The following is a 68,356-nucleotide window of genomic DNA, read 5'->3' on the forward strand; positions in this document are numbered from 1 at the left end:
GCCTGGGCTCGGCTCGACCACAAGTTTGATCTGATGTACGCTAAGCGTGCCTTTGTTCACTGGTATGTAGGTGAGGGTATGGAGGAGGGAGAGTTCTCCGAGGCCAGAGAAGACATGGCAGCTCTGGAGAAGGATTACGAGGAGGTCGGAGTCGACTCTGCTGATGGGGAGGGAGAGGAGGAAGGAGAGGAGTATTAAAAGTAACCTCAAGGCCCTAAATGTAGAATGAATGGTTAATTAAAATGGTCAAAGAGCGCCATCATAAGTTCTCTGATGTAGTTCTGTCAAACATCTGGCTTATTGTTGGCATTTGTTCACTCGTGTTTACATGTTAGATGGTCTCTAAATGAACAACAAAATAATAGTAAAAGTTGTGTTTCTCTTTTTTTTTGATGATGTCACAATGTATCATGGAGATATTAAAAGAATTGACTGCTGGACTTGCTGTATTTAAATTTTTTTTTTTTTTTTTTATAAAAAAAAAAGGAAGTTGTACTTGAGACTATTTCCTGCTTTAGTATATTACACTAAGCTGTAGTTATTACTTATCTACAAACATGGATGAACTTTTAATGTATCATGCATCCTTTGAAGATTAAACATCTAGTTCTCAGCCTGTGAGCCTTTACAAAAAAACCTGTTTTTTAGGACTCAAAATTTCAGACGACTACTCTGCTCACAAGTAGCTGAATACGGCCGGGGTTTCGGCCTTTTAACACCAATGAGCACGAAATGCATTAACTTGTCACATCATCTCTAATTCCCGTAGTATCTGATTGTTATTGCTGCTGTTGACCAACTCGCCGCTGTTCATGAGGACCAGAGCAGCTGACTGAAAACAGACGTGGCTCGGAGTGAACGGAAGAAGAAAAGTATTGCGGGGTAACGCAAAGGTTGTCCTGAAAGAACTGATCCCCCGTGACCCTTCAGGGCCTCCGTAGATCTACAACAGTGCCATTGTGGCAGTGTTTTTTTTTTTTCTACCTTTATTGAACTGTTAAATGTCAAAACGTTCAATCTGAATGTTGCATACACATTTTTTTCATATTAGAATGATAAATTAAGTGATTTTTAGGGTTATTTCAGATGGATGAATTGCCAGTATCCCTGAAAAATAATGTGATTTATCTGAAAATAGATTCATTTCCTTAACAGGCTTAACAATTTGTACAGGTTCCTAGTAATGTTAAATCTTTAGACTCAATGTATTTGCATTTTTTTGGGGGGGGGAGTATTTGTAAATAAAGATCTCATATTTTTGTTCTATAATATCACAGTAACCTTCCTAAAGGAAATTCACGAACTAATTTATCCTGTAATTCACACAAAACTGATAAAAATGTTGTACAGAAAAAAATAAAATATATATACACATATAACAGGGATGGGAAAAATATTCATATCTCCTCCAGCCCCTCGGAAAAGTTTAAAAAAAGAAATTAAAGGAACTATGACGTTTTTCTGAATTAAAGATCATTGTTAATGATAACTGACTTTCATCTTGACTCGGTCTTTTATTGGCCCATTTTTATCTATTTTTCCTCAGTTGTTGCCGTGTGTCCCACCTTCTTTATTTCAATTTTAAAGGATAGAAATTACATCTCGAGTTGAACTACATGATATTTGCAGCAACATCAAATAGTTTGTTTAGTTTGTGGTTTTTATTAACTTCAACATGGTGGAGTCCAAAATCTGAACATCACTGCCCCCATTTAACTAAAATGAGTAGAGCGTCAGCTCTATAGTTAAAGTATATGTAAGCTTCAAAGTAACACTAAAAATATTATACCATGAGGTAAATGTTATGTTTCAGGGTTTGTCACTGGAGAAGAGTGAAACATGAAGTGTTTAGTCTGAATGAGAACGACAGAAACTTTATCTATTAAAACAGGAAATTGCTAACACTGCATCATTTCTGCCCTACATGATAAATGAATTAGAGAAGCTGACAATAGTGTGGTAAATAAAAGAGCTTTATTTTTTGACATTAATAAAGACACAGACCACCAAACATGGAGTAATGTCTTTTTAATACTCTTCCCCGTCATCTTCCTCTCCCAAACTATCTGTTCCGACCTCCTCGTAATCCTTCTCCAGAGCTGCCATGTCTTCTCTGGCCTCGGAGAACTCTCCCTCCTCCATACCCTCACCTACATACCAGTGAACAAAGGCACGCTTAGCGTACATCAGATCAAACTTGTGGTCGAGCCGAGCCCAGGCCTCTGCAATAGCAGTGGTGTTGCTCAGCATGCACACGGCCCTCTGGACCTTGGCCAGGTCTCCACCGGGAACTACGGTGGGCGGCTGGTAGTTGATGCCCACCTTGAAACCAGTGGGGCACCAGTCCACAAACTGGATGGTGCGCTTTGTTTTGATGGTGGCGATGGCAGCGTTGACATCTTTGGGCACCACGTCACCACGGTACAAGAGGCAGCAAGCCATGTACTTGCCGTGGCGAGGGTCACATTTGACCATCTGATTGGCCGGCTCGAAGCAGGCGTTTGTGATCTCGGACACAGTGAGCTGCTCGTGGTACGCCTTCTCGGCAGAGATGACGGGGGCGTAGGTGGCCAGAGGGAAGTGGATACGGGGATAGGGCACCAAGTTGGTCTGGAACTCTGTCAGATCAACATTGAGGGCACCATCGAAACGAAGGGACGCAGTGATGGAGGACACGATCTGACTGATCAACCTGTTCAGGTTGGTGTAGGAAGGACGCTCGATATCGAGGTTCCTACGGCAGATGTCGTAGATGGCCTCGTTATCTACCATGAAGGCACAGTCGGAGTGCTCGAGGGTGGTGTGGGTGGTCAGGATGGCGTTGTAGGGCTCCACCACAGCCGTGGACACCTGGGGAGCTGGGTAGATGGAGAACTCCAGCTTGGACTTCTTGCCGTAGTCGACGGACAGACGCTCCATCAGCAGGGAGGTGAAACCGGAGCCGGTGCCGCCACCGAAGCTGTGGAAAACCAGGAAGCCCTGAAGACCGGTGCACTGATCAGCCTGAAGACAGAGAGGGAGAGACGGAAACCACATACGAGATACAGTCATGTCATTTGATTTGCCAATTTGAAGTTAAATTGGAAAATAACCGGTATGAATTCACCCACCAGTTTGCGGATCCTGTCCAGAACCAGGTCGATGATCTCTTTGCCGATGGTGTAGTGTCCACGGGCGTAGTTGTTGGCGGCATCCTCCTTTCCAGTGATCAGCTGCTCAGGGTGGAACAGCTGGCGGTAGATCCCAGAGCGCACCTCATCTAAGGAGACAAAAACGGGCATTGATTTAGGCGTGGTTCATTGACATCCAGATATTACACTTCTATTTACTTAGATTAAAGTTCAGTTTGAATTGAGGACACTTACCGATGACAGTGGGCTCCAGGTCCACAAAAACAGCTCTGGGGACGTGTTTTCCAGCTCCAGTCTCGCTGAAGAAAGTGTTGAAGGAGTCGTCTCCTCCTCCCCTGGTCTTGTCACTTGGCATCTGTCCGTCCGGCTGGATCCCATGTTCCAGGCAGTAGAGCTCCCAGCAGGCATTACCAATCTGGACACCGGCCTGACCAACGTGCACTGAGATACACTCACGCTGTGGAAAGAAAGAAAGAAAGAAAAGAAAGAAGAAGAAAAATAAAAAAAAGAGTAAATCCAGTTCATTCTTTGTAACTAGAACTCCATTTATATATAAACACACACACGGAAAACTTGGTTGGCTGAAGAAAGACAGAAAGAAAAGAAAAAAAAAATTAAAATCCTCGGTCTACTTTTCACCGATTACTCTCAAGGAGACTCATCACATGTTTAGGACTGCGCTTGATCTAATGCAGCATCCAAGGAAGAGAAAAATAGGCTCCTTTGTTAAAAAAAATGTGACGCACAAACAGCATGACTACAGCCGCCTGACATGTTGCGCACACAGTCTGAACTGAACATCTTTAGGGACAGAAATATCACAAAGAGGCTGACTGTTCATGGACTTCAGAAGAAGAAGAAAAAAAAAAGTCTTTGTGTCGAGAACAAACATTTTCACATCAAAGTTAAGAAGTGGAACAAACCAAACAGCTGCAGCTGGTTAGAGTTTTAACAGACTGGAAGATTAAACATTAAAAAAAAAAAAAAGCTCAAAGCTTTGAGTGAATAGGTTTTGTTTGAAAAAGCCTGTGGTTGCAGTTTCATAAAGGCCCCCTTCAAAGAGGCACTAGAAATCAGAGGAATGCTTCAGGCTGGAAGTACACCGACCTAATAGGTCCATGGGCGAACGGAGAGAGGGAACCGGACAGCCTGAATTTGGGCTGTACCCCTTGTCGACTTCCACCAAGCACGACTCGCTTCATGACGAAGTTTAGATAACAGTCTGAAATGTTCATTTTTTTTGTACATTATTCTCTCTCAGTTCAAATGTTAACATTTAATTCTGCTCATTCAAAAGTTTTTATTCCGTTATCTTTCTGTTACACTGTCAAAACAAATCCTTTTTTTTTTTTTTATTTTTTAATTTTTTTTTTTAAAATTTGGTTAAAACAACACCACTAACTTTTTAAACTCACCATGGTTCCGGATGTTGAGAAGAGTTGAGGAAGAGGAAGCAACAGAGTTAGCTCCAACGAACGGGCCTTGATGAGTCCAGTGCTGGAGGTAACTAGCGCCTTTCTGCTAGGCGGGGCAATTTATACTTTCTGACCGGCCGGAAACGGGCTGCTGAATCCGATTGGTTTGACGTCACACGGGCCGCGTTCCTATTGGTCAAAATGAAACAGTTTGCTTTTTCATTGACACGCCACGAGCTCCTTCGTGAAAGTGGGGCAATTCAACTGACAGCAGTCGGTTTTGCACCGGAAGTGAATACTTTAAAAAAAATAAAAATAAAAAAATAAAAAGTTTTGTAATCGTTATTTACTTTTGTTTTCTATTGTTTTCACACGTCAGTTACTTAACGGAGTCTTCTAAATGTTTCTATTTTCAGACTGGCTGTTTCCTGATATTTTTAACCCCCCGAAAAAACAGAGTATAACTAGTACTCAATAACCTAGTAATACGACATTAAAAGTCAAACTTTGCCTTCAAAATACAAACTATTAGTAGTATTAATAAAACACATAATACAAACACATAATACAAAATACATACAGCTTGATAGAATAATTTTATATTTCCCAAAGTAGTTGCCGCGACCCTCCAAAGCCTCACAAGATAAACCTGAAGGGTTGTCAGATGATTAAAGTGGTAGAAATAAAATAAAAGAAGACAAGTTCTGCTTCACAAATTTGTACTCATATTTGTGGATTTTTTTTTTAGGAATCTTTATTTATTTATTTTTTAATAAAATAGATAAATGTCCCTCACTGGGCCTCAAATATGTAATCAAATAATACGATTTGAGACAATCAGAGGACAATAGTCATCTGAAATTTTGAGAGTCCTAAGAAACTGCTTTTTTTGTAAAGGCTCACAGGCCTTAAACTGAGAACTACATGTTTAATCTTCAAAGGATGCATGATACATTAAAAGTTCATTTTACAATACATCCATGTTTGTAGATAAGTAATAACTACAGCTGTCAGTGCAATATTTCCTTTTGAATTGTAATATACTAAAGCAGGAAATAGTCTCAAGTACATTTAGCTTAACATAGTACTCATTACTGTAGACTACTTTAGTTACCGTCTAAGACATAATTCCTTAGTTTTAAGTAAAGGAAATGAAACTTGATATTTTGACAATGTTTATAAAATCTTGTAATAATATTTCTTTTAATTGGCAGATGAAAACATTGTTTTTGACATGTATTTTTCATTTATTCTTACATTTGGTGGATTTCCTTTCCATCACAGCCTCCTCCTGGAGCTTCAAGGTTTTGATGCACTAACACTCTGCCACCACCAGAGGGCCCCATATATCAAGAGCTTCATCATGCTGAAGAGAAGATGGGAGTTTGTGGACTGTCATGAAATAATGCTGCCGGTTAAACATGTTTTGGGAAGTTTTTATCATTAAAACTTGACCCCAATAATTTATGCAGCCCCACATGTCCATATAAATTCACTTGTTCTTTATTTCCACTTCTCATTTAAGCCACTCTAAAGAAGCACTTTAACATGCATTCAAACTAATAAACAACTATGTAATAGACTAATACAGAATATCACAAGGAACCTTTTAAAGTATTGTGATTTATTTTAGTTTTAACTTCCGAATGTCTTTAAAACTGTTAGTGTTTGTTTTTGTGACTTGGCTGCTGTAACGCTAATAAATACATACAGCCATTGTCATGATCAGGTGAGTAGTAGAGCCAAAGAAACTCTTTCAGGCGCATTAAGAGTAATGTTTTGTGTCGAGCCGGGTGTGGAACCGGAAAGATTTGGCATTTGTGTGATCAGTATTTCATAGTTTGAATGAATTCTTTAGGGTTTTCAGTATGACTTCTTTTTCTGGAAAAAAAAATTGAAAGACAAAATCCAGCAGTTAACTCCTTTAATATCTCCATGGTACATCTGAACATCACAAAAAAAAAAGAAACACAATTTTTACCATTATTTTGTTGTTCATTTAGAGACCATCTAACACATAAACACGAGTGAACAAATGCCAACAATAAGCCAGATGTTTGACAGAACTACATCAGAGAACTTATGATGGCGCTCTTTGACCATTTTAATTAACCATTCATTCTACATTTAGGGCCTTGAGGTTCCTTTTAATACTCCTCTCCTTCCTCCTCTCCTTCACCCTCAACGGAGTCGACTCCGACCTCCTCGTAATCCTTCTCCAGAGCTGCCATGTCTTCTCTGGCCTCGGAGAACTCTCCCTCCTCCATACCCTCACCTACATACCAGTGAACAAAGGCACGCTTAGCGTACATCAGATCAAACTTGTGGTCGAGCCGAGCCCAGGCCTCTGCAATAGCAGTGGTGTTGCTCAGCATGCACACGGCCCTCTGGACCTTGGCCAGGTCTCCACCGGGAACTACGGTGGGCGGCTGGTAGTTGATGCCCACCTTGAAACCAGTGGGGCACCAGTCCACAAACTGGATGGTGCGCTTGGTTTTAATGGTGGCGATGGCAGCGTTGACATCTTTGGGCACCACGTCACCACGGTACAAGAGGCAGCAAGCCATGTACTTGCCGTGGCGAGGGTCACATTTGACCATCTGATTGGCCGGCTCGAAGCAGGCGTTTGTGATCTCGGACACAGTGAGCTGCTCGTGGTACGCCTTCTCGGCAGAGATGACGGGGGCGTAGGTGGCCAGAGGGAAGTGGATACGGGGATAGGGCACCAAGTTGGTCTGGAACTCTGTCAGATCAACATTGAGGGCACCATCGAAACGAAGGGAAGCAGTGATGGAGGACACGATCTGACTGATCAACCTGTTCAGGTTGGTGTAGGAAGGACGCTCGATATCGAGGTTCCTACGGCAGATGTCGTAGATGGCCTCGTTATCTACCATGAAGGCACAGTCGGAGTGCTCGAGGGTGGTGTGGGTGGTCAGGATGGCGTTGTAGGGCTCCACCACAGCCGTGGACACCTGGGGAGCTGGGTAGATGGAGAACTCCAGCTTGGACTTCTTGCCGTAGTCGACGGACAGACGCTCCATCAGCAGGGAGGTGAAACCGGAGCCGGTGCCGCCACCGAAGCTGTGGAAAACCAGGAAGCCCTGAAGACCGGTGCACTGATCAGCCTGAAGACAGAGAGGGAGAGACGGAAACCACATACGAGATACAGTCATGTCATTTGATTTGCCAATTTGAAGTTAAATTGGAAAATAACCGGTATGAATTCACCCACCAGTTTGCGGATCCTGTCCAGAACCAGGTCGATGATCTCTTTGCCGATGGTGTAGTGTCCACGGGCGTAGTTGTTGGCGGCATCCTCCTTTCCAGTGATCAGCTGCTCAGGGTGGAACAGCTGGCGGTAGGTCCCAGAGCGCACCTCATCTAAGGAGACAAAAACGGGCATTGATTTAGGCGTGGTTCATTGACATCCAGATATTACACTTTTAATTACTTAAATTCATTTTCAGCTTGAATTGAGGACACTTACCGATGACAGTGGGCTCCAGGTCCACAAAAACAGCTCTGGGGACGTGTTTTCCAGCTCCAGTCTCGCTGAAAAAGGTGTTGAAGGAGTCGTCTCCTCCTCCCATGGTCTTGTCACTTGGCATCTGTCCGTCCGGCTGGATCCCATGTTCCAGGCAGTAGAGCTCCCAGCAGGCATTACCAATCTGGACACCGGCCTGACCAACGTGCACTGAGATACACTCACGCTGTGGAAAGAAAGAATTAGAGTTAATGTTAACCAACTGTGTTTTAACTACAACTAATCATGTACTTCAGATTATTAATTAAATGAGTAGGTCAACTTAAAAACCTGAGGACCGAATGAATGAGGTAGAAATACAGACTTCATACCGCACCAGATATCACAACCTCATGACCGAGTCACCTGATAAAAGCCAATATGTTACACATTTAGTGTTTGAATCAGTTTATTCAAGCGAACACGATCAATGACGGTGCATTTAATATGATCAAGACAGAAAAATGATTTTATCTGACAAAAATACGATGTAGCAATAAATAAATTGATTTGTACCTAAATCAATCAATGCAGATCACTCCAACTGTAACCAGGTCAAAATCATTTCAACAACTGGGGGGGGGGGAGCTCCTTTAGCCACCACCCGTGGCTGTTAAATGAGCTAAAGGTAAATTGTCAAATTACAAAAAAATATATATATTTCTGAATTAAATCGCGTATATAAACCAAGCATCGAAATAAACACGTCGAACGTGAAAGCGCGTTAAACGTCTCTCGCCCTGCTCTGGTGACGTCACACACCCCTACGGCGGATGAACATGGACTCTCCCGAGGGACCAGGGCGGGTCCACAGATAAACGCACTGCAGCCGTTAAGGCCGGACAGTGATGGGAGACAACCTGCTGCATCAGACGGCGGTGAGGATGAGGTGGACCGTTAGCGACGACGACAGCCCGTAAATTACGGACAAAAACACGAACTAATCCCCCGTCCACCTCTAAAATGAGGGAGGTATCCAATCCCTCCCTCCCCTGCTTAGCTGTCTTCATTACTACAAATAGAAAACAGCGCCTTCCTGCCACAGACGAAAAAAACAAAACCTCTTTGTTACTCGCCGGCCAGCCATTCATTGTCTACATTTATTCCCACAACGTCTGACAGGTGACTTATCAGTCATTTTGTCTATAGGAGGCGGGACAATTTTCCTTAATAGTGTCCACAGGGAGACAGAAACCCGTTCCCACATTTGCCCATTACAAAACTATGCAAATGTTTAAATGCTTTCCAGCTGGATAAAACCCTCGAAGCTCCCATTTCGGTAATTTACATCAAAGACTCATAATGCCAATAAATCGATCTCACGTTAAACATTTTAGTTATCTTAGATTAAAAGATTTTTAGTTTACTCACCATTTTTGCTTTTACTTTGGAGATGAAACAACAAGGATGGAGATAAACTTTACTTTCACGACCGACTGTCAAGGAGTCCTGTGTAAGAAGCTGTTGGGTTTCAGGGTGCGGGGTCTTTTATACTCCTCTTGCGCGGAGAAAGGGGAGCTGTATCCGATTGGCTGGGAGTCACATGCGCTCGTCTCCTATTGGTTTAACACTGACTGTCATCTTTCGCACAGAAGAGGCCTTTTTTTTTTTTTCTTTTCTTTCTCACAGCAGTGCAGAAATTTTTAACCATTATCATCGTTGAAAAATCACAGTTTTACAAGCAGCATCAAAAGTGGCTTGAGCAAAAATGCCACAATATGAGATGCAGAGCAGGTAAATATACGTGGTCTAGAAATGATGATGGTAAAAAGAGAAAAAAATAAAACCTTAAGTCAATGTGCACAAAGGGTTTTTTGTAATGTACAGTCATGCTAGCAAGATTAGATTACCAACAACGGGGACAACTGTCAAGGCGGGTCCAAACGTCCCACTTTACCAGGACCATTGGGGTCCACATGAATTAATTAAAACCTAAGATGTGGAAAATGTTCACCACTGACGTACATTAACTATGTCGGCATCTCTATCCTTTATCTTGTGGCCCCAGTTTTGTTTTAACTCTGCATCTCTTTTATAAGGTATTTACAGAAAGGAAACTACAGCAGAATAGTATCATAGAAGAACTGCAGGGCTACAACCAATGTTATTTTCATTAGCTGTAAATAAGACAATTATGGTTTTAAATAAATCCTTAAAAAGCAAACATTATCATTCCCCCTAAACCCAAATCAAGATGTTCAAATGTCTTTTTGCCCCACCACAGTCAAAAATGGAACAAAAACACTGGAAACAGGCAAATGTTAACATCTTGGTTTAACGACCAAAAGAGTTCATCAGCCAGGAACACAAACATGGAGGAAAGATGACAGATGGCTTGTGAACGCCGCCGTGTGGAGGATGTGACATCATCGAACCGCGCCCGGTGAAATCCAGCGGTGAGAAATCATTCCAGTTCACACATGCTTTTATTTTGAAGCTCCAAGTCTCTATTAACATGTTGTAGATCACTGCTGCAGATGAGCCCGGGATTCCTCCTGGACCTGGTGTCTTCCTGGACCTGGTCTCCTCCTGGACCTGGTGTCCTCCTGGACCTGGTGTCTTCCTGGACCTGGTCTCCTCCTGGACCTGGTCTCCTCCTGGACTTGGACCAGGTCTGGAACTGGTCTGTGTGATTCAAACCTCTCTTCTTCACATGTACTTCAGTGTTGAGATATTTTTTAAAACCTGGTTTCATTCAGATCCTTAAATCTTCGATGAGAGTGTCATGAGTTTTTCTGAACTCCTAAAGGTTCCGAAGGCTCGGAGAGTTCGGCCCTCATTCATGTAACGAGGAATCGGGCCGCTGGACCGTGCTCACTTCTAGAAAAACCCGCCTTGCTTCTATCAAGTCTCCATCAAGCGATTTGGCTGTCAGCCTGAAATCTTCTAGATCATCTAGATCTGCTTGACCCGGTCCAAAGAGGGCCGACCTGCCAAAAGCTTCATCACCCATTCCTGTTTTTACTGCATCAGTCACTGTTGTGTGTTTGAGCGTGTTGACCTGTGCATGAGTCATGCAAGATTCAACAACTCTGCCCCGCTCTGCTCCGACTCTCACTGCTGCCCTCCAGGTCCAGGCCACGGTCCAGGTCACGGTCACTGTCCAGGTCCAGGTCCAGGTCCAGGTCAATGTCAATGTCAATATCAAAGTCAAGGTCAAGTCTGGGTGATAAACTGGCCTCATGCAGTCCAGACCTGTCACCCATTGAAAACATTTGGAGCATCATGAAATGAAAAATACAACAGAGACCCTAAACTGTTGAGACCTTAAATCCTATATCTGGCCAGAATGGGACAACATTTCACTTTCAAATCTCCAGTGTTGTTAAAAGAAGAGGTGATGCGAATTTACATGATTTACAAATAATCACATTCTGTTTTTATTTACATTTTACACAGCGTCACGACTGTTTTGGAAACAGGGTTGTAAATTGAAAACACTGTTACAGTCAGTCATCTATATCTACAGATGCATTCTGGAATGAGCTCGTTATTTAACGAGATATGATGTAATCTTGACGATTAAGGTTTAATGTCCTGCCAGGATGAAAAAAATCAAACACACCTACAGCTTCTGAATTCATCACATCCACCTGCTCCGATCAACTTTACATGAATACAGAGGGTTAAAAACCAGCATATCATGTGGACACGCCCCCATACCAAGCCACGCCCCCAGTTGGCCATCAGCACAGCTTCCAGAGCAGCAGGTCACACACAATCAAACTCAACCTGCAGGAGAAGAAGCAGAAAATGGCCGACTCAACCAGCAGCAGCTCCAGCTCTTTTTCATCCAACAACTGCTCCTCTTCCACGCTCAGAGACCTCACACACTCAGGTAAGAGCACACACCTGATAGGCTGCTCCAGATTGGGATGAAAGCTCAGGTGAAGCAGTCAAAAGCTCCACAACTTCAGCTGCAACAACAACAACAACAACCTGAACTTAAAGGCCGCTTACTGTCTCCAGAGCTTTCACACATCTCAATCAGCAGGTTGTCATGGAGTTGATCGGCTGCCGATTGGCTGACAGGTTCATCATATTTATGATGCTTAAATGTTTGTTGTAAACAGGAAGTGGACTGACCCTTCAACCTGCCAGCTGCTTTCCTGCTGTTATCCAGTTCTGGTGAGAGTTGACCTCTGACCTGTTAACCAGGAGACAAAGCTGTTTTGTTCTGAGTGAACTGATCAGCTGACTGATTCAAGAAGCAGTGTGTGTGTGTGTGTCAGTGTGTGGTTCCTGTTCAGAACTCAATAATCTGTTATTGGAACGTTCTCTGTGTTCCACTCGCAACAGAACCTTCGTGTAAAGTGATCTTTTGTTTGTTTCTGAGATCGTATTGATCAGAATGTGTGTGTAGTTTATTGATGACATCGTTGCATCAACACACAAATCCTGTTAATTACAACAGTCGTACAGAACCGGACCAGAACCTCAGACTGAACTCTGACAGCAGCTGGTGGTCTGTAAGAGGTTGTGGTATGTAGCTCCGCCTCCGTAATCTAATTCACATGACTTCATGTGTGTGAGGGTTAAATTGGGATTATACTGGGGGGGAGGTGGGGAACACGTCTGTTGAACAAACCAAGTTCCTGAAGGTTCCTGAGGGTCCCTGAGGGTTCCTGAAGGGTCCCGAGGGTTCCTAAGGGTCCCTGAAGGTCCCTGGTCATTCCCGCAAGTTCCCGAAGGTCCCTGAAGGTTCGTAAGGGTTCCTGAAGGTTGCTAAAGGTTCCTGTAGGTTCCTGAAGGTTCCCGGAGGTTCCTGAAGGTTCGTAAGGGTTCTTGAAGGTTGCTAAAGGTTCCTGAAGGTTCCCGGAGGTTCCTGAGGGCTCCTGAAGGATCCTAAGCATTCCTAAAGGTTCTCGAGGCTTCCTGAAGGTCCCTGAAGGCTGTGTTTCTGTTTCTGTTTCTGTTTCTGGTCCCGGTTATGGTTTTGGTTCTTGTTATGTTCCTGGTCCTGGTCCTGGATTTGGTCCATGTCCTGGACCTGGTCCCGGTCCTGGCTTGTCATTCTTTGTGCATCGTTGAGCTGAAAAGGATAAATTATTACCCATCGTGCTGTGCAGCAGCGGGTCTGTTTCTGAGGACGTGTCCATGTGTCTTCCAGCTGTCCAACCGTCTTCTCTGTCTCAGCCCTGCAGCTCATCCACTGGAGAGAACCCAGGAAGTCAGCGTCAGCGTTTGGCCTATCGCTGCTGATTCTCATCTCTGTGGCAACGCTGTCAGTCATCAGCGTGGTGTCCTACCTGCTGCTGGCCTGCCTCTGTGTCACTATCACCTTCAGGTGGGTGGGGCTTCAATTCACAGATCAATGACCTCAGAGAGAGGTGTAAATCACAAGAAATGATGTCATTTTAAGAGTTGTCTGCTACCTGTCTGCAGGGTTTATAAGTCGGTAATACAGGCGGTCCAAAAGTCCGACGAAGGTCATCCATTCAAGTAATACACAGACACACAAAATACCACAGTAACACACAGACACACACAGACACACAAAATACCACAATAACACTCAGACACACACAGACACACAAAATACCACAATAACACTCAGACACACACAGACACACAAAATACCACAATAACACTCAGACACACAATAACACACAGACACACACAGACACACAAAATAACAGACCCAAAATAACACAGACACATACAATAATACAATAACAAACAGACACACAGCATCAATCACACACAGTAACACAGTAAAGCACAATAACACCCAGACACACGTGTTCATGTCCTCCTGCCCCTTGTATTCGTCCCTCTCAGGTTTCTTCTGGACCGGGACATCTCGGTGTCCACGGAGGCGGTCCGCCAACTGGCTGATCAGGGTCTGGTCCACCTGAACTGGTTCAGCGCTCAGACCAGGAGGCTGCTGCTGGTTGAAGACCTGGTCGACTCTCTGAAGGTCTGTACTCTGTTAGCGTGGGGGCTAATGTTAGCATGGAGTCCAGTCCAATGTGATGATTACTATGGTTACAGGTGTTACCTCATCCTGTAGTCTTTTAAACTGGTCTTATGGTCCATCTAAGGCTTGAGGAGGGTCCTGCAGGGGACAAGAGTTCTATTTCAGGTCCTGGGGAGACTCAAAACTGACCAGCTGATCAGCTGTTTGTCGTCCTGTTTCAGTTGTTTATCATCATGTTTCAGCTGTTTGTCGTCCTGTTTCAGTTGTTTATCATCATGTTTCAGCTGTTTGTTGTCCTGTTTCAGTTGTTTATCGTCATGTTTCAGCTGTTTACCGTCATATTTCAGCTGTTTATTGTCATGTTTCAGCTGTTTGTCGTCCTGTTTCAGCTGTTCACCGTCATATTTCAGCTGTTTATCGTCATGTTTCAGCTGTTTATCGTCCTGTTTCAGTTGTTTATCATCATGTTTCAGCTGTTTATCGTTATGTTTCAGCTTGCTGCTGTCATGTGGGTGATGACATATGTCGGAGCTGTGTTTAATGGAGTCACCATCTTGATCCTCGGTGAGTGTTTGTTCCTGACCAGATTGTTAATTAATTAATTAATTGAACATAGTGTGATTGACTGTTTTTGTATTTGTGTCCAGCTGATATTATTTTCTTCACCACGCCACTGATCTACCAGAAGAAAAAGGTACGTCGCCGTTTCCTCCGTAACGTAGACAGAATGTGAGAAACAGTTTTATACGCCATGTTGGAAACATTGTTGACATTATGACTTGCTTCCTCTGACCTGAGCACACCTGTGTGTGTGTGTGTGTGTGTGTGTGTGTGTGTGTGTTCAGGCTAAGATTGATCATCACATCGAGTTGTTTCGATCGAGACTGGAGGAGACTCTGCAGAAGTAAGTAAACGTGTTTATTACATGTTTGAGATTAAACCACATGTGTGTGATTATTGATGGCCCCCGACGGTACCTGACAGAGACGATAAGAAATAAAACAGTTCCAAAGCAGACGGTCGGTTTCTGTCTCATCTTCTGAGTGTCCACAGCATCTGTCCGTCCCCGCTGTAGGACGATATCAGAGGACAGAAGCTGCATGACATGAATCTAGCTGTTAGAGAGACAAAGAGGACTGTGTGTCTCTGAACACTCTGTCCTCCACAGAGATGTCTCACTGTCAGCTCCACGCCGTCTCCTACCATCACTGATGTCATTGATTGGTCAGGAGGCGGAGCTTTTATACAACCCTGTTTCCTAAAAAGCTGTGTAAAATGTAAATAAAAACAGAATATTAGGATTTGTAAATCATGTAAACTCATATTTAATGAAAATAGACCAAAGACAAAATATGTTGAAACTGAGAAATTTTATAGTTTGATAAAAAACCAATATGCTTATTTGTAATTTCATGGCAGCAACTCGTTGCAAAAAACGAACAAAATTTGGGACAGGGTCAACAAAAGACTGGAAAAGTTGTGTAACCCTAAAAAAAACAAAAAAAAACACCTGGTGGAACATCTCACAACAAATTAGGTTATCTGGCAGCAGATCAGTGACATGATTGGGTATAAAAATATATTTTCAGAGAGGCAGAGTCTCTCAGCAGGGAAGACGGTGAGAGGTTCATCAGTCTGCGAAAGACTCAACGTAAAATTTCAAATAATTGTGGATTTCATCATCTACGGTTCATAATATCATGAAAAGATTCAGAGAATCTGGAGAAATCTCTACACAAGGGACAAGGCTGAAAACCAAAATTGGATGGTTGTGATCTTCGGGCCCTCAGGCAGCGCTGCATTAAAAAAAGACAATTCTGTTGTGGAAATCACTGCATGGGCTCAGGAACACTTCTGAAAGCCATTGTCTGTGAACACAGTTCATCACTGCATCCACAAATGCAGGTTAAAACTCTACCATGCAAAGAAGAAACCAGAGGAGAGGGACCATCCAACTTGTTTTCAGCACTCAGTTAAAAAGCGAGCATCTGTGATGGTACAGGGATGCATTAGTGCACATGACATGGATAGCTTGTACACCTAGGAAGGAACCATTAATACTAAATGATATATACATACTGTATGCTGTCATCCAGACAACGTCTCTTTCAGGGAAGGTCTTGTTTATTTCAGCAAAACAATGTCAAACCACATTCTGCACGTATTCCAACAGCATGGCTCCATAGTAGAAGAGTCCGGGTGACAAACGTTTACAGTGTTGTTAAAAGAAAAGGTGATGCAGCACAATGGTAAACATGACCCTGTCCCAACATTTTAAAAACATGTGGCTGGCATTAAAATCCAAATCAGCATATATTTTTCTAAAACAATACAATTTCTCCATTTCAACGTTTGATATGTTGTCTATTTTCAAATAAATATGAGTTTACATGATTTACAAATCATCACATTCTGTTTTTATTTACACTTTACGCAGCGTCACATCTTTTTTGGAAACAGGGTTGTAAGTTTTGATTGGTTATCTTGAACTTAGCTCTGCTAACTGATCAGGAGCAGGTTAGCGCTGCGGCATCAGTAACCATGGTTCAAGTCAAGAAACCGGACCAGAACTAGTCAGCAGCAGAGAACCTGCAGAACGGTGCAGGGAGAGGACAGGCAGGCAGGAAGGACACCCAGCTGACAGGGGTTTCTGTGTTTTCAGGCTGCAGGACAGGTTACCTGGAGCTGTGAAGAGAAACAAAGCTGAGTGACACCTGAGCACCTGTGAGTCTTCGCCGTCCTCCGATTGGTTCATCTGTCAGTGAATCCCCTGCTGAGCATTTTCTAAAAGTCCTCTAATAAAATCAGATGGATGACAAACGGTGAAGCTGTCTGCTGGTTTTATTCTGTCTCAAGGACCGGTCCACTGTTCGGTCCTTCCATGTCCCCCTGTGTCCCATTGTCTCTTCTGTCCATGTGTGTCTGATCAGATTAGATTTTGGAGGTCAAAGGTTACTGTGATCTCCTGTCCGCCCCATTTTCATGACCGCGATGCCGTCACTGAGGACAGAGGGACAGACTGTGTCCATCCTCCACATGTGGTCAGATCCTGAATGTGACTCACAACTGTGCTGATTGGAGACCTCTTCTGTGTCTATAGATCTGTGTCTATACGTATATAGACACAACACACACACACACACACACACACACACACACACACACACACACACACACACACACACACACACACACACACACACACACACACACACACACACACACACATACAACCTTAACACATTTAACAGATGAAACTTTTGTACTTTTATGGAAGTCCAAAAACCAAACATAATTCAAACATAATATAGAATTAATATCGCAGTATCACAGATTAAAGTATCAGTATTGTAGTATTATTAAGAGTTAGTAGCTCTACTAATTAATATTAATTATTTGGATTATTTGTTGAAAAGTTTTTTCTTTTTGAATTCATTATTTGTATTATTATTAAAATAATTTTATCTAATTTGATTAATTTAGGATGACACATATCAATAATGTGAACTGAACTCACCCTCCTGTAGCAAACGCCTGAAGATGGGAAGAACAAACACGTGTCATCCTGAACATAAAAACAACATGCATGAACATTATCACAGAAAATAAACAACATGAGAGGACCAATATGACCTCAAACATTCACCCTCAGGAACATGTTACATGTGAAGGTTGTGATGTTACATGTGACTGTTACATGTTACATTTGACCTATCAACCTACCTTGCGCATTTACAAATATCTCAAAATCCAGTGAAGTCGGTTTGTTCCAAACGCTCCAAAGACAAATTAAAAGCAGGAACACAAAATGTTGCAGGAAACTGAACTCTGCTCTTAGCTGCGTTTGTTTTAGCTGATATATAAAACTCCTCACAAAGCACTGTCAAAATAAAAGCAGCTTCCTATAACACCTGTCAAAATAAAAGCATCATTGTTGAACTGAAAAGAGGTGCATTTTATTTTATTTTATTTCAGCTATGGCATGGAATGTATATATATGGTAATATGCATGTTTGTGTATGTATATATATATATGTTCATAACAGGAGAGAAGTTTTTGAGGTTAAAAACAATGTTTGTTTCTTCTGTAAGGTTGTTTGTTTACACAAACCCTAATGATAAAAAACAGAAGGAAAAAAATCCAAAGTAATAATAATGTACAGACACACAAAGATATTGGAGATGTTTTTACTCACAAAAGAAAAAGAAACATCATGTGAAGCACAGTTTACATTATATATTCAGATTGCAGGATGCTGAAGACGTCTTCTGATCAGGAACAGACATTTTTATTTTACAGGAATACGAATGGTTTGTTTAAACCAAACTGAATATTATAAACAGCTTTAAACTTTATGATAAACAACACCAAATAAAAACCTGACTTCATCCTTACTCTGTTTCTCTCTTTTGACTGTGTCGGTTTAAAATTGAAATCTGAATCTCCTAAGGCAGAGGGTTAGGGTCATCGATCTGACAGTTTACAATACATTTTTATATCATAGAAATAAAATCTACAAAATAAAATGAAAGTTCAGGATGTTTACCAGGTGACCTGATCAGACAGATGAGACCTTAACCCTAACTAACCCATAACCCCAACCCTAACTGACCCTCACCCTAATTAACCCTTATCCTAACTAACCCCAACTCTAACTATCCCCTAACTAACCCTCACCCTAACTAATCTGTATTCTAACTAACCCTCACCCTAATTAACCCTTATTTGAACTAACCCCAACCTAATTAACCCTCACCCTAACTAACCCCAACCCTAACTCACCCATATCCTAACTAATCTCTAACCCTAACTAACCCCTAACCCTAATTATCCCTAACCACTAACCCTAACTAACTCTCACCCTAACTAACTCTCACCCTAACTAACCCATATCCTAACTAATCTCTAACCCTAATTAACCCCTAACCCTAATTATTATCCTAACTAACCCCAACCCTAACTAACTCCTCACCCTAACTAACCCCTAACTCTGTGATGACCTGTGCCCTCTGCTGGTTTACTGTTTGGTAGACTGACAGTTAACCATCACGACGACTGAGAGAAGCAGCTGTGACCTGCTGCGATGTACCGGACGCTCTAATCAGGCAGCGAGTCTGTAAAGATTGAATTTAGCTGTCACTCTTTATTCCAAAAGGTTCGTCTGAAATGTTGATTCAGTGATGGTTCAACAGTCAGCTGTTACATCATCCACTAACCTCAAATAAGAACTCCGTAGTGAAATGTTTTCCACTCAGATCAGTAACAGAGTCATTAACCCTCAGCTTCCCAGTGAATCCAGGTGAGCAGGTGAGTCCCAGTTAGACCGGTCTGAACAGGTGAGTCCCAGTTAGACCGGTCTGAACAGGTGAGTCCCAGTAAGACCGGTCTGAACAGGTGAGTCCCAGTTAGACCGGTCTGAACAGGTGAGTCCCAGTAAGACCGGTCTGAACAGATGAGTCCCAGTTAGACCGGTCTGAACAGGTGAGTCCCAGTAAGACCGGTCTGAACAGATGAGTCCCAGTTAGACCGGTCTGAACAGGTGAGTCCCAGTTAGACCGGTCTGAACAGGTGAGTCCCAGTTAGACCGGTCTGAACAGGTGAGTCCCAGTTAGACCAGTCTGAACAGGTGAGTCCCAGTTAGACCAGAGCTCTGAAGATGAAAGATATAGCAGCTCCTAAAGCCAAACCCAGAGACAGAAAGAAAGCCATGATGGATCCGGCCGTCTCAGCTTCATGAGGAAGAACATTCCTGTTGAACAACAAGAGAAATTTATTACTGAATATTTAATGTTTATTTAAGAAAAGTATTTATCATCATATGTTTCACATGAAATTCATATTTTAGAATTTAGCAATGAAGAAATGTATTGATGAGGAAGTTCAGTGAAAAGCAGCTGAAAGAGGAGGAAGAAAAGAACAGACCTGATTAAAATCAAACAACTGTGATTGTTTTACTTTAGCGTTTGCACAACGACCAATGTAAACACTGATGAAGAGGAACATCACATGTGATGTTCAGTGATTATCTGTCATGTTGTGGTGAGTTGTCTTGAGTTGTGTTGATTTGTGAGTTGTGTTGAGTTGTGGTGAGTTGTGGTCAGTCTCTTACTTCGGTCCGTAGCACATGCACAGACTTGCCAGGTATCCGTTACTGAAGGCGAAGAGGATCATAAAGACGATGAAGAAGCCGTCGTGATGGAAAAAGATCGGCAGGTGAAGACGAGGCTGAACGTTACACAACATGAAGAGAGGGACGAAGACCACGCGACACACGATGGACACAGGAAGTATCGCACTGTCTTTGCCCGGCTGTAACACAAACAATAACGGATTAATTTATTTATTGATACATTTATAACGAACCTCAAACAGAGTTAGGCTGAATGAGGCGGGTGGAGACAGAGGAAGACATCCTGGGGTCACTGTGCTGCATTAAAAAGAACCTGTCGGATGATTATTGTTCGGTTTTGATATCAAACTCACCCACATGCAGAAAGCCGTTAGGCTCCGCCCACCCCAGTCACAAAGGTTGAAGAGCAGGAAACAGCTGACCGGGATGAAGTACAGTTCTGCAAATACAACACATAAAGATCTGAATATTTGTGTTGAACTTAATCAGCTGACGGATATGAGACACCACAGAAGAAGAAGTGTCCACTGACCCCAGGAGCCTCCGTCAGCGAGGGTCGACTTGGTGTCGGCCGTGATGGCGGGAAACGTGCCGATGGTCACGGTGAAGGTGAAACACACCAGCAGAGCCAAGAGCCAGATCTGAGGGTCAAAGGTCACAAACCGGGAGGGTCAAAGGAATTGATTTGTAATCAATTATTATTAATTCATATTTGAACTATATATTGATTTCTTGTTAAATTATTTTTGATTGGTTTATTGATTTATTATTAATTTGCTATGGATTCATTACTGATTTGTTGATTGATATATCATTGATTAATTATTTATTTGTGGATTTATTCATTGATTTATCAATCATTTATTCATTTATTTATTGTTAAATTATTATTGATTTATTCATTGATTTGATGATTTGATTTGTCATAAATGTATTCCTCTCCCTGTGATTGATTTGATAATGATCTTCTTCACTGTATTTCTCATTAATGATTGATTTCTGTGCAGATTTCTTTCTTGAACATATTATGATTATTTTGATGGAAAAAGTTTCAGTGTCTCTGAAAATATAAAAATGTTTTAGTTTCAGTGTTTGACCTTCTTAAAGATTCTCATCATGGAGACGTTCTGTTGTTTCGGCTGCTCGGCTGCTGCGTCTGCTGCGTCTGTACTCTCTGGAGAACAATAAGAACAATAGCAACAATAATAATGCGATTTCAGACTGAAGTCGTCCGACATCTTCAATAAAAGAGAAACAAAACAAGATTTGACTGCAGACAGAAACTCTGTTACAGAAAAGGTTATCCATTATTTATCAAACAGTTATTGGTGACATCATCAGCTCAGAATCAACATCCAAACTAAACCGTTGAACTTTTAGAGGTCTGTCCAGTTAATAAGTGTAGATGTGTTTGTTTAGTACCTCCGTTCATGAGGCTGATGGAGTTCGGCTCCTCGTTTGATCTCTGTCTCCTGTTTTTCTCCTGATAAAACTGGAAAAACTCCTGAAAAAACAAACATGAATTTTTCTCCACACGGATCATTAATACAATAAAATCTATCAAATGTGTCATCTGATTGGACGATAGAGAAACAATACAAACTGTTAAAAGGACAAAATGTGTTCATGTTTGGTTCCCAGTTCTGGTTCAGTAGGCAGACCCTCTCTCTACTGTCAACATTCACAGTTCCTGTTTGATGAAGTTTATAGTTGGAGCTGCTTAGGTGACCCTGAACCATCCAGGTCTGCTGCTGTCGGCCCACGGTCACTTCCTGTATCGTCCCTTCCTGTTTACTATCTGACATTTTACCTAGAAGTCTGATTTCAACTGATGGAACGTGAACTAGACTTTCTGCTGTACGTGATGAAACCGGATGACATAAATAAAACAGACTAAGACAGAACGTGTGTGTGTGTGTGTGTGTGTGTGTGTGTGTGTGTGTGTGTGTGTGTGTGTGTGTGTGTGTGTGTGTGTGTGTGTGTGTGTGTGTGTGTGTGTGTGTGTGTGTGTGTGTTTGTGAGTTACCATTTTAGGCAGCAGGATGTAGGAGAGGGCAGACAGAAAAATAACAGCACAGGCTGTGATGAAATAACCGAATGCTGCATCCCGCAGTTCAGAACCACCTACAGAAAACAAGGAAGGAAGGAAGGAAGGAAGGAAGGAAGGAAGGAAGGAAGGAAGGAAGGAAGGAAGGAAGGAAGGAAGGAAGGAAGGAAGGAAGGAAGAAAGGAAGGAAGGAAGGAAGGAAGGAAAGAAGGAAGAGGAAGAGGAAGCGGAAGAGGAAGAGAAGAGGAAGAGAAGAGGAAGAGAAGAGGAAGAGAGAATATTTTGTTTATAATTTTAGAAACATCACTTTTACATCAACAATACAGGAAAGACATGATTAATCTCCACAGAAACTTAATCAGAGGACATACTGATGATTAACTGATGAGTAATTGATGAGTAACTGATGATTAATTAATGATTAATTGATGATTAACTGATGAACAATTCATGAGTAATTAACAATTAATTGATGAGTATCTGATTCACTAATGATTAATTGATGATTAATTGATGAGGTATTAATGAGGGATAAATAATAATAATTGATCTGACTTGTGATGGCGCAGATCATAGCAAAGGCAGCGAAGGATCCAGCGAGTCCCTGACCGCTCATGATGGGAGTCGTATATGAAGCCGGCAGCAAACCGGCCATCCCAAACAGACTGCCCTGCAGTATTGCTCCAAAGGCTGTCAACAAACAAACAAACAAACAGATAAATAAACAGACTGCCCTGCAGCACTGCTCCAAAGGCTGTCAACAAACAAACAAACAAACAAACAAACAAACAAACAGCTAAAGGTCATCAATAAGACAGATAAACAAACAGACTCACAGTTGATGATGACGATCTTCACCATGGTAACAGAGAAGAAGGGCAGGGGCTCCATGGGAATTTTGACAATGATGGCGGTGACGATGAAGACGAACATGATGACGAGCAGACTGCCCATCACACGCACACGCTGAGGAACCCTGACAGAGCAAGAAGAAGAAGCTCAAGAATCAGATGAGAGCTCTGGTAGCTACATCCTCCAACCAATCACACAGACTGGGACAAGTGTCCTGTCAGAGAAACAGACATTTATTTATTCATTTATCTAATGTATATTTGTGAAGGGACAAGTATGTAGCACAAACAATGCGACACACCACAGCACTTGTAGCTAATTTGCAATGCCAAGGTGGGCCTTTAAAATACAGAAAATCAACGACTCACAACACATTCACAGGAGACAAATCATATATACACTCAACAGCAGGTATACACAATCAAAACACAAAAGTTAAAGAGAAATACAGACAGATTATAGGACAAATCAATATTAAAACGCACCATAAAAAGGAGCACCAGATCATTCATGACTACATGACTGCTCCCTCTTTAAAAACTGTTTCAGCTGGAGTTTGAAATGATCTGAATCAGGATCCCGTTTGAGTTCGGTTGGCAGAGAGTTCCACATGGTGATCTCCCGCAAGGATGTTTGTCCAAACCAAGATTTACGTAAAGGCACCTTGCAATTTCCTCCACGCGTTACAGACCCTGAAACTCTGAGTGGACCCACCAGGTCAGCTGGGGAGCCTTATTATTTATGCATATATCGAAGAGTTTAAGATTAGAAAGTTGGATAAAATGATCAAAACTTAACAAATCTGATTTCTTAAGAATATAACAATGATGTGATCTTATTGGTTTCCTGTCCAAGATTTTGATAGCTCGATTGTAAATCACCATAACAGGTTTGGTTACTGTAGATGCTGCTTGTAACCAAGAGGTGACACAATAACACAAATGTGAAAAGATCATATGCAACTTTTTGCAGCATGAAATGGTAGACAGTCTCTGATAAGTCTAAATGTATGCAAGATCTCACTTACCATTGTAATGTGATATTTGACCTCTGACACTTGTTCAATGCATTGTCCATTAATCTTTAAATTTCACAGACCTTTTTCAAAGAACAGCAAACTGACAGTTTTCTTAACATTGAGTGTAAGACATGAGTTTTCAAACCATGCTGGTATGGACTGTAAATTATATGACAGCTGTGTGGAAACTTGACAGAGGAGTTGTACCAGATACATATATAACTCTGTCATCTGCGTACATCTGAAAACCTGCTCCAATACCTGAATGTGGTAAGTAATTTGTAAACAAACTAAAGAGAAGTGGACCAAGAACGGAGCCTTGTGGAACTCCTGTTTTAGTCATTAAAAAATATGACGTTTCATGGTTAATGACAACATATTGTTGTCTGGAAAAGATAAGATCTAAACCAAGGTAAAGTTTTATCAGAGAAATTTAATTTAGAGAGTTTATGAATAAGAATATCATGATTTAATGTGTCAAATGCCTTTTTAAGATCCATAAAGACTGTCCTGATGACTTCGCCTTTATCAAATGATGATTTAAGCTGTTCTATTAGAAAGCAACTAGCAGTCTCTGTAGAGTAATGAGGTCAGAAGCCAAACCGTAAGGGATGTAGAAAATTCACTGATTCTACATACTTTGTTACTTGATGAGCTACAACTTTTTCCAGACCTCTAGAAAATACTAGACTATTAACTGGTGTATAGTTGCATACCTGGTCCACGGCTCCCGTCAGCTCCACGTCTACCATCACTGATGTCACTGAATGGTGAGGAGGTGGAACTTTTGTACTGTTTGATCTGTTTGTATCTGCTTGAAGCAGGTTAGCTCTGCAGCATCAGTTACCATGGCGATGTAGGAAGTGAATCAGCTTTGTAGTCCTGAAAACCCAGAGTTAAACCTGACGTTACCATGGTAACCACCAGACCCCTGAAGGTCATGGTGCTTCAAGTCAACTGACCCCTAAAAGGCTTCTCTGGAACCTCATCAAACACCACGAGAACCAAACTACATAACAGACCCAAAGCTTCCCACCCTCCAACCCAACCCTGACCCAAAGGAGGTCCTCTTCTTCGTTGGTGTCTGCTGGAGTACTTACAGAGAGAGCAGGAAGGAGTTGAGGCAGGTGCAGAGCAGCAAGGGGAGCATCGCGCACAGCGTCATTACGTTGTTGAATTTGGCCTCCAGAACACTGCGATGTTCTCCTGCTGCCTCCGTCTGATTGGCTGAAGAATCAACCAATGAGGAGTCCTTCAGACGGCTGGTGAAGTACTGCAGAAACAGGAAGACAGAGACAGGCGAAACATCTGAACGCAGCTCATTACGACTCTTTAATCACCCTGGTTAGGTAGGTAGGTAGGTATATACTTTATTAATCCCCGAGGGGAAATTTTGTTGTTGTTGTTACAGCTGCTGTTTGTTGTTTTGTTTGTTTTTAATCTGTTGACTCTCTTACAATTCCCTCTCTGTCAAAATAAAACCTTGCTCTCAACAGAAGATAGTGTGGGTGGAAACAGGAAGTGGTGTCATACCATGGTAGCAGTCATGAAAAAGTTCCATGGTAGCAGTGTTCCCAAGCCCAGCATGAAGAAGATCAGCCAAACGGCTGAGTACCTGCAGGAAGAGATTTTCAAAATAAAGTATAAGTATTTAGTTAAACTGTAATGCTTTCATTGTGAAACTTACACAGGAAGACCAAGAGGAGCTGACTGTGGTGTGTGTGTTGTATGGTGTGTATGTGTTTGTGTGTGTGCGTGTGGGTGGGTGTGTTACAGATAATTATTTTATCTCTGACCGGCAGCCGGTTGTTTATCTTCATGCTGTCAGTTTTCACTTCGTGTTCTTCAACACAGCGTTTCAGTCACGTAAGAAACATGATTCTTGTCATTTTAATTTAAATTATTTTACTTTTTATACAGATCATATTGTGTAAAAGATCCTTTAATCTATCTACACCTGTCTTTTTATGATATATTCATACAGTAAATCACATCATCCTGCAGTGATACATATTTATTATGTTTATTAACTTAATTAATTTACTCATTTTATTTTTATTAAAATGATTATTATATTGTTTATTAAAATTATTATAATGTTGATAATTATAATGCTTATCAGTTGTTATTATTATAATGATCATCATATCTCAAGAACTTTTCAATAAATGATAAGACTATGAAAAGATTATAAATGTTTTGACTCACTTGTCTCTTGGCGAGCTGACGGCCATTTTCTTCTGAAGAGCCAATCAATGGAGGAGTTGATCAACTGGTGGTCTGCAGGTCTGGTGTTGGTCTGGAGGACTGCAGGTCTGGAGGTCTGCAGGTCTGGTGTTGGTCTGGAGGACTGCAGGTCTGGTGTTGGTCTGGTGGTCTGCAGATCTGGTGTTGGTCTGGAGGACTGCAGGTCTGGTGGTCTGCAAGTCAAGAACAGGTCTGGAGGTCTCGGGGAGGAGCTGTGAGGATCAGCTGACACTGATAAGGAGCCCTGAGTGTTTCTGAGTCCTGATCATAAACTAAAGTCTCATCAGTTGTTTCTTTAATATTTCTGAACATGTCAACATTAAAATCACATTAAAGAATACAAAAGCTGTGATGTCACTGTGATGGAGCTTTTCAAAATAAAGCAGGTGGGACAGATTTTGACTACAGTGGTGTCTGCAGGCCCTGTTACCATGGCAACACCAGCTCTCATATATGATGCTAACCCAGCAGAACACGGGCCAAATCTGAGGACTGTCTGTAATAACAGTTTGTCACTCTGATGTCCGAGTGTCCCTGAACACACCGTGTGCTGACATCAGGGAGACACGTTTTTAATTCTAAAACTCATTTGAATGCCATTCAGAAACTGCTACTGAACTCAGAACTGATGAGATGAAACTGTTTGATTGGAGCTTCACACGACGATGAAACGAGCTCATGGAGAAAATTATAAATATGAATATATAAAAGATAAAGGTGTTCATCAAAGATACAGAAGAGTTCAATACAACAGCAGATACCTGCAGGACAACAGCAGCCTGATGTCCTCTGATGGTTTCAGATGTTCTGGAGGTTTGTCCTCAGTCTGTCCTCAGTCTGTCCTCCGTTTGTCCTCAGTCTGTCCTCCGTTTGTCCTCAGTCTGTCCTCAATCTGTCCTCTGTTTGTCGTCGGTCTGTCCTCAGTCTGTCTTCAATCTATCCTCAGTCTGGCCTCAGTCTGTCCTTTGGTCTGTCCTCAATCTGTCCTTGGTTTGTCCTCTGTTTGTCCTCTGTCTGTCCTCCGTTTTCTGTCTCGGGAGTCTCTTTTTTAAAATAATGTCTGTTAAAAGTTGTCTTCAGTTTGCTATGAAATCTTTCTTCCTGTTTTTTAAAATCCTCTTTATGTTTGCGAAGTCTTCTTCTTCCTCTCATTTGTCTCTCTTCTTTCTGCAGTATCAGCAGAATCAGTTCTTCAACCTGCAATGACTTCTGATCTTTTACTCATTATATGAGCCAGTTCAGTGGACTTTGTCTTGGTGTAAATGGTGACACTGTGATAGCAGAACAACAAGAAGAAAACGTTTCCTGAGTTACAACAACTGACATTCAAATGAAAAAAATAGCTTCACATGACAAAATAAAAACATTTGGTACAATCGAATTAATTTTCTCCTTTAAATTATTAAATGATTTCAAAGTGTTTTACACAATAAATGAGGAAAATCTGAAATAAATTAAAAACAGGAAGCAGCCTGTCACATGCAGATAAAAAAATAATAATGAGATTCAAACTCTTTATTTCTGTGCTCATTCATTCATGTTTAATTACAGAACTTTTAAATTCCGCTGTGAGTTTTAGTTTTAATAAAATGAGACTTTAAAGCAGCATATCAATAATTAATTAATCAGGGTTCGGTTTTTTGAATCACAATGACTCCCCCTGGTGGGTTAGGGTTACAGGCTGGGGAGGGTGAAAGAGGAGCCAAATTTTACAGGCATAGGGAGAGCCTAAGGACAATCACACACACCAACTTTCAGATCTCTGACACCTTTGCTCTGGAAGTTATTTAGAGCACATAACTTATTTTTTCTGGTTATCACCCCTAACCCTAGGTTGCCTGTAACCCTAACCTTAGTAAATCATAAGGGGGAAACAGAGGGAATGACAAACAGGGACAGGCGGGGATCCTGACATTTCCATATCGCAATCTCAGTGTGTACTGTAATATAGTGTATTTCTAAATAAAAGAGACAAACAGGAGTGTCTGTTTCCTGACTCACATATTAACTTAAATGCCTGAAAAACGCAAAGTAAATCGACACATTGATGCGAACGTACCGCAAATACAGAGTCCCCAAAAAGGAATGATTGATTTCTACAACAGTGGCAACAACATCCTCATACAAGAGTGGACATTAAAGGGATAGTCCCATGTGTGATCATCCCTGCATGGAACATATCATCATATCACTTAAACTTACTGCAGCCAGAGTCAAGAGTCAAGCAGAGCAATAAAAAAGAATTAAAAAAAAAATCAATAAAAAAAAAATCAATGAATGAGCAATAAAACAATGAGCAGGAGATGCACTGCTGCTGGTCACAGTGGTGATGTGGGAGAAAGACAAATGTGACACTACAGGGGAACGTGACCTGAAACGTGACGGGTTTGATGGAGCGTTTTGAATATATATGTTCTTTAAGAAGAACAATATGCTCTGCATACTTCATATCCTCCCAAGGACAGAGGAGGCAGTTCCTGCAGCAGAATCTTGTGTGTGTCTGTGTGTGTGTGTATGTGTGTGTGTGTGTGTGTGTGTGTGTGTCTGTGTGTCTGTGTGTGCGTGCATGCGTATGTGTAACGGTGCCACTCCTCTCCTCAGGCATTCAGAACTATGTAAAACCTTAATGTGTTACTGAAAGATAAATATTAGTATATTAAGAAAATAAGAGCACAGGTAATTATTATTTTTCAGTAAGTAAACCAGCCTGAGAGCTTTTTCCTCACGTGATCATCAGAGTTGGTCAATAACAACAGAATATGTCTATTGCCTCTCTGTGGACATCAGATGTTACTAAAGTGGTCATGGCCGCATTAAGCCGCACACACACACGCGCACACACACACACGCACACACACACACACACACACACACACACACACACACACACACACACACACACACACACACACACACACACACACACACACACACACACACACACACACACACACACACACACACACACACACACACATATCCTGTGCACTTGGTATCCTGTCACCATCCAGTTCACAAAACAAACAATACATTTTCATTATATTTTTAATTAATGCCCCAAGTGCGAATCCTTCCCAGCTCTCCTTGTGCATCAATATGTGGCAGTTTAAATCAAACACAAACATCTAGAGATACACCAGCCCCTCAAGTTTAGGAAAATAGTATGACTATGACAAGTGTAAATAATAATGATCTGTTATCATTTTAAAAGAGTCAATTCATACTCATAAAATGGTTTAAAAGATCATATGTCAAAATGAAGAATGAATAAAACGTGTTCAAAAAGTGTTTTTAAAACAGCAAGAACTCACAGTCTGCTAAAATAGGTTGAAATACTGAGAAATGGTTATTTATTAATTGTTTATTTCATTCACTTTTGTTAAAAGTTAATTCACCATTGCCTTATCAATCATCTGCTAAGTAGCCTGATCAGCTATCCTGAGATCGATTGCTTTTGTCTTCACTTGCATAACCGAAGAATTCGTGTCAGGTCATGTAATTATTTCTCCCCGTTTTCGGGTATATTATTGTTGTTCTCGAGTAGCAAAGTGACTGTAATAATTTCCCAATGAGTCCGAAGTGCAATGTAGGCAAGTATACAGAGAATGTAATATGTAATATTTTGAGTAAGTTAATGCAGAGTTTTGTCGAGCAGTATAAAGTGTGTTCCCACGTGTGAAGCCTCGCTCGTTAGCTCGGGTCAACCCCCAACTTCAACGACTGATTCAGCCATTTTGTGAATTCACCTGTAGATGCAACGCATGTCTGTAAAAGTGTTTAATACAGGGTTTTTTTTTATTGTTTATTTAGCAACTTTAAGAAGTTTTGTATGAGCTAATTCAACCACAGTTGAATGTTAAATGCCAGGCAAGATATGTAATGCAAACTTTGTGCTCTGCTGTAGCCAAATGTTGAATATAGTAAATGTGATAATATTTCTCCCCAATTTCAGGGGCGTAACAGACATGTCAGAAGGGTTCTGATAATCGCACTGGTCTGCCACTTTGTTTAACCTAATTCATCAGTCTGAGTGAAATACTGTACAATTCAGCATTTCAGGTGGTGGTTCGGAGGTCCATAATGAATTCTTGTGAGGCGTAAATGACCCAGAAAATTATTAAGTTGAAAAAAAAAATTAACCTACATCTTGGAAATGAATGAATAGATAGGTTAGAAAACGATGAAGAATATTGTTTTCAGTTGATCTACAGATAGCAGGCGTTAGATAATGTGTATTATGGACAATCATAGCTGCACTAGTCAATCATTTTATGTGAACAAATGATCTAATAACTGGCACAAAAGCGCTGATAAACCCAGACAAGGCATTTGCCTAATTGTTTTTCATGCTGATTGGTGGAGACCAAAACAGAGTTCAAAGGGTGAACATTTTGTCAGGTGGTCAGAAACACAAATCCAAACGTATATTCATGTTGTTTAATGTAACGTAGTCGCCCTAACAACTTTTAGGGTGGTTATATGTCCAAAAATAAAGAATTAAACAATAACATGTAACAATAGCAAACTTTGCTTTAACAGTCAAACAAGGTTGGAAGGATAGAAGGCCTCAATTAAGGATCAACATATATTAATTAGAGACACCATGTCAGCCCAGTATCACGGAAAAGTGTGTAATACACCTTGTTGGTCCACTAGAGCAGTGGTCCCCAACCTTTTTATCACCGCGGACCGGTCAATGCTTGACAATTGTACTGCGGACCGGGGGTGGGGGCGGGGGCGGGGGACGTAGATTGTTTATATTGCGAATATAATAAACGTGATAATAAATAATAAAGAAATATATATAATAATAAAACAAATAATAAAATAATCAACGTTATAGAAAATACGAAGAACCAGCAATTTCACATTTTTATTATTAAACACTCCATGAATGTTATTTTTCAACAGCTGAGATAAAGTTGTCAGTTTGAACCGTCTCCTCTCCCCTCTCCCTCATCCCCCTCTGTTGGCGACCACAGCCCTAACGCTCTCGGACTCTGGTCGCTATGGTAACGTTTAAACATGCCTTCACGATAAGATACAGATACACCACAAAAATGAATATAAAGTGCATGAAAATTTTTACTCACCATAACGCTAAATCAATGAGAGCCCTGAGCTTGTTTCTCTGCAACGAGATGGTCCCATCTTGGGGTAATGGGAGAGACTGACACCCGAAGTGTGTTGCTTATGTCCAGTCTACTCCGTTGTTTTGTTTTGGTTGCTGTCACGGCAGAAAACCCCGCTTCACACAGATAGGATGTCGGAAATGGCAACAGGGTTTTCAGTGCTGTGGTTGCGATCTCCGGGTATTCTGCCATTACTTTGATCCAGAACACCGGCAGAGTTGTTGTCTCGAAAATACTTTTGAAGCCGCCGTTGTTTGCGATCTCCAGCAGTTGATCCTCTTCTTGCACAGACATGCTGGATTCCCCTGGTTTGTTGATAAATGGGTCGCGGATCCATTCCTTGGCAGTTCGTGGGTCCTTTTTGGTTGGGAAGTAGCGCTCGAACTCTTTTAAAAGCAAAGACAGGTGATCGTGCACCAGCTGGGAGAATGAAGGCTCAGGCTCAGTCTCACACAAAATCCCCGCTAATGTTTGAAACATGTCCAATATGCCTCTGTTCACGCGCCGTCCCCACAAATCCAGTTTGGCTTTAAATGCAGCTACTTTATCTGCCAAGTTGAAGACCGTTGTCATTTTCCCCTGAAGTGACAGATTTAATTCATTGAGCAGGCTGAATATGTCACACAAGTATGCCAGTTTTGCGACCCATTCCTCGTCACTGAAATGTGCTGCCAGCGGTGACTTCTTTTCTGAGAGAAATATTTGCAGCGGCTCTCGTAATTCAAACACTCTGGCCAGCGATTTCCCGCTTACCATGTGGAGGTTGCACTTATCAAGCGGCAAGATTGTTCAGACTCAGATAATAAATACAACGGAAATAATTAATTATTTCTTGGGCGGCCCGGTACCAATTGATCCACGGACCGGTACCGGTCCGCGGCCCGGGGGTTGGGGACCACTGCACTAGAGGATGCCGAGTCTGTGTCAAGTGTTGCCTGAAAAGTACACACGCGTGTGTGACCAGCGGTGGAAGACGGACATCATATTACAACTTCTTTAAAGAAATCTTTTCCTAACCAAGTACATTTTTTCCTAAACCGAACCTTGTGTTTTTTTTGTTTTCATGTTGTGGCTAAACCTGAGGCAGCTGATTTTTCATCAGCGAGACAAAACGTGACACTGACACAGCGAACTGACGGGTGTATTACACGCTTTGGCACACGTACTTCTATGTAAACCCTTGAGATCCCTTTCCATACGTAATTATCATTATTGGGAAACCATCAACAAACCTTTTAATTGTAGTTTCAAAACAGCATATTATCGGTAATAAAGATGAAAAACTGGAGAGAACTGCATGACAGAATCCTCCAGACACAGCTAACCATTGATTCAGGCAAATGTTATTTGTGAGACTGTTGGCTATGTTTCAACGTGTTTCAGGTTCTGGTTAATGTGCAGTTAATGAGCAGCAAGTGTCTCAAATGTAAGCAAAGGTTATCCGAGGTCAGGACGAAACTGTGTGAGGCACACAAGGGCTGAAAGTAACAAAACTAACCACAATGTTTAAGCGCTAACCGATTTCCCTCCGCAATCCTAAATCCAGTCACAATCCCGTTGATATGAGATTATTCTTTAGTGAGTGAGTGACTGACCATTTGTGACTAGATTTCACCTCCTTACTCACATTTGTTGTTTTCTTTGGAAAACCGTGACTGCTCCGTGAACAGATTGAGGAATGCATCCCACTAGCAGATGATCATATTCAGCTTCTATCCTCACTTCCTTCCATTCTGTGTTTTCAAACTTCCTATCTCCGAGGCAACAGCACAAACAAAATAACTAGCTGATCCTAATCATGGACAAATGGAAAAAGAATATTCAGGGCCAGAGCTGCCACTGAGGATGCTGAGGTCGTGACTTCTGTATTATTTTTTTCTGGGAATTTGGACCTTTTCAGTGAGCCGGAGGGATTGTTTCTTTACTTTTTGCCCCCCCCCCCCCCCCCCAAAAAAAAAGCCCAAAACCTTTGAAATAGGTCTTACATCTTCGTGTTAAAATTGACAAAAATGATAAATGAAGTTATAATTGTAAGAAATCCAAGAAATTAGAATCCACTGGACAAAGGTATGTGCACTCAAGTCAAACTGTCTGCTGTGAAAAAAAGCACCATTATCCAATCTGCCAGTCACGTGGCAGCAGTGCAGTCTATTAAATCATGCAGACAGATGGCAGGAGCTTCAGTTAATGTTCACATCACACATCAGAATGGGGGAAAATGGGATCACCGTGACTTTGACTGTGGCAGGATTGTTAGTATCAGACGGCTGGTTTGAGCAGACTGTTCGCTCGTAGCACGCAGCCGCAAGGGTCGCCTGGGCAAGCAGCTTCTTGTGACCTATATTTGTGTTTAATGCGACCTCTAGTGGGCGTAGTAATGACGATGGCACAAAGGAGGAAGTCAGGTGACATAAACACAGGACAAAAGTCAACGTTGACTTATTTTAACTCTTGTACATCACTTCACTTTCGGAGAGTATTTAACTTGCAACGTGAGCGTAACGTAACCTACGTAACTAACCCACTTATTCTAACCCAACACATAATCTGTTCCTAAACCTACCCAGGTCGTTTTTGGCGTCTAAACCTAACCAACTGTTTCACAATATAAACCACCTGTTTATCATTTTGTTTTGCAAATGACATTCTGTCATTTAGGTTCTATGATGTGTTGGTCCCATATAGGGCACTAAAAATACGTATTGGGAATCTTTGGAAACATCTATTTTTTCGTTTCGGTATGTAGACGTGTTGGTTTGAGTATTTCCGAAACTGCTGATCTCCTAAGATTTTCACCGTCTCGGTTTACATGCTGCAAAAATTACAAAACAAGCATCCAGTGTACAACGGATCTGCAGACAGAACTGCCTTGTTGATGAGAGGTCAGAAGAGCGTTCCCACACTGGTTGGAGCAGAGAGAAAAGATAAACACTCGACAACTGTGGTGAGCAAAAACATAAATTCTCAACATGTGCATCCAACATATCCGAACGCCGCATCGGGCTTCACTCCTTTTGACCAAGAATAAAAATTGGGTGCAGTCGGTACAGGATAGACATCGCTGAAAACCGGAAAAAAACGTCGTCTGGTCAAAAGAATCTTAATTTCTGCTGAAGCTGCAAATGAAAAAGCTCAAAATTTGGCATCAACAGCATGAATCCTGCTTTACAATCAACAGTGTCGGCTGCTGGTGGCGTCCACAATGTTTTGTCAGCTCACTTTGGGCCACTGAACATCCTTCAATCACTGCTCCACAGTCTGGGTGTTGTTGTCGGCCCTGTGCATCCCATCACGGCCTCATCTTCAACCATCTTCTACTGGCTACTTACAAGCATGATGATGCACCGCCCAACAAAGCAAAAGCATCCAACTGGTTTCACAAACATGACGATCCACTTCAATGGCCACCTGCAATTGCTGTGCTATTTTTGGTGCAAATACCTGAGTTCACGTTTCTGCAAGTCACTGCAAGTGGATCTCATCTCATAGCAACTTTATTCCTCATTACACAGAAAATGACTTAAGGAAAGCCCCCACCCAAACACACCCGTAACACAAGCCGCACGTTGCTGCATAAATGTGTCACGCAAACGACGCATCATGCAACACTGCTACATTCTGTTTATTACGCAATGTTCATCCATAAAGTTTAATAATCCCTCTCGGGTTACATTTTTTTTAATTAATTATTTCCTTTACATGATGTCAGACTGTTACACACGCTGCCTGTCTGCAGCTTTGTGGCTTAAGCTTTAAGGAGAAAGTTAATCTGGGCCGTTTATCTCTCCAGTGTTATCTCACAGGCATGTCAACCCCACAACAAGCGCTGTGTGCTCGACGCTTCTCCAGCCTGACCGGCCCAGGCAGGCCAATTGTTCCAGCTGTACCCGGTTCGCCGTTGCCATGGAGATGACGTCATGCTGCAGCACGGCGAGTAACGGCGCAGCCGCGCACCGAGGGGAAGGGCGAGACGGAGCAGCTTATAGCACAGTCACAGCTCCACCGCCATTCATTCCGACTGTCGACTAAGCTGCGAGTGCCACGACCGAACAGACGCTAAAACCGGATTCCGTCGTTACCTTCTCCCGTTTCTCCAGCAGATCTCCGTGACACCTCTTCTCCCACACACACACACACACACACACACTGCAACGACAACATGCGTGAGATTGTGCACCTACAGGCCGGGCAGTGCGGGAACCAGATTGGAGCGAAGGTAAAGGCACCCGTCGGCGTTTTATATACCTGTTAACGGGGATGGGTTTTTTTTATGTAACCAAACGCAATTAGTCCTTGCTGTCGCCACCGACGGTGCGGCCCGGTAAGACGTCACATTTTCCCACAGGAAACACTAAATAGGTCAACATCGTGAAGTGGAAAGTGTTGTGTAAGAACTGTGGCGCAGGCAGCGTACAAAAGCATCCTTAAGGATGGGCGGTGGCAAACCGAGACATCCCCGCTGCTATCACTCGATGCTCTTTAAATGAACGACTACACCTAAACGCAACCACACCCCATCACCGTACAACGCGGTGTGGTCCCGTGTGTTGTCAAATTAAAAAAAAAAAAAAAAAAAAAAAGGTTTTTTTTTTCAGGACAATTATTCATGAGCAGACGGCACTGCTGTACGCGCGTGCGCCAGTGTGCGCGTTTGTCCACAGAGAGGGGTGTGGCGCAGATACCGAATACCGGCAGATGCGCAGTTTTTTTCAACACCCATCGTATCATATGATGATCTTATGATAATAAATAGGCCTGCGGACTGAACATTTAGTATCCCTCCGTTAAACGGTTGTCCTCATTCATCAACCCTTCTTCTGAAGGTCGATGTGAACCAGAGGATTTGAGGCGATAAACTTGAAACGTGTCTCTATTTTCGGCCTGCAACTTGCAAGCACGTTATTTATTGATCAATCTGTGCAGTTTCTATTGATATAGCCGACTGTACAATTGGTATTCCTAACGTGCAACAATCTGTTTCTTCATGTGTAAACATCCGTGTATGGGTAAAATGTCTATTTCATGTATTTATCTTTTATACTAGTACTTTCTATCCTTAAGATGCTGTGACGCTGAATTTCCCAGCTGGGTGATTAAAAAAATTAATAATAATAAAAAAAAAAAATAATACTTTGGTTTATGGAACTGTGAAAACTGGCCTTCAAGGTCTTCAGAAAACAAAAACAAAAAAGCAGCAGACCTCACAAAACTAGAATATATTTAACAATTCTGCTCTAAAAAGGACTAACATTATTGATCTGTCGTGAAATATGTTGTTTTTAAATGTTCTGTCAATCATCGAATTGCTTAATCCATTGTTTCAGTATTTATGATCGGGCTTCTGTGGCTGGAAGTAGAGAAGGATGTAAAGGGCTTTCAATAAAATGTGGTATTAAACGCAATCAGTTTACATTAAGGATATGTTGAGACATTAATGTCAGTGTAAATTTAGACTGCGTCATAGTTGTTTTTACTCACGGGATCTCTGTCTCACTGTCTCTGTTCTCACCCACTGACTTGTCTGTAGTTCTGGGAGGTGATCAGTGATGAGCATGGCATCGACCCAACAGGATCCTACCACGGAGACAGCGACCTGCAGCTGGACAGGATCAACGTCTACTATAATGAGGCTTCAGGTCAGGACTTATAAAGACACAACTTGCACACAATAACAGTGAAAACATGCCGTGCTAATTGCCTGTATTTTCTTTTCTAATTAGAGCTGTTGACATATGTATTTGTGTTCCAGGCGGAAAGTACGTGCCAAGGGCCATCTTAGTAGATCTGGAGCCCGGCACGATGGACTCCGTCCGCTCCGGCCCCTTCGGACAGATCTTCAGACCGGACAACTTTGTCTTTGGTATAGGACCACACACACAGGCAAATTATAAGACATAGGAAAATGAGAGATTACGTTTTTGAGAATGAGGCTGAAGTGCGGTTTAAATGACAAACTACAACGTTTTGACAGGCTGCATACGGCTAAATATTAAAAGAGGCCAACAAACCCCGAGAACAGCTGATTGTGATTATCCCTTTCCTTCCAGGCCAGAGTGGAGCCGGTAACAACTGGGCAAAGGGCCACTACACAGAGGGAGCCGAGCTGGTGGACTCAGTCATGGATGTGGTGAGGAAGGAGGCTGAGAGCTGCGACTGTCTTCAGGGCTTCCAGCTCACACACTCCCTGGGCGGTGGTACTGGCTCCGGTATGGGAACTCTGCTCATCAGCAAGATCCGTGAGGAGTATCCCGATCGCATCATGAACACCTTCAGCGTGGTGCCTTCTCCTAAGGTACAGCGATCGTGTCGCGCTGCTTGTTTGAATTTTTTTTACATCCATGGCTTTTCATTTCCCTGATCTTTACTGATTTTCTGCCTCCAGGTGTCCGACACAGTGGTGGAGCCCTACAACGCCACTCTGTCCGTCCACCAGCTAGTCGAGAACACAGACGAGACCTACTGCATCGACAACGAGGCCCTGTATGACATCTGCTTCCGCACCCTCAAACTCACCACGCCCACTTACGGAGACCTCAACCACCTGGTCTCCGCCACCATGAGCGGGGTGACGACCTGCCTGCGCTTCCCCGGCCAGCTCAACGCTGACCTCCGCAAACTGGCTGTCAACATGGTTCCCTTCCCCCGTCTGCACTTCTTCATGCCCGGCTTCGCCCCTCTCACCAGCAGGGGTAGCCAGCAGTACAGAGCCCTCTCTGTGCCCGAACTCACCCAGCAGATGTTTGACGCCAAGAACATGATGGCCGCCTGCGACCCTCGTCACGGCCGCTACCTGACCGTTGCCGCCGTGTTCCGTGGCCGCATGTCCATGAAGGAGGTGGACGAGCAGATGCTGAATGTGCAGAATAAAAACAGCAGCTACTTCGTGGAGTGGATCCCCAACAACGTCAAGACGGCCGTGTGCGACATCCCGCCTCGTGGGCTCAAGATGGCCGCCACCTTCATCGGCAACAGCACGGCTATCCAGGAGCTGTTCAAGCGCATCTCTGAGCAGTTCACCGCCATGTTCCGCCGCAAGGCCTTCCTCCACTGGTACACGGGCGAGGGTATGGATGAGATGGAGTTCACTGAGGCGGAGAGCAACATGAACGACTTGGTGTCTGAGTACCAGCAGTACCAGGACGCCACAGCCGAGGAGGGAGAGTTTGAGGAGGAGGGAGAGGAAGAGGTGGCCTAAGGCTGAGCTCACTCATCGTTTCTCATCATAACGCCATCCAACTATCTATCCACTTATTTCAGCCCTACTCGGCTCTCTTTCTCTTACTCCTGTACTCCCTTCATTTTCCATTTTCTCTTTGCCTCTCTTTTCCCTTTTTCTTCTCTTTACAGTCCCGCCTCCTGCCAGAGTAGGATTCACTCACTAAACACTAAACTGAATCTCCCATCTTGGTGCTCATTATAGAGGTAGCTAACACAGGTGTGCTCGTGGTTGTTTGTCAGTAGCTCTTTGTTCATCAACTATCACCAGATGAAACGTTCCATTTCAGGCCCATGTATTCAATTCATGCAAATTTGATCACTTGTCTGATTTGGCATTGAAATAAATTTGTTGGAAAAATATATATTTGTGTTTGAAGTTTTTCTGTGTAATGTTTTAAATTTGAAAAACACAAAAATAAGCAGATAATCCCAAATATACTGACTGAAAAAGACGAATTTTGAGGATGCCCACTTCAGCATTCAGGTTTAAACTGGATGCCACCACATGAAACCAAAATGGAGACATGCACTCTCGACAGATTAGGCAATGTGGCCTCAACACCACAAGGAGGCAGCATAAGATCTGTGGGTTTGGTGCCTCTGAGCAGGATGTGAATAGCTTGTTCCTCTTTCCAACTATATGAAACTTGTAGCAGCAAATGCTCTGTGATGGCATTTCTGTTTATTTGAGCAAACACACCACGACAGTAAGCCTTCATTATGATATTTACTGAAACAAAAATCATGCCTCTATGTAAATCCTGCGATAAACAGATCTTGAATAGCAGCTCGGCAGATCGCTGTACACTAGTAAAAGATTAATACTGTGAAAAACACTTGTTTCATGGATGTGTTTATCAATAACGGTTTCGAGCTCACAAAAATCACTCAAAATCAGCAGGGCGAAGCTCATTTAGAGACAGCTGGTAATTTTTTCAACCTAGTAGCCATTTCTTAGTTCAATTTATTCTACTTGCTAAAACCAACAACTAATGAGTCAGAATTCAACTCCATCATGTTAAATTTGGATGTGACATCGCTGTTTGTGGCTCAGCACAGGAAACAATGTTTATCTCTAAAATACTTTAATTATTCACAACAATTTTTTAAATCTTTATCATGTGATGAGTATATGTAATAACTTGTCTTTAATCAAATGAAAGGAATTTACAATTTGCTTTAGAGTTGGTTCGAGTGTCGTTGTTGGGCCTTTCAGCAAGACTTTTATGCACCACCAGGCGCATTGAGAATTGGTGCAATAAATCATTAGGCAGCTGTTCTAATGGTTAGGTAGAAAATCACCAAATGAAATACGGAAACAAATGTTTGGGGGAAAAAGGGAGTTTTTTTTAATGCAAATCTCCCCCAGGTCACTGAGCAGAAGTCCTATTTATATATTATGATTATTCCTGCAACTGTTCATTCAGATATGAAGATTTTTGTTTGACTTTGGACCTGATTGCAAATTTGTTTTTAAGTAGGTGATCAAAAAAATCAGACATCCAAAACATCCAAAAAGATAAATAATGGAAAGTTAAGAAAAGTGAATGTGGACGTTGAGAATTTAGAGGTGGTCTTACAGCAGACGTCACTCATTGTGACACAACACTCATATTGACATAGATCAGGAAGTGTTCTGTCACTCCAGCGCTGATTGTGTAGACGGCTGCTGCTGTCTGCCTTCATTTAAACCGCCGCTGCATCAGAGACATGACTCTCATCTCATAAACCTGCAGAAGATCTCTCTCCTCCCGGACAAAACACATGGACACAGTGAAACTGAGACAGAATGGGCTCCAGACTGAAGTAAGTTTATCATGTCACTTGTTTGTCGATTTCCATCATCATCACTCTGCCCGTCAAAGTCTGCTCTTGTGGTTTTTATCACTTCCTCTCACAACTGCACAGGAAGTCTCCTGCAGCAGCTCTGTTTGCCTCGTATCAGATGTCATACACTTCATAGTAGTCCAGTTCAAAATGAAATGTTCCTCTAATCCTACATCTAAATAACCAGCTTTTAATGTAATCACATGTAACTCCACGATCGATATCTAATGGCAGATTTTCTGAAATGTCTCGGGACTAATGCAACCATGTAGGTGACCTATTTTAAGAATAATCTCATATCAATGCGGTGAATCTCTCTCCTGCCAGACAAAACCCTGAGCGAACCTTCTACTGGTTCTTTGAAGCAACGTGTCCTGTAGCCAGAGACAAAGGTGAGGCCTCTGTCTTCTGTCCCAGCAGCACATCTTGTCCAGAATGCACATACTGTAATCCTGTTTTATGTTTCACCCTCCCTGGAGCACCACAAGTTGGTCTGCTTCAGCGCATTTAACATGTGCAGAGCAATTTGTCAGCAACAATAAAGTTCGATTAAAATTGTTATTCCAACATTTTTCTATAACTCTATCCACCCTCCTCTGGTCATTTCCTACCTGAGACACCACACTGATCTGACTAGCATTTGAAATTGGCTGCAAACATACGTTATTAATTCATGTGTCACAAAATAATGAAATGTCAGACATTTGTGTGTTTATGAATCTGCAGCGCTGAGAGTCGCTCATACTTCCTGTCGTGTGATCAGAAAAACCGCACGACCTGCTTAGTTGCAAATACAACTGATGGAAACATGTGGGGATCTCCGATTGGGCAGCTGGGTGCGAACTAAAGGGGTTAAACACTTAATACTTATGACCGACTTGAAATTTTAATGATTGAATTTGTAATAATTTGCTCCTACTTTATTATTTTAGTATTTCACTGAAAGTTACCTTGTAAAACACTTTAAAGGCTTTGCTACAATGAAACTCCTTCCTAAATATATTTTGTTTTGAGTATTAGCATTGATGTTCATTTATTTACTCTTATTTTTTATTTCTTTTATGTTACAGATCCTGGAGTGCTCTTTAAGTTTCCAGAGGACGTCAGTGATGAGGTAGACTCTCCTGTCCTCTGCTTCTGGAAGCACACCGTATACTATTTTTTGTAAATGTTGTTTTGTTAAAATGATCACTACTTGTTTTTGTTTTTTTTAGCCCTGTGTCACCTGATTGTTATCGTCATATGTCTAAGGTTTTGCACACAGTTCTAAGAATAGGAAAACATCAGCAAGCTGACTTACTAAAATGGTAAACTTTATACCTGCTAAACATCAGTGTGGTGACACTGTCTGCGAGCTCATTGGCTTGTCAATGTTAGCATTTAGCTCAAAGCTCTGCTATGCTGAAGTAAAGCCTCACAGGGTTGTCAGTGTGGCTGTAAACCAGTTGTTCTCATCAGGGCAATTTTGTGTGGGTTGCGGATGTGTGCATGAGAAGAAGAAAAAAGGTTGCTGCTGCGTTTCTATTTTGAAGGATATGCGTTTCCTATGATGCCGCTGCACGCAGTAGTTTGCTGCCAGTGTTGTCTAACTTTGGTTAACAGGTTTAAGATCAGATCATTATGACTTTTATTTAATTGAAAATAAGACTGGCTTTTTATTTATTTTGAGAAAAGTCTGCCTTTTATTTCATATTGCAGCTCGTTCACTTTAGATTGTTTAAACTCAATGCGCATTAGCAGGTTAAATTTGAGAAGTAAATCTGCTTTTTTATTTCGTTGGGTTTTTAACCTTAGTTGCACATTTTCTTTGGTTTATTTCTTGTTTTTAACAGTGCATGCAGGCATTGTGTAACGCTGCAATATTTCTTATGGAATAAATTTGACTTGTTAAAACATGCAGGTCGCAACTGTATGACTAGAGAACAATGTGGGTCCTGAGGTTACATCAGTTGAGAACTCTGCAGTACTTGTTGGGATATTTTTCAGTTTCATTTTGACAGCAACATTTTGTCCCACTTCCCAGGAGTCCTGTCAAACATTACCGAGGTTCTGCTTCCCGTATGACATACAAAGGTGAGTATACACTGACCGGCACCAGCTGGCTTCCTCCAGGTTACCTTTCGAGCATGTTTATCTTTCACGCACCTCGTTCTTCTCCCCGCTGCTCAGAGCGAGGGATGGAGTGGCCGTGCAGCACTTTACTTTTGTTCTGACTGACCTTGAGGGATGCCAGCGCTTCGGCTTCTGTCGTCTCACCAATAGCACACACACCTGTCTTTGCATTCTCAGGTAAAGTCTGATGTGTGCGAGATACACAGTGTTTCTGCTATCATGCCTATTTGCACTATTTTTTAAAGAACGCCTTTCATAATGAAGCCATCTTTAATCAATTTGTTTTCAGTTATCTTCCATGGTTTGAAGTGTTTTATAAACTTCTCAACAACTTGGCTGATTACCTCTTAAAAGGACAGGTGAGGTCCTTATGTGTAGTCTTCATGCCCCTCCAATCGTCCCTAATGCCAATACCCTTCTATGACTGTAACATGATCACATGATCCTCTTCGACAGACCAATGAGATGAAAACGCTCCTGGCTGCACTCTACAAACAGCCCATCCCACTGGCGGCTGGATCGGTCACTCTGCAGATGGTAAACCTCTAATTAGCTAATGAGAAGTCACACTCGACTTTATGTCTGTTTTCTCTCAGTGGTTAGCGTGTTGTGTTTTTTTCTGAGGGAGAGCAGCTGTTTATCAGCACAGAGGTGTCCGGTCCTGTTGGACACTCAAAGGGACAAGAGGGGGTGAGTCCCACTGGAGGCCATGTGGTCTGGAATCACAGGCGAGCAGAAACAGACTAACTCCTGCAGGAAGACGTCTGTAAACTGTCTGTGCTTGGTGGCTCTACAGCTGATGTGTGTGGACTAAAACCTCGTCACTTACCCCTCTAATCAACTAAATGTTTAAAGGTCCCATACTTTACACTTTTCAGGTGGACTTGATATCAATCAGGCAATTTTTTTTTTCTTTGAGCCATATTGATGTCCGTGACTCTTTCTTCTGATTGGCTGACTATTTTCTGAGTGACGTACGCTCAGGCCAACTACAGGCTTTCTTCGGCCTTATAGCTTGCTGGCGCTGCAACGGAATAACTGCTCTGTGTTTTCTTCCAAATAAGGTTAAACAGGGACTTCTGCATGGATTGACCATTTTGACACTTTCACAGTATTATGAAGCACCCAAACCTGTTTTTAAATTTTAAAAAAAACACACAAGAAAACCAAGAACATTTTTAATTTGTTCAATATGGGACCTTTAAACCAAACGTAGTACAAGTTGCACTAATGTCTGAAAGTCAATATGTCCTTTGGAACAATAAAACTGATGTATACCCAACTCATGAATAGCCTAACACGACATTACTGACCCCACAACAAATGTTTTGTCTAACAAGAAACGTCTCCATGTGGCTCAAAACTACAGCTGGTTGTATTGTGGATTTTTGTATTTGGTTTTCATTCCAAAAGAATACATGAATGACCTGAGAGCAACACTTACTCATCCAACAATTTTCTATAGTGTGAAAATAGATATAATAAAACGATTAAACGATGCCCTCCATGAAATTTTAACTCCGACTGATGTGGTAGCAAATGTGGTTACCGTGGAAACAGTAGGATGACCAGTAACTTCTCACTACGGTTTTGATGCAGCTGAAATAGAGTGAAGGCCATTTGAATGCAGTTAGCACTAAACCTAAAAAAAAAAAAAAAAAATTCAGAAATTGAGAGGGAACTGCAGTACGTACCTTAAATACAATAAAAAGCTGTTATAGAAAAAAAATGTCAATCATTAGTATCAAAACTGAGGTTTGATTTGCGGAAGATGTTTGCAGTTTGTACCTAATGAAGGCATTGTTCAATGGACAGAGAATTTTGGAATGAAATCATAAATTCTAATCCTCTAACCTTTAATATGCACATATATAAAGCTGAAGATGCTAATCCAGAAGATGCTGATAGCGAAAACACCGCCACTAATTTATCTCATTTCTTCTCAACAGGTTCCATATTTCATCGCTCCGGACCCCAGAAATCTCCCTTCAATCCCTGAAAACGTGAGTAAATTCAGGGTTGATTTATTTATTGTATGTCCAACAGCAGGTGGATTTATGTGCCCGTTCAAACTGATGTCTGCACGTGTCTGTGGGTTTACCAGAGGAACTTGACCGAGCTGATCGTCGCAGTAGACGTGGGGAACCTTCTCCAGCTCTACGCCAGCATGCTGTTCGAGAGACGCATCCTCATCTTCGCCAGCAAACTCAGCACTGTAAGACGTGCATTTTTGTTTTTCTATAATTACAGAATCGCATTTACTTCTGGGTACAGCATGTTTATTTACGGGAAACCTAAACTAAAGAGTCATATTGGACACGTCCCTAACGCCAACTCCTAACTCATCAGCATTCACCAAACTGCAGAGAAAATAGAAACTGCTACTACTGGTCTCCGCCGCGCTATGACCATGTGTGGCCAATGTCAGACCACAAAAGCGTGTGTGTGTGTGTGTGTGTGTGTGTGTGTGTGTGTGTGTTTGTGTGTGTGTGTGTTGTGTGTTGTTTTGAAGCTCTCCTCTATTTTGTGTGTGTGCAGCTGACATCTTGCGTGCATGCACTCAGTGCAGTGTTATACCCCATGTACTGGCAACACATCTTCATACCTGTCCTGCCACCACACCTACTGGACTACTGCTGGTGAGAAATCAATCTGCCTGTCTGTCCGTCTGCCTGTCCGTCTGTCCCGATGCACTGACAGTGCACTCACTCTTTTTACGTTTGTTACAGTGCACCCATGCCTTACCTAATAGGGGTCCACACCAGTCTAGCTGAGGTAAACTGATTTAAACTACTTAAGCATGAAGCCAATAAATGCGACCCAACCCGATGCATCCATCAGGTTCGGCGCCCCTGATCAAACCGTGTCTCTCTCTCACAGAAGGTGAGGAGTCGTGGGTTGGAGGAAGTTGTGATTCTGAATGTGGATACAAACACACTGGAAACCACCTTTGACGACCTTAAGCGGATACCTTCAGATGTGGTAAGAAGTATTCTTTGTGTTGGTTTGTGTGAATATAAAAAAATATATATATTTTTTCTCACTAAACAGTTTTTTATCAAAGGGAAAGTATGACAACACTATTAAAAATATTTCCAGTGGTGGAAAGTAACCAAGTACATTTACTCAAGTACAGTTTTGAGGAACTTCTGCTGTACTTGGGTATTTCAATTTGAAGCTACTTCCACTCATCTACATTTTCGAGGGAAATATTGTACTTTCTATTAGAGGTGGCAAAATGGCAATATCCCAACTTGGTGGCAAAATGTTGTCATGCCGTGTTGACATGCTTTATGTGTGCAACTTGTACACACGAGCAACAAGCATGGCTGAAAGCGGCTGCCGCAGCGGAAGAGTTATTTCCAAACAGGGAGAAACCTCCGTTGTGTGGAAGTGGTTTGAATACAAAAGATCTGATTTACAACAAACCACAGTAAGATGGAGTATTGGAAGTCAAATGGTTGCGTTTACACTGACATATTCAAACGTATAGATCTAGTTTGTTACAAATGTTCTTGAAATGAATGACTAAGCAAAGCTGCACCAGCTCCCAGAATAGAAATCTGTTATTTTTGTTGTAACCTTTAGTAGTTTGTTTTTTTCAAGCTCCTGTGTTGTATGTGCTGAAATAGTTTGACCATTTCTTGCATTATAAAACAGTTTATTGTTTTATAAAGTCAGTCTCATGGCTTCACGTGTATCGAGACGAAAAACACCCACTCGTCTCTTTCATGTACCTAATCACTGTAGTCCTCCCTGTTAGCTGGTTGGTCAGAGCAGACTAGGTGAGAAGGACAGTTTAGCCACTTTCAACATACTTTAATACATATTAACATAATTAATAATAATCTTAGATCTGTGACTGACTTCAACAAGCTCACCTCTTCTGCAATTCTCTTATGGTCCTCTGGACTGAGTGTCCGACGCCTCTTTGTTGGCGGAGAGCCACGGCTTTCCTCAACCATGGAATGGAGAGAATTTCTGCAAAGGACAAAGAGAATTTATAATAATAATAATAAAACAGAAAGGGCGATTAAAAAAAATAAATCTAGAAAGCAAATAAGAATAATCATTATTAATAACAGGAATACATTACTACCTGATCCTTTGTATGTCCTGTTGAAACTGCTAAATGCACCCATTGATATGGACCGAATCTATGTTTCTCTTCCGGAGCTTGGCATAGAGGTAGTCTACATCTGGCATGATGTTGTAAAAAAGTTCCAGAAAGAACTTAAAATCCTGGTGGTCCGGCAGCATAGCTAAGGATCCTGCTTCTCTGACGGCATTGGGGTCGAAGTCACCCGAGTCTCGTATGCTCTCAAAACAGTGAATCAGGTCCTGTGAAAGTTCCGTCTGACGTTGCTGGATGTTGGCGGTCTACGGGCCACTGTTTTATCGAGAGCACCTGTCTGCATGGGTGATTTGGAAAAAAAGATGGCAAATCCAGCAAGATCAGACAAAAAAAAACCTGACGACCTGTGGCGCCGAAGGAAATAAACTCCGGAGAAAAAAAAAAAAACGAGAATAGAAGACATGTTTGCACTTTCAACACCGCTTGCATATTTTTTTTCACAAACGTTGGTGTTTAAGAGAGTGTGTGAATAGATTCTGAACACATTATAGTAGCTTGAGATTTTGGACCAATAAAAAAAAGTGATGAGCACGTATAAGCATGCAATCAGAAAGTACCACCCCTGAACCGGGACCTTTTGGGGCCAGAAACTGTGGCAGACGAACCAAATGTTCGGGGACCCTGCAAAGCCAGTGTCAATGGTATGAACAGTCTGGGACTTTTGCTGGTTTCCTTTTCCCACGTTTCCGAACACACTTCACTATAAACATCAGACAGGCCAAATGACCAAAAAAAAAAAAAAAAAAACCTTTATTCCTTTCACCTCATCTTTTCTCAATTGCATGATGTTGTCTTGCTCTTTATTGCTGAGCGGCAGCAGCAGTTCGTCTGAAACGATATTACAGATATGAATGTAAACGTGTGTGCAGATGTCCGAGCTGAAGGTGTGTTTGAAGCGTCAGGCGGTGTCACCTGGCTGTGGTGTGTCTCGAGCCTTCCTGAAAGCTCAGGCTCTGCTGTTTGGCGGCTACAGGGAAGCGCTGCAGGGTGACAAGGTTCGTCACCCACAGAAAGACTTACTGCAAACTTTAACATGTTTTAAGCATGTCACATGACGGAGTAAATGATTAATAGCTCAAATGCATTTTTTTCCACTTTTGGACAGTTTAAAAAAAAAAAAAATCCTTGTTAATGTTTTTCCGATTTTAAAGTGTCTGTATTTTTTAAGCTGCAGCTCTGCATGTCTGATAGATGAATACTGATAACCTGTGTCTATTTATTGGGACTAATTTTTCTTTTGCTGTGCCCGTCGCTCACCCCTCTCTCTCTCTCTCTCTATTTGTGTTTTCAGGAGGGGGAAATATGTTTCTGTGAAAAGCTGTTCCTAGATCACAAGTCTGCCAGTATGAAGCAGTTCCTGCAGAGTGCCGTCCATTTACAGCTCTTCAAAGAGGTACACAGCGCTCTCTGCTGGACACGTACTGCAGTTGCAACACCGAAGGAAGGACTTGTTGGGCAGAGAACTAAGTTGAAATGTTACCGCTGGGGAATGAAAGTCTCTGACATCCTTTGACGCAGATTTATATTCAGTTATTTCAAAACCTGGTATTTATATGCTTTAAACTATTGAAAAATCATATTGGTACGCTGCTTTCAAAAATACAATCTGATGTGAAGTCAGTGAGTCCAGTCATCCTCCTGTCACTGTAAATGAGAGAGCTTTTTCATTCATTATAATCAAATGGTCTTCAAAAAATATCCAATATTTCTTTTGTTTTTCTTTGTTTTCAGTTCATAGATAGTCGCCTGGATATTCTGAACAAAGGGAAGGAACCAGATGACCTCTTTGAGGAGGAGATAATCAAATGGGAAACAGCTGCAGGTGTATATCTGTGTAATATTGTTCCTGTTGTGTGTGAACGGAGCGCAGCTCAGTAATGTGCACAGAGCAGTGGGGAAGCAATAACCTTTGGGGGGAAGTATTCCAAGTTCCACCACTTGATCAACATTTCATCCGAGTTACACTTGTGTGACCATTAGTACGACTTCCACGGACAGCGCACATCAAATTTTATGTCAAAATCGATGAGACCCTTGAAATGCTTCAGAAAGCGTACAGCAATGACGCAACGAGCCGGACGAGATGTTTTGAGTTGCATTCACTCTTCAGGAGGGGCAGAACATCAATGTCCAAGATTTTAAAAAGCCGAGTCAGGTCAGGAGCGCAACCGGGCGAGTTTTCTTTGACATTCGTGGGGTTGTGCGCCGTCAGTTTGTCACCTGGGGCAAAGTTTACCGTGACGTTATGAGCCATCTGAGTTCTAACCACCTGAACTGTGGCGCAAAGGCATGTTGTTTCCCGCCCTCAATCGTCCTTCCCAACTCCACTACCTATACTCACTGGATTTGGCTCCCTTTGACTTCTTTCTGTTCCCTTAAAAAAATCCGGCACAAAATTTAGAATTAGACTTGGACTTTATTAATCCCACAATGGGGAAATTTTGTAGTTACAGTTAGGTAAAATGTGCATGTCCAAGTGGTCACAAAAACACGTGTAACTCAGTACACTTACTAGCTTTCCCAGCTCCATGCATATCACTGTTGCTAAAATTTTTGATGGCACCTCTTTTGTATGTGACCGTTTATGTACAATTGTTCATTCCTCATACACCACACGTCCTCTTTCTATTGTGTTTCTGTCTTTTGTAGGAAAAAGCAAATCTTATCAACAGTTAGTTGGTAATTTAAAGGTAAGTTTTTTTTTAGAAGGATTTTAATTTTTTTTTTAATCTTCATTTAAAACACGATTTAATTTGTTTTAATCTTTACTGAAAAGTCCAACATGGATGCATTTGTACTTTTGACAGAAAGGAGGAGGAGCGCTCATCCTCAACATGAAGTCCAAAGCAAACATGCGGGTCAGTGCAGGCTGAGGTGTTTTGGACGGGAAGTTAGTGTTGCACATGTGGATTCTGTTCTGATCTGTTAATCTCTCCCGTAGGCCAAAGGTCTCACCAAGTCCGGTTTGAAACACCTGTTGATGAACAAGGTGGGTTCGTGTTTATGTGGTTAAAGGCTTCGATTGACTCAAAATTCTGCCACGTTTTTTCACACTTCTCGCTTTGTGTGTGCAATGCAGGCGCACGATGAAGAAAGCACCCTTCATAGAGGTGGATCAGTGTCACACCGCCGTGCCCGATCTGACTGCTTGCAGAACCGCCTGCCAATCACACAACACTTTGGGAAGGTGAGATTCCTACATTTCATTTTCATGCACTGAATGTGAGTTTCATTGATTTTAAATGTCTTTTTAAACTGAACATACAATTTATACATATGTCCTCTCCATGGCCTAATCTGCCTGTTCTATTGTCTTCTCCTGCTTATTCGTACTGTCTTGCACTTTTATGGCTCCATTTCTGTTGCTTTATTGTGAATCACATATTTTGTGGGAATGTTGTGTTGCCATCCCTCTGCTCTGTTACTGTTGCTGCCTCATGTCAGTCACGTCCCCTCCGGCCTATTCACAAAATTAGTGCTCCGAAAGACAAGGACAACATGACGGACACTGGAGATTCATGGGATGGGTGAGCAGCGATAGAAAGTTTCTAAATACATTGACTTAGCTATTTATGCTTCAGTACACCCGGAGGTACCTTAACTTTAATCTAGTTTCTGCTAATTTTACTTTACTGACTTTTACTTGAAAAGTAGCTGCAAATACCTTTGCCTTTCTCTTTGGTAAAAACAAACATCTGCATTGTAGTCCTAAATCAGCACTTAAATGCAGGGCCTCATACTTAGCGTTGTAGCTCTCACTTAACTGAAGAATGTGAATATTGTTCCACCATTGTGTGTAAAATACAGAGAAATGAGGAGGTCCCAGAAAAGGAAAAGACTATTCAGCGGTGTTTTCTTGTTTGTGCTATTCTGTGTGTTATATGTTGGGTATCAGAGCTGTATCTGAGCCTGTGACCGAGCCTGACTCTGAGCTCCAGAGGGATGAGGAAGAGGGGGAAGATTCACTGCTGTGTGACACCGAGGAGATGGATCTTCTTGGGGAGATCTTTGACACACTCAGCTCCCGGAGCTCCCACGAACGTGGCCTGCTGTACGGCACTCGCAGCCTGGATCTGTTTGGGCCGGACAGCCATGACTATATTACAAAAGTATGAAAATGAGGAACTAATACACACACACACACACACACACACACACACACACACACACACACACACACACACACACACACACACACACACACACACACACACACACACACACACACACACACACACACACACACACACACACACACATATATAATGAGGTGTAATTTCTGATCTATGTTTTCCAGCGTTGTCCAACCAACCCCAGCCATGAGAGCCTGTCTCTGTCCATCAGCGGCAGTGGGAGCCTGCACAGCTGGAATCTGGAAACAACAGAGGAGCTGTCAGACGTGACAGAGGACTCTGATTGGCTGTGTCTGGACACCAGCTTACCAGAGGAGGAGGGGACAGACAATCTGGTGGCAGCATGTGAAATGGATGAGCAAGAAAGGGGACAGAGGGAGGACGGAGAGAAACAGGAAGAAGTTAAGGTAGCAATAAATGGGAACCACGGAGAAGAAATAGACAACAGAAATCATTTTAAGGAAGTAAAGTTAGAAGAAAAGAGAAAGAAAGAAGATCAGGAAAAGAGAGTGAGTGCAGGGGAGGACCTTGTGAATGAAATGGCTGACGAGCGAGAGGACGAAGGGCTGAAAGAAAAAGGGGAAGATGAGCAAAATCAGAGTGATATGGAAAGAGAAACAAATGAAAAGCAGAAAAGCGTGACAAGAGAAGAGGGAAATAAGACCAACGAGGAGACAAATAAAGAGGCGGGAGAATGTTTAAACAAACTGAATCCCCATCATCCCGAATCTGTGGAGGAGCAGCAAGGACAAGGGGGAAAAGCCAATCCGGAAATGAAAGTCCCTCCTGAGTCTCCTGACCCTAAACCTCCAGCAGGTCAGGAACAAAACAGTGAAGAAGCAACAAGAAAAGAGGAGCAAGAGGTGAGACAGACTCCCCCAGCTCCTAAAGTGTTATCTTCTGCAGCACACTTCCAGTTGCCGGCGTCCGGCCAAGACTTCCAGGTGAAGTCCAGGACAAAGTCCTCGGCTGAACCTGGGAGACCCTGCAACGTATTTCGATGCAGCGAGAACGCACAAACTCACTCGCCATGTGACTCGGAAACAAACAACTGCTCAAAGACGCCTGAGGTGGAAGACCGCCCTCCGATCAAAGTGTCTGAACTGAAGAAGAGATTTGAAGCCTGAAGGATGAGGCTGACCACGTTCTAGTTTTTGTAACTGTCAACGAATCCAATGACTCAAGCATTGTGTATCTCCACACTCCCCCTGTGCAGCTGTGACTCCCAGGCTCAGTCACTACTATTCAACATGTAAACATTAACAAATAGGGCATAAATATATAGTTTGATTTCTCATCAGGGCTCAGAAATGTCCTTCTGTAGATTGTAACAAGTGTTACACAAACAGGGGTAAATGGCACATTTGTTTAAGCCACGGATTTGGTGCTTTAGTGAGTATTTATGGCAGCAGGAAGGTGCAATTGAGTCATAACAAACTACAATGGATGTGCTTATAGTGAGAAAGGAAAGTGTCACCCAGTAATGCTCATAAGAGTTCAGGTTTTTTGTTGTCGTTGTTTCTTAATGAGATTTCTTTACAGTGAAAAAATAAACAGAATATCCCCAGACTTGTTCTGGGAGTCATAAACTGGTTATTTAGCAAATATTGAAACAGATTTTAATGGTGACTTGCACTTAGAATTAAGATCACTGAGTAATGGCTGTAATAAAAGACATAAATTCTGTGCCAGTCACTGTTTTACCTTCTACTCACTGTCTGGCGCATTTTACATTGATACAAGAATATTTTGTGTATACGTGTTGGAGAGGTTTGCTCTCCATCAAATTCTTCTCAACAGAAACTGACACATTCTGAGGATTATTATATTTTTGGTAACTGTTCACACAGAAACTGAATAAATAACTGAAACTTAATAAACCTGAGACTTTTCCCCCTCAACTTCATCACTCTCAGAGGAGAGGAAGAACAAGCAGCAGTCTTTGGTGTGCACATTGACGGTTTATTCACAGAACACCTCGTGTACCATACATAGTGATTTTTTAATGTTTTCTATGAAACTGAGCTTCTCAGAATTTGATATAAAAGTGCATCACAGTGTGTTTTTAATCAATGTTCTTCATGAATGAAAAAAGTGTAAAATACATTTTATATATAAATATACAGAACAAACAGTGCAACAAAACTACCTGCATACAAATACAAAATATACTTCAGCTCATGTTCCTCACATCACAGAATAAAGTTGTTTGATTCAGGGAACAACAACAGTGAAACTTCCTCACTCAGATGACATGTTTTTCTCTCCTCATGCTGTGCAACAGGTGATAGAGTTGATCCGACTGTCTGATCAGCCTGTTTGTTGTCACAGGGTATTAAAAAAAAAAAAAAAAAAAAAGGGGTGCTGCACAAACAGTGTTTATCGTGTCTGAAAATTGTTAGAAACTTGGATGATCCCAGAGGACAGCAGCACAGGAACATCAGAAAATGAGTTGTTGATCCACAGCTTCAAAAAGTGGGGAGAGAGTGAGAGTATACGTGAGGGAAGTTTTTTTTTTTTTTTTAATCATATGAGGCGTTCTTCTTTGGGCAGCGGTAGAGCCAGGCCAGGTTTTTCAGGACCCGACGCGTTGGTCTGTTTCCTCTCCTCCGCGCCGGGCCTGTATGTTCCCTCCATCCTTCTTTTCTTCCTGATGACGCACAGCAGCAGCAGCAGAACCAGGCTGAGCAGCGACAGCACAGTGGAGACAAACGCCGACACCGCGGGAGGGATTAAGATCTGCATCGCCTTGGTGACAACACAGCTGGGGAGGAAAATTACACACAGGTCAGGCCTGACAACCATTTGGTTCAATACTTTAGGTAAACCAATCAAAATGTCAAAAGATACGTAATTTTATTGTTGTATTTTTACAGGTCTGTGGTAACTTTCGGATAATTTCCATAGTTTTCCTGGAAAGAACCACGTAATTTGGTATAAATATGAGGAAAATACCAAGTACCAAAATAGTCTTTGAGGCAGTACAGTTACGTTTGTCTACAAGCATGCATACAGTTTAACATATATGGAGATTAAATGTATAATAAAGAACTGTTTAATTCATATTTTAATGAATTTGAATGCTGCTTTTCTATTGAAGAAATTTAATTTTTTTTCTATAATTGGTGACAGTATACACAATTATTTCCCCCAAAACTCAATTGGAAATTTTTCTGAAATTACAACTTTTAAAAAGTGTTACCAAAGTCTCTTTATTTGCAAACTTCTAAACAAGGATGTGGGTATTTATGCTGAGCTCACCTCCCTGAGGAATATAAAGAATCAATGAGGTCTGCGGTGTGTTCTTGCATCTAAACGAAAACAACATCAGGTCGTTACAAATAATATTGAGGCACCTGAGGAAAAAAAAAGACAAATATGTTATTTGACAGGAGGGGTGCTGTATTGGCTTGCATTACATTCTTTAAGGGTGTATTATTAACAAAACGCTTTCAATCTGGAGATACTAAAAGTATACAGTGCAAACAGAAAGAGAAGGAATTTTGTGAGCGGATGAATTCATGATCAAAAAGCAGTGGAGCTTAAATGATTAGTTAAGTAATCTATTAACAGGAAATGAAAACAAAAACTGATTAATCCTTTGAGTCACTTTTACTAGTTACAATAAGAGCAAATTTGATGTATTACAGGCCTACTTTTTATGTTATATTTCATTTTTAATTAGTTGAATTAAACCTTGAGGCAAAGAAAATTCTAATTTTTCACAATTTTGTGACATATTATAGACAAAACAATGTAATGAGTAAAGGAGAAAATAATCAGCAGATTAATGAATAATGTAAATAATCATATTTTGCAGCCATTAAAAAGTGAAAGGTTAAATGCACCGAAAAAAAAAATCATATTTTATTCCTCCAACAAATTAATCTGTCAGATTGAATAATAACTGAACATTCCGATCCTCATAAAGGGAGGATTTATTGCTGGGCTGTGGCAAAATACTTTATGCTTCACCTGTCGGGGGTTGTAATGTGGCCGGCCGACACACACACACACACACACACACACACACACACACACACACACACACACACACACACACACACACACACACACACACACGAAGAAATTACATTCACCTTGACCTCAGACTCGCAGTCAAATCCAACGGAAACTAATTGCAGTAACATTGCAAAGTTTGATATTGCTTCAGGCGGATGCGTCTCTGAACACAGGGAAATACCACAGATCCTGCTGCACCTGTCCGACCGGAGTTTCCCCCCCGCTCCGGTGAACCTGCTGCTGCGGAATGACAGCTGACACCGCTCAAAGGTAAAGAAACCTGGAGGCTGATGTGAACGCACCGCTTACGTCGGAGTTGAAATCGCAGGCCAGGGGGTCATTGCTTTGCTAAAATTTGATCCAGCGGTAGTTACCTGTCGGTGAATGAACATCCAGGTGAGATGACCGACGCTTCGGTGACTCCTGGTTCAGAGCAAGACGCTCCAGGAACCCGACAATCCTCACAATCCAGCAGTCAGGTGTCGACGTGCTGGCAGCATACCTGAAACTATTTCCTCCCACGCTCACCTGCCTCTCTGTATGCTAATGAGCCTTGTCACGTGACACCCCCCCCCCGCCTGAGCCAATCAGTAACAGCTCCGTATCTCTTCCCTATTTTTTTGTGTTCTTTTTCATTAAATAGTCGAAATTTTTAATATTTTCTTTATCTGTATTCTGTTTTGTTTTAACACAACTCACAGAACTCTTCATATTTATTAGTTACATGCCTTGACAAACAGAAATCATCCATCACATTGATATTATTCACTGTTAGGTTTAATAATTAGAGAGAAAAGGCCTTGTGCGAGTCTAGAGGGCTGTGGTTTGTCAGTGTAGGACAATGTAGCTTTCACTCCATTACTAATCAAACAAACTTTCTTCCTAGTTAAATAGCAGGAGTCATGGCAAACAGAACAAAGACACATGACTGCAAAATTAGGTCTGATGTTAAAAGAAAACAAGACATAATTTAATCCAAGTAAAACATTTCAGCATATTAAAGACTATTAGAACTTACTTTTATTGTAGATTTACTCTACTGTTAGATATGCACTCTAAACAGGGAAAAAAGATATCCCCCTGTTAAATGGCTATATGTAGCGACTGAATGAATAAATAATAATACAATAACTGAAAATGAATTTGTTTATTTAGGCATATCCATTTTGCTATTTTTTGTTTATGGTATTATTAGAAAAAAAAATGTAACACCGAAGTTTAAAAATTCGGCTCATATTCCATCAAAATCAGCCCAAATAAAAGAAATTTAAATCTAAGACTACAAAATAATAGCTAACTGAATCAGATTGTCAATACAGAAATTTCCCGTATGCTGAAACTCCAAAAAGCTCTGCCAGAAATGACTTCAAACAACTTTTACCACATAGTTATCAGTGTGTTTGTTTGATTATGCGTAAGTACACTGATGCAAAAGGGGCAGAATAAACATTATAAGTGACTAAAAGTTTTCCAAATTTCACATTTGTGAAAAGTCAGCACAAATGTGTCATTTAAAAACTTCATAACAGTAGAATAGCTTTTTTTCTGTGATCCTGCTGGTAAACTATTGACTGTCAGTTCTGAAGTTAGTGAAACCCATAAATCCTTATTGATTTTCTAATGTTGACCTTTTTCAGATAACATTCATTGGGACCAAGTTTCTCAACTGCTGCTGGGAAATCATGTGCAAATGTGTTTGTGTCAACATAAGTATGCAGAAACAATTTGGGAGGAGGAGGAACATGACAGTATGACGGGGAAGAAGTGGTGCAAGAGGAGGGAGGTTAGAGGATAAAAGAGGGGTGCTGCAGACATTGACAGCAGAACAGGATCAGGTAGAAAGATGAGGAGGACGCTTCTGCTTCTGGCCTGTCTGGCCTTCATGACTTCTCCAGCTTATGGAACTCCTATGTAAGTAGACCTGCCGTAAGCACCTGTCTTGAATTGATTCGTGGAAAACAAAGCACAAAAATGGGTTTAAGTTCATGTTCCATCTCATGGATGTTTAACATTCACTGTGCAGAAAGGATGTGGATTTGCATCACAACTTTTCTATGAGGAAGGAAGCAGAGATATTAAGTTATTATAAAATTTCTGATCAGTTTTTTGGTATTATTTGTTTTTAAATAGAAAACTGTATCAAGCACAATTATTCATGAAAGCAAAGATATTTTTCAACATTTCTGGAGGGGATGTGTCAGAATGTTGTGAATACTGTTTTTACTGTAAGTTTCATTTTACCCGTTTCTTACATTATGAAGAGCAGTTTTGTTCTGAGTTTGCATAGTGGTGCATTACACCACACGAAGTAAACAGAATGCAGAGCCAGGATAAAAAGTCCGATTGATCCATTCCTGGCTCTTAATCAAGATAATCAATAGATCACCTTATTGTTATGAGGTGGAGTATTTTTCCAGGACCCAAATGCAAGCACACAGACTCGAGGTATCAGTTCCAAAAATACTGTCTTTATTGTCCAAAAAATAAACAAACAAAAACTACAAACCAAAAGGGTGGCACCGAGCGTGTCCACTTTACGTCCAGTCGGGAGGGCAACTCAACCGACAGCTCCAGGGGGACACGGGTAACAGGGCAGCCGGCAGACCAGCGGAAGGGACGGCGTCAACAATCCTCCTAGCCGGGAGGGCAACTCCACCGACTAGTGATTTTGACCGGGATATCCGCAGGAGACACAGAGGCCGGAGGAACGGGAACGGGAACAGGACTGACCGGGAGCTGACGGGGAGCAGACGGAAGACGGACGGGTGGCTAACAAAAACACAATGAACCGACAACCAGAGTTGTGCAGGGGCAGGTTACATATAGTCTGGGGAGGTGATCAGGGAGATGCAGCACACCTGCAGGTGGTGATCAGGGGTGAGTGGCTGCATCTGCTGGGACTGGTGAGGGGGCGTGGCCACGGGAGGTGAGTGGCGTGGCCACAGACAAAGACAGGGGACACAGGAGGAGAGGTGATCGGGGGCAAAACGGAGGACAAAACTGAACTCCTGACACCTATTGCGTATAAAGTCCAAACAGCAGCCTATGACCCTCATCTTTGCAAATATGTAGGCTATATTTAAGTAACCTACAGTATATAGGTGATTATTTTAAAATGTGGGTGAACTGCAAATTTAACAAAAACAACAACAACAAAAATCCTAAAACAGTGGTTATCACCTCAGAGTCAGGACTCCCAAAGGTTCCTAAATGTTATCCCTCACCTGCAAACTCGTTGCCTTAGGTGACGGTTACCTTGGTGTCAACGAGTTCACGTGAATTGTGCTGGTCCCATAAATTAAGAGTTTTATTTTAGTACTCAACAATAACGTGCATTGCTACCTTTTCATGTTAGAGCTCATCATGTTTGAAGGTTATAGTGAAGCCCTAAAGTGAAATATGCAAGAAGGATTATCATTTACTGGTTAGCACAGCTAGCAGCGTGAGCTAATCTGGGCTGTGATTGGTGAAGTGGGACAGGGACAGGTGTCAGTCGGGGCGGAAGTCAGACGGCCGGTAAAAACTACACGTTCTCGGGCCAAACTGATTTTTTTTTTTGCACTTTGTTACTTTTTTCCACCCTCATCCCAAATTAATTTACATTCTAACCCCACGACGGTTTTTCTTTGTTGTATCCTTTTCTCCATAGCCCCAAAAGGCTTCAGTTGCGTGTTGAAATAACTAAAATGTTCATCTTAATTTACCCTTACCTTGTGTTAGCTTCATATCTAGTCATCTTTTTCATGAATTCAAAATCACAGTTTTGCATGATTTTAAGGGGTCACATGCAAAAATGTTTTACACAAACTTTTCTAAGAGATTTACTCATAAAACCTGAATACAAACAAGCAACTAAATGTACAAATCATGCATAAACAGGGAGAACTCACATTATTAATTGCATGTGAGTGTTTTATAATGCCTAAAATGCTTGCTTAAAAAAATATATTTGTCCATAAGTCAGTAACAATAGGGTTCTTTCTGCTCAGTGACTACAGTTTTTACTATCTCTCACTACATCTCTGCAGGAAAGTGATGTCTGCCCCCAACTTGTTGAGAGTGGCAACAGCAGAAAATATCTTTGTGGAGTATCAAGACTACACGGGAGGAGACATACAGGTTGAAATCAACGTGATGAGCCATCCAAACAGAAACAAAAAGCTGGCAACAGTATCTGTGCCCCTTAACTCTACAAACAGGTTCCAGGGACTCGGACAATTAACGGTAAATAAAATACTTATGTAATTGGTCTTCTGTCATGACCTCATACAAGACATCTTGAATCTCAAAAGGCTCCTCATATCCTCCTGTCTTCATACACCGCTCCTGTCTCTTCATTACTGGTTTCAGATCCCCGTTGGAGACTTCAGTAAGGATCCCAACATGAAGCAGTATGTTTACCTGCAAGCTCGGTTCCCTGACCGACTGCTGGAGAAAACTGTCCTCGTATCCTTTCAGTCTGGGTTCATCTTCATACAGACAGACAAGACTCTCTACACACCAGGCAGCAAAGGTGAGATTCAGTGTGACCTCACTGCTGAGAAACCCAACACCTACCCTTGTTAACATGTCTTGAGGGTAGGTATTACCTAAAAAAATTATCACAGAATCTGTTTCTGATGGTTGTCAGAGCATTTCATAAAACATGAGACCATTTTTATTCAGTATTTTACAGGTGTTGAAAATGTACAACAGTTTAGGATTTAATTTGTAAAGTTGGAAGCCTTGCAAGAAACTCAGAAAACACATAAAAAAGGGTAAAAATCAATTGAACAGTCAATTGAATGACTAGTGATCTAAAATGTGTAAAATTGTTCCCGCTCTAATTTAAGTATGAAAGAAGGTTAGAGCCCTCGAAATTAATCTAATTATTTTCAATAAAGTGTTAGAGGTATAAAAGAATCCCAAAGTTTTCATCAGACATTTTTTTTTTCTTAAACAAATGACTGCAATGTAGGCTAAATTACAGTGAAATTACATTTAATTATTATTTATTTATTTATATAGCACTGAATCAAAACTTAAGTAACTCTTTCTCTCTCTGTCAGTTCATTACAGGATGTTTGCATTGACGCCCCAGATGCAGCCAGTCGAGAGGGATGTTGAAACCAATACTGATGCTTCCATTGCCATTGAGATTGTGGTATTGTGATACTTTTTAATGAGCTCAGAATTGAAAATAATCAGACATACTTGGGACGACAGAGCCTCTTTAAGAGTAGATATCAGAAATGCTAAACATAAGCTCTTTTCCTCGCAAATTGTGTGTTGTTAGCATCTGTCTTTGCACTCACGATAAAAATAGATGTGCCCTTCTAGTGGTTAAGTTGCACACTTGCAGCTGCTTCAGAAAAACAGAAAAAAAAAAAGCTTAAAGAAATGAAAAGGTTGTGGTTAATGCCTGGCGAATATTATTTATTTTCAGACCCCTGAAGGCATTATTTTACAAGTTGATCCAGTCTCTCTGAAATCAGGCATGCACTCTGGAGATTACCAACTCCCTAATATTGCTAGGTGAGTATTTTGTTTTACTTACATTTTTATTTGAATTTACATTTTAACATGGGTAACAAAATGTACTTTAAAACAATGATATCCTAAAAACATTAAGTGTATTTACAAGTATAAAATACATTTGTAATTTCTTTTAACTATATAATTAATCTTAGGTAATTTGAAGTCTGGCATTCATATACAAGTAATTAATTTGCCATTAATTTGGATGGCTACGAAACCAAAAATATCTCCAGGGTCTCTGGGGTCCCCTGGGTGTTTGCCCATTTTGCCCGTTTGGTAATGCAGCCTTAAATCTGTGGATGTGAGAGAAAAAGTGCTATGTAATCTCATTTCCACTGGACACAGAGGTGTAGCAGAATGCTTATCAACTCTGTGTCCTTGAGACTGATAGCAATCATTGAAACTTTCTTGGTTTTAAAACTTGTCGTGATTATAAAACTTCTTGCCGAGCGTTACGAACCCCTTCCTGTTTAGCTGTGATGTTGCCTAGTGACAGAAACAACAGAAATTCTGAAGCTCAGGAACAATTTCCCGATGTGTAAAATAGGGAGACGAAATCCAAGTTAGCCGTAGAACTCTGTGTCAATTCACAATAGGTTTCATTTGATTCTATATGCTGTGCCACTTGTTCTTATGTAGTCACGTTATAGAACAATATAATGCACTGTAATGCACGGACTGTACTGCAAAGCTTGTCTGGTACTATCCCTTACTATTTCCGAAAATGTCGGATGTTTTCTTAAAGTTTGTTTCCTCTGAGTTTTACAAGGATATTTCTAAATTATAGGATACCCTATTATCTATCTATCTATCTATCTATCTATCTATCTATCTATCTATCTATCTATCTATCTATCTATCTATCTATCTATCTATCTATCTATCTATCTATCTATCTATCTATCTATCTATCTATCTATCTATCTATCTATCTATCTATCTATCTATCTATCTATCTATCTATCTATCTATCTAATCCACGAGTACCTGCTAGCCTCAAAACTTTAACCTTTCTTAGTTGTGTGTTTCTGTTGACACTACTCGCTATCAGAGTATAAACAGTCAATCTTTTACGTCAGATATAAATAACTACTCTGAAGTCTGAATTCTTCCATCTCTAAATTTAAAGAATATTTACAGATTTGTGTTGATTATTGAAATGTGTGTTCCTGTGTGTGTGTGTGTGTGTGTGTGTGTGTGTGTGTGTGTGTGTGTGTGTGTGTGTGTGTGTGTGTGTGTGTGTGTGTAGTCTTGGAATGTGGAAGGTGGTGGCGAAGTTCCAGACCAACTTACAGCAGAGCTTTACTGCAGATTTTGAGATCAAAGAATATGGTAAGCCCCCCATTACCTGCACTTTATTTAAACCAGAACAGCATTCACTCACTTTTTTACCTGATAGGACATACACACACATTTTCATTTTTCTTAATTTTGTAGTGCTTCCCAGTTTTGAAGTCACACTGACACCCTTGGAATCCTTCTTCTACGTGGACAGCAAGCAGCTCACCGTCAACATCAGAGCTACGTATGTGGAGGTTTTGTGGATTTAGAGACCAGGTCTGACTGGTAGATTAATTGTAAGAAAAAATAATGAGGGTTTCAGATGATATAGTATTTGTTGTCATTACGTATTTTTTAATTGTCCTGTTTTATTTCATCGTTGGATTTAAACATGTCTTTCTTTTGGGGTTTTAGGTATCTGTTTGGTGAAGAGGTGGATGGGAAAGCCTTTGTGGTATTTGGTGTTGTCCAGGATGGTAAAAAGACAAGCTTTCAAAGTTCTCTTCAGAGATTGCCGGTGAGCACAAATTTATACTTATGTTATTTAAAAATAGTCAAGATGGGGGATGTTAAGATTAAGCCATGCTGACATGAGAAAATAAGTACCTCTTACTGCTGGTGGACTGTATTACTGTATCCATTTAAGATCCATTTCTTTTTCATTTTGCATTAGATTCATAGAGGAATTGGACAGGTCACACTGAAGAAGGAGCACATCACAGAGACCGTCCCGAACATCCTCGAACTTGTGGGGGACTCCATATTTGTAGCCGTCAGTGTGATGACAGAGAGCGGTAAGAAAGAGAATCTGTGTGTTCGTGCCCGTTAAGTATGTTTGATCACGCGTGAATCATACTGACTCAAACTTTCCAAACCAAAACCAGAGGTGAAAAGAAAAACATAATAACTGTATGTATGTCAGAAGTGAGCAGGCACCTGTTTTTCTGTATCGAAGAAGAAGGGAATCATTTTGTGTTTGCATGTTTTTGTTTTTCCTGTATTATGCTGCAGGTAGTGAAATGGTGGAGGCAGAATTGAGAGGTATCCAGATTGTCACGTCGCCCTACACCATCCACTTCAAAAGAACTCCCAAATATTTCAAACCGGGAATGTCGTTTGATGTTGCGGTAAAGCACAAATCCATATTTATAGTTTGACAGTGAAAGTACGGTTACATTTCCACTTCCAATACTTTACAGAAAACATTTCACCACACGAAGATCTCTCTTTCAAAACACAGATGTTTATTATGATGAAACTAGTCCAAGAATAAGAATTTGTAATTCACACCAAGTGCTGTATGCAGAAAAACTAACCTAATAGCATTGAATCACCCTTAAGATGTGTTTTAATAAGACAGTTAGATGTGGTTTCATTAGATTTTTTTTTTTTTTCTTCAATGGCAGATTGAAGTTTTGAATCCAGATGGCAGTCCTGCAGAAGGTGTTCCAGTGATAGTCAGTCCTGCAGCAATTGTTCCAGGGGTGGTCAGTCTTGATGAGGTGCGCGACTCCACTGCAGCCAATGGCATGGCAAGGCTTAGCATCAATACAGTGGCAAACTGGGACACTCTCACAATCACCGTAAGTATACTATGAATGTAACTCAGCTGTCACTGAATGTAATTCGGAATTTTGCGGGAACGTTTGTAGACATGCCGAGTCAGCAGTCTGTCAGAATCAGTATACACTTCTACAGTTTGTAAGGTTAAGGCATATTTTTAGCTTCATTTAGCTCATTGTTTTGGTTGTGCTGCTCACGCATGTACTGCACAGTACGTTACTAATGCATATATACTTTTTTCACATGACCAAGATATCTGTCTGCCCCTTGGCTCCAACAGGACAGAATGAGATACACTTGATACTTTTCATGTATTATTTGTGTATGCTTACATGTGGGTGACTTTAATTACAGGCAAAGACCAATGATGCAGATATTTTACTTGGGAGGCAGGCGTCAGCCTCCATGACAGCTCTCCCATACACCACCAAAAACAACAATTACATCCACATAGGTAAGGAGAATCCTGAAATAACATCAGATAGTAAAAAACAAAAAAAGGTGGTGATGTTGGATGTGTGTGCACATTTTTTTAGCGCCCAACATGACACATTATTTCTGCAGGTGTGGACACAGCTCAGCTGAAAATAGGATACAACCTGAAAATGAACCTCAACTTAAACAGGCAGTCAAATAACGACCATGACATCACATACCTGGTGAGAGATGTTTTGTACCAGCGCGTGTGTGTGCACGTATGCAACTATTGTACTATGATATATAGTGTATATATTCAAGTACTGATGTGTAAATCTGTGTCCCCAGATCCTGAGCAGAGGTCAGCTGGTGAAATCGGGGCGTTACAGGACAAGAGGCCAAGTTCTGATTTCCCTGAGTGAACCCATCACCAAAGAAATGCTGCCGTCCTTCCGTATCATAGCCTACTACCATACAAATGAAAATGAAGTGGTATCAGACTCAGTGTGGGTGGATGTGCAAGACTCCTGCATGGGCTTGGTGAGAGACACAACACGTGATGTAGCAAAGGGAATCTCGGACATGCATATAACGCACAAATGTTAATCATATCAAGGAAATATTTGTCTTTTTTTAACTTTATTCCCAAGTATAAATCTGCTTGTCTCATTCATATCTTTTCCCTTCACATTTAGCTGAAGCTGGAACCAACGAGACCTTCTCCGTCTTATGAGCCTCGCAAGATGTTTGGTCTGAAAGTCAAAGGAGATCCAGGAGCCAAAGTGGGACTGGTGGCAGTTGACAAAGGAGTCTACGTCCTCAACAACAAGCACAGGCTCACCCAGAAAAAGGCAATTAATTTAATCTTTGAATATTTAAAAAAAAGCTACATTAAATAAATTGCACATATGTTCACTTTTCAGTATGCCTGAAGTACAGATTAAAGCACACTAAAGTTGATCAGAGCTGTTGTATGAGTTTACAGATATGACTGTTTTGACTGACATACTGTAACCCACAGCCTCATCTCTTTGTATTTCTGGCCTGTTCAGATTTGGGACATCGTAGAGAAGTACGACACGGGCTGCACACCAGGTGGAGGGAAGGACAGTATGAGTGTGTTCTACGATGCTGGTCTGCTGTTTGAGACCAACACCGCTTCTGGGACACCATACAGGACAGGTGACACCACTTCACTCTTCACTTAGACTTTCTCCAACTGTCACTCTCTGAGTAAACAGTTCAGTGTCTTGCCCAAGGTGCAAGTGGGTATTGAACCACCAACCTTACGATGAGTAGGCAACCATCTGACCCACAGCCTCCCTACACACAAATGAATTTGCTTTGTCACCTGTCAAACAAGCCAACGCTCCACCAAAGATACTCTTCTGGAACTCCTTACAGACAATGTGAGGCCACTTTACTGTAGTTCAGTCAGGACACTGCGTCAAGTTTAACCATTTATTAAAGATGTGCATACTTTTTGTTGGCGGGGACTCTGCACGAGTGATGCTCTAGAACGGTCTGAGCAAGCAGGACACGGACCAATTCTGAGATCACAAACCCCCCCCCTCTGGCAGAGCCTGATATTCACACCTTTTAAATGAAATTCACAACTTTGAATGAATGGACACAATAAACAGAGATTTTCGGCGGTTCCATAGTTGTTGTTGTTGAAGAGTGATGTGTAGAGCGTGGAGTGGGCGGAGTGCATGAACGGTGCACGGATTTAAAGCGCACCAATCGGGAAGGGCGGACTGAAGCTTTTGTACGATTGGACAGGGAAGGGACCCGTGACAGACTCCGAGCCGGCCTGAACTACCCCAAAGCGCCATACTGTGAGGGTCAATCAAAAAGTTCAGAAACACCCAATGATGCACATGGAGCCGATGTTAATCAGGCGACACAACTTGGAATACTTCCTCACCAAAGTTATAGCTTCCCTCCCTCTACTTAATGCACATTACCGTGCTCAACTCCGTTCGTACGCAACCAGAACAGTCTCTGAACTTTTTGATTGCACCGTATTTAATCCAGTTCTTTTCCCTCCTTATAATAATCTAATCCCATCCATTGGCGCCTGGGTCAAGGTGAGGCCGGCCAGGCCAAAGGTAAAGCAACTGCTTCAACCTTTTGTCAAATGAGCAAATCTTTCCCAGAACATGCTCTTCTTTAGGCTTCAATGTTGGACCCATGAAGTGACAATAATTGGGAAAAGTGGTTTTAAAATACAGGGGTTTTCTTATTCATCACCAAGACAACATTCAAGCGCAACTGTCCTGCTGTCAATTGGACAGTTACTCGTTTAAATAAAATTTTCAACGCTGCTGCAAAGTCTTACTTTGTTTTGGAGCAGGCAACCATCAATGCACGACATATCTTAAATTCCAGGCATATAAAGACAAGATTATCTGCCACATGCCACTAAGAGGCAGTGAGATGATGTATGTTTTAATATTTTAGTATTAAGAGTAACACAACTTTGAAGCATTTCCAATTTGATTACAACAGCCCACCGTGGTGATAGCTGTACGAGCTGATCACAGTCCAACAAATATGGGGTGCAATTATAGATCATTTTCTTGCCGTTTATGTCATGCAAAACTCAAGTATAGATCCAAGCTTGCTGTTTTTCTGGTGAAGATCAAGTCTGCGTTGCCTTTCCAGAATTGAAATGCCAGGTCCCCAGCAGGCGGAGACGAGCCCCGACTGTAATGGAGGTCACAGCCACCTTAGGTAAGAATCGCAGCTCTGAACTACTCAGTAACCACTTATTTGGTCATTTTTTCCAAGTATCACAAGCTTTACCTTTGCCAGGTTATTTATAGGTGGAAAGACAGAAACTATTTTAGCTTTATAGCTTTGTCTTAAAGAACAATTTCTGTTTTCTAAATTGCTCTATTTAAAAAGTTTCATTTAGACTTTTTTTTGGTGCATTTTTCCTACTTCCGTACGACATGACTTCTCCCCTCATTCCTTCCTACACAACCCTCTCTCTTTCCAGGAAGTAAATACGAAGACAAATTACAACGTGAGTGCTGTATGGATGGCTTGAAGACCCCCCCCATTTCGTACTCCTGCGAGAGGCGCAGTGAGTACATCGTGGACGGTCCTGCCTGCGTCGAGGCCTTTGTGTACTGCTGCAAACAGATGGAGGCCGCGCGAGCTGATACAAAGGAGGACCTCCTCCAACTGGCTCGAAGTAAGAGACGGAAACAAGGGATGGGTGGTGGTTATCCGTGCTCATACTGGTTGTTCTGAAATATATAAATCGATACCATTTTTGATGACACTTTAGGTGAGGTAGATGACAACAGCTACACAGACAGCAATGAAATCGCTTCTCGCACCAATTTCCCTGAAAGTTGGTTGTGGACAGACATTCAACTGCCCACTTGCCCACCAGAAACATCTAAGTGGTGAGTAAACTGAGAGCTGTCAAAAAAAATAAAAATACACTGATACTTTTAATACATTAAATCACAGGCATCTAAAGCTGCCGCTCAACTCTCAGAGGTAACACTTTTCTGTGTTTCAGTGATTCTACGTCATATCAGAAAAGCTTTCCTTTGCAAGACTCAATCACTACCTGGCAGTTCACTGGCATTAGTCTGTCAAGGACTCACGGTGAGGATTCATCAACTAAAAATCGGACTCGTATTTTAGTTGTGCTTCTACCGCCCTTTACACCTTGTTTTTTTTTTTTTGAATTTTTTTTCTTATTCTCATCCCATGTTTTTTTTCTGTCTGTCATCTTTAAGGAATCTGCGTTGGTGAATCGTTGGAAGTTATTGTGCGGAAGGACTTCTTCATTGATCTCAGGCTGCCGTACTCTGCTGTCACTGGGGAGCAGATAGAAATTAAGGCGATCCTCCACAACTACACCCCTGATACTATCGAAGTGAGTCCAAATTTGCAGTAAACATTGGACTGGAACAGAATGTGAGGCAAAAAATTCTTAGAATTGCTGTATAATCATCAACTAAAACTGATGGTTGCGATCCTTTTTTAAATATTAATTGTACATTCTTATCTAAGAGATGAATAATGTTGTTATTCTAAAGACAGAGTATCTGAAATTGCCAAACTTGAAAGGAAATATCTGTAAATGCTCATAATAGTCAAGATATTTCCTGAGCATCTGATCATCTTTCTGGGATCTTCATATTCTCTATTGGATGAACCACAAGTGTCTCGGTCAATTCCTCCATCTTTGTGGTTTTCAAGGTGCGTGTGGAGCTGATTGGGGAGGAGCATGTGTGCAGTACAGCCTCCAAACTTGGACGGTATCGTCAGAAAGTCAAAGTCGGGGCCCGCACAACACGGTCTGTACCCTTCATCATTATTCCAATGAAGGAGGGATCACGCTACATTGAGGTCAAAGCAGCTGTAAAGGACTCTTCAACCAGCGATGGAATCAGGAAGATGCTGCGGGTGGTGGTAAGAGAGACGGACTCTGTTTGCTTTATTATGTTGTTTATGTAAAACGACATGCAGAAACGCTTTCTGATGTGAAGCCACTATGGGCAGGACGATTTCATTTACCCCTGCCTTCCATGACTGCTCAGTCAAATCCGTTTTATGGTTACCATGTTTCTCGAGGTTAAGGCAAAGAGATGACTGCGACGTTCAAGGAAATGATCATGGTTCTGGAAACAGAAATGCAGTTTTTATTTACAAGTACATGGTCCAATGTTCGATGCCAATAAAT

At 41.6% G+C, this 68,356-nt stretch overlaps 8 protein-coding genes and 1 long non-coding RNA gene across 15 annotated transcripts in view; 4 read left to right on the forward strand and 5 right to left on the reverse strand.

Annotated features, from left to right (window-relative positions):
* Positions 1-1,957: 1,957 nt before the first annotated feature.
* LOC138630299 (tubulin alpha-1C chain-like) lies at positions 1,958-3,586 on the reverse strand. The gene is made up of 3 exons (XM_069714543.1): positions 3,366-3,586; positions 3,111-3,259; positions 1,958-3,003 (listed from the first exon to the last, which is right to left on the reverse strand). Exons 1-3 carry the CDS (start codon positions 3,484-3,486, stop codon positions 2,029-2,031), a joined length of 1,245 nt encoding a protein of 414 aa, XP_069570644.1. The 5' UTR covers positions 3,487-3,586; the 3' UTR covers positions 1,958-2,028.
* A 2,870-nt stretch (positions 3,587-6,456) lies between these two features.
* Positions 6,457-9,553, reverse strand: LOC138630300 (tubulin alpha chain-like). Its single transcript, XM_069714544.1, has 4 exons — positions 9,444-9,553; positions 8,037-8,259; positions 7,782-7,930; positions 6,457-7,674 (listed from the first exon to the last, which is right to left on the reverse strand). The coding sequence occupies exons 1-4, from the start codon at positions 9,444-9,446 to the stop codon at positions 6,694-6,696; spliced, it is 1,356 nt and encodes a 451-aa protein (XP_069570645.1). The 5' UTR covers positions 9,447-9,553; the 3' UTR covers positions 6,457-6,693.
* Positions 9,554-11,814: 2,261 nt separating this feature from the next.
* On the forward strand, positions 11,815-16,796 carry LOC138630301 (reticulon-3-B-like). Its single transcript, XM_069714546.1, has 8 exons — positions 11,815-11,910; positions 13,209-13,359; positions 13,458-13,514; positions 13,854-13,992; positions 14,487-14,556; positions 14,640-14,686; positions 14,838-14,896; positions 16,655-16,796. The coding sequence occupies exons 1-8, from the start codon at positions 11,826-11,828 to the stop codon at positions 16,701-16,703; spliced, it is 657 nt and encodes a 218-aa protein (XP_069570647.1). The 5' UTR covers positions 11,815-11,825; the 3' UTR covers positions 16,704-16,796.
* Positions 16,797-18,166: 1,370 nt separating this feature from the next.
* Positions 18,167-19,120, reverse strand: LOC138630320 (uncharacterized). Its single transcript, XR_011311632.1, has 2 exons — positions 18,949-19,120; positions 18,167-18,887 (listed from the first exon to the last, which is right to left on the reverse strand). It is a non-coding gene; the product is annotated as an uncharacterized lncRNA (long non-coding RNA).
* Positions 19,121-19,129: 9 nt separating this feature from the next.
* Positions 19,130-27,491, reverse strand: LOC138630318 (equilibrative nucleoside transporter 1-like). Of its 6 annotated transcripts, XM_069714572.1 has the most exons (13): positions 27,049-27,491; positions 26,249-26,363; positions 25,574-25,655; positions 25,141-25,313; positions 22,949-23,146; positions 22,726-22,904; positions 22,150-22,247; positions 21,546-21,627; positions 21,221-21,297; positions 20,656-20,764; positions 20,477-20,562; positions 20,103-20,302; positions 19,130-19,742 (listed from the first exon to the last, which is right to left on the reverse strand). In XM_069714572.1, exons 2-13 carry the CDS (start codon positions 26,272-26,274, stop codon positions 19,631-19,633), a joined length of 1,422 nt encoding a protein of 473 aa, XP_069570673.1. In that variant the 5' UTR covers positions 26,275-26,363; positions 27,049-27,491; the 3' UTR covers positions 19,130-19,630. The 6 variants fall into 6 exon arrangements, with proteins under 6 accessions (XP_069570673.1, XP_069570674.1, XP_069570675.1 ...); XM_069714573.1 differs by lacking the exon at positions 27,049-27,491 and having other exon boundaries at positions 22,726-22,924; positions 23,029-23,146; positions 26,249-26,369; XM_069714574.1 differs by lacking the exon at positions 27,049-27,491 and having other exon boundaries at positions 22,726-22,860; positions 23,007-23,146; positions 26,249-26,369.
* A 7,907-nt stretch (positions 27,492-35,398) lies between these two features.
* LOC138630298 (tubulin beta-4B chain) lies at positions 35,399-38,997 on the forward strand. The gene is made up of 5 exons (XM_069714542.1): positions 35,399-35,635; positions 36,947-37,055; positions 37,169-37,279; positions 37,467-37,711; positions 37,802-38,997. Exons 1-5 carry the CDS (start codon positions 35,579-35,581, stop codon positions 38,612-38,614), a joined length of 1,335 nt encoding a protein of 444 aa, XP_069570643.1. The 5' UTR covers positions 35,399-35,578; the 3' UTR covers positions 38,615-38,997.
* Positions 38,998-40,298: 1,301 nt separating this feature from the next.
* dennd1c (DENN domain containing 1C) lies at positions 40,299-52,906 on the forward strand. Of its 2 annotated transcripts, XM_069714547.1 has the most exons (23): positions 40,299-40,443; positions 40,792-40,856; positions 41,535-41,578; positions 42,488-42,537; positions 42,634-42,753; positions 42,866-42,935; positions 43,033-43,113; positions 43,201-43,266; positions 44,526-44,579; positions 44,681-44,791; positions 45,115-45,215; positions 45,306-45,351; positions 45,457-45,558; positions 47,581-47,706; positions 48,003-48,104; positions 48,443-48,533; positions 49,361-49,401; positions 49,519-49,569; positions 49,653-49,700; positions 49,791-49,898; positions 50,156-50,238; positions 50,607-50,820; positions 51,009-52,906. In XM_069714547.1, exons 1-23 carry the CDS (start codon positions 40,427-40,429, stop codon positions 51,969-51,971), a joined length of 2,754 nt encoding a protein of 917 aa, XP_069570648.1. In that variant the 5' UTR covers positions 40,299-40,426; the 3' UTR covers positions 51,972-52,906. The 2 variants fall into 2 exon arrangements, with proteins under 2 accessions (XP_069570648.1, XP_069570649.1); XM_069714548.1 differs by lacking the exon at positions 43,201-43,266.
* An 86-nt stretch (positions 52,907-52,992) lies between these two features.
* Positions 52,993-55,356, reverse strand: crb3b (crumbs homolog 3b). The gene is made up of 3 exons (XM_069714551.1): positions 55,242-55,356; positions 54,106-54,155; positions 52,993-53,608 (listed from the first exon to the last, which is right to left on the reverse strand). Exons 1-3 carry the CDS (start codon positions 55,257-55,259, stop codon positions 53,371-53,373), a joined length of 306 nt encoding a protein of 101 aa, XP_069570652.1. The 5' UTR covers positions 55,260-55,356; the 3' UTR covers positions 52,993-53,370.
* Positions 55,357-56,658: 1,302 nt separating this feature from the next.
* LOC138630339 (complement C3-like) overlaps positions 56,659-68,356 on the forward strand; it is a 20,255-nt gene continuing 8,557 nt past the window's right edge. The window contains exons 1-22 of the mRNA XM_069714599.1: positions 56,659-56,778; positions 58,896-59,091; positions 59,218-59,380; positions 59,916-60,010; positions 60,293-60,381; positions 61,634-61,716; positions 61,822-61,909; positions 62,080-62,182; positions 62,339-62,459; positions 62,677-62,792; positions 63,072-63,248; positions 63,583-63,682; positions 63,793-63,887; positions 63,994-64,185; positions 64,341-64,496; positions 64,698-64,827; positions 66,313-66,381; positions 66,650-66,847; positions 66,944-67,064; positions 67,184-67,272; positions 67,407-67,546; positions 67,873-68,085. Coding sequence (XP_069570700.1) covers positions 56,711-56,778; positions 58,896-59,091; positions 59,218-59,380; positions 59,916-60,010; positions 60,293-60,381; positions 61,634-61,716; positions 61,822-61,909; positions 62,080-62,182; positions 62,339-62,459; positions 62,677-62,792; positions 63,072-63,248; positions 63,583-63,682; positions 63,793-63,887; positions 63,994-64,185; positions 64,341-64,496; positions 64,698-64,827; positions 66,313-66,381; positions 66,650-66,847; positions 66,944-67,064; positions 67,184-67,272; positions 67,407-67,546; positions 67,873-68,085 — 2,802 coding nt within the window. The 5' untranslated portion in view covers positions 56,659-56,710. The remainder of the gene's footprint in view (positions 56,779-58,895; positions 59,092-59,217; positions 59,381-59,915; positions 60,011-60,292; positions 60,382-61,633; positions 61,717-61,821; positions 61,910-62,079; positions 62,183-62,338; positions 62,460-62,676; positions 62,793-63,071; positions 63,249-63,582; positions 63,683-63,792; positions 63,888-63,993; positions 64,186-64,340; positions 64,497-64,697; positions 64,828-66,312; positions 66,382-66,649; positions 66,848-66,943; positions 67,065-67,183; positions 67,273-67,406; positions 67,547-67,872; positions 68,086-68,356) is intronic.

Source organism: Brachyistius frenatus, unplaced genomic scaffold (genome assembly GCF_029030835.1).
Source record: "Brachyistius frenatus isolate BFR_SWC_R1_liver_20210118 unplaced genomic scaffold, ASM2903083v1 Contig_132, whole genome shotgun sequence".
NCBI classification, from domain to species: Eukaryota; Metazoa; Chordata; class Actinopteri; family Embiotocidae; genus Brachyistius; species Brachyistius frenatus.

Bases quoted from the DNA above. Each gene is read 5' to 3' on its own strand.
- LOC138630300 (XM_069714544.1), bottom strand. The intron at 7,931-8,036 runs GTAAGTGTCCTC...TTGTCTCCTTAG, and splicing joins CCTGGAGCCCACTGTCATCG to ATGAGGTGCGCTCTGGGACC. The intron at 7,675-7,781 runs GTGGGTGAATTC...CTCTGTCTTCAG, and splicing joins TGGACAGGATCCGCAAACTG to GCTGATCAGTGCACCGGTCT.
- LOC138630318 (XM_069714572.1), bottom strand. From the start codon at position 26,274: ATGGCCGTCAGCTCGCCAAGAGACAA. The intron at 20,765-21,220 runs GTCAAACACTGA...TTTGACCCTCAG, and splicing joins TGATGAGAATCTTTAAGAAG to ATCTGGCTCTTGGCTCTGCT. The intron at 20,303-20,476 runs GTGAGTTTGATA...TTTGTGTTACAG, and splicing joins TAACGGCTTTCTGCATGTGG to CCGGGCAAAGACAGTGCGAT.
- dennd1c (XM_069714547.1), top strand. The intron at 49,570-49,652 runs GTCAGTGCAGGC...TCTCTCCCGTAG, and splicing joins AGTCCAAAGCAAACATGCGG to GCCAAAGGTCTCACCAAGTC. The intron at 49,899-50,155 runs GTGAGATTCCTA...GCCTCATGTCAG, and splicing joins TCACACAACACTTTGGGAAG to TCACGTCCCCTCCGGCCTAT.
- LOC138630301 (XM_069714546.1), top strand. From the start codon at position 11,826: ATGGCCGACTCAACCAGCAGCAGCTCCAGCTCTTTTTCATCCAACAAC. The intron at 13,360-13,457 runs GTGGGTGGGGCT...ACCTGTCTGCAG, and splicing joins TGTGTCACTATCACCTTCAG to GGTTTATAAGTCGGTAATAC. The intron at 14,897-16,654 runs GTAAGTAAACGT...CTGTGTTTTCAG, and splicing joins CTGGAGGAGACTCTGCAGAA to GCTGCAGGACAGGTTACCTG.
- crb3b (XM_069714551.1), bottom strand. The intron at 53,609-54,105 runs GTGAGCTCAGCA...TTTCCTCCCCAG, and splicing joins TCTTTATATTCCTCAGGGAG to CTGTGTTGTCACCAAGGCGA.
- LOC138630299 (XM_069714543.1), bottom strand. From the start codon at position 3,486: ATGCCAAGTGACAAGACCAGGGGAGGAGGAGACGACTCCTTCAACACT. The intron at 3,260-3,365 runs GTAAGTGTCCTC...TTGTCTCCTTAG, and splicing joins CCTGGAGCCCACTGTCATCG to ATGAGGTGCGCTCTGGGATC. The intron at 3,004-3,110 runs GTGGGTGAATTC...CTCTGTCTTCAG, and splicing joins TGGACAGGATCCGCAAACTG to GCTGATCAGTGCACCGGTCT.
- LOC138630298 (XM_069714542.1), top strand. From the start codon at position 35,579: ATGCGTGAGATTGTGCACCTACAGGCCGGGCAGTGCGGGAACCAGATT. The intron at 35,636-36,946 runs GTAAAGGCACCC...ACTTGTCTGTAG, and splicing joins GGAACCAGATTGGAGCGAAG to TTCTGGGAGGTGATCAGTGA. The intron at 37,712-37,801 runs GTACAGCGATCG...TTCTGCCTCCAG, and splicing joins GCGTGGTGCCTTCTCCTAAG to GTGTCCGACACAGTGGTGGA.